Genomic DNA, 72,089 nt, shown 5'->3' on the forward strand with positions numbered 1-72,089 from the left:
CGCAGTTTTGGGGATTGAGCTAGGTTCCATGGGTATTTGATGGAAACCTTTTGCTAAATCGATTGTCGTAAAATACTGACATTTACCTAGTTTGTCTAGGATTTCATCCATTCGTGGAGTTGGGAATTTGTCCTTAACTGTTATTTCATTTAGACTTCTATAGTCTACTACCATTCGATATTTTTGCTTTCCTGAAGCATCTATCTTCTTCGGAATCATAGATATGGGCGAGCAGTAAGGAGAATTCGACTGATCATATCTTTGATTTGCTGGTTTACCTCCTGATCATGTATCTGGGCATATTTGTATGGTCGTCTGTAGACCGGGTCTTCATGTTGAGTTTTGATCTCGTGCTTGATTGTACTTGTGAAAGTCAAATTGTCACCTTCTCTGTACTGCACATCCTTAAACTCATATAAGACCTTCTTTAACTCTTCCCTCTCTTCGTCGTTTAAGTGTTCCAATCTTAATTGATTACATTCCCTTAATTCACTGTCTAGAGCGGAAGCGAAGTATTGACCTCCCTCTGGAGATGGGTCAAGGCACTTAGGTGCGATTTTCTCTTCTTTTGTAGAGGGATCAGTGCACTTCTGTGCGGTCTTGCCGGCTTCAATAGCTTCTCCACTCTGAATGATTGGGTACGACCTAGCTCCTAGTGTTACAACGTTATGTATGTAGAACTTTTGTTCGGACGGACATGTTTTGTTCGCATTCCTCATTATACTTTTAGTTAAACGGATGGTATGGACCGTAAGGTTATCGTCTTTTATCTCGGAATCTGTATAATGTTCTTTCATGATGTTGATCGATGATCCCGAGTCAGCGATACACCTTAATACTCTTTTATTAATGGTAATGTTTATATAGGGTCTGTGGAGATAATGTTTTTTATCCCCAATCGGCCGACTAATTATTTCAATTAAATAAAACTCGGCGCAGAAATAAAATTGCGATATGTTCTTTAATGAGTGACATCCAAATTGCAAGTGTGGCTTGCCTGCCCTTTACATTGCCGCTCCGATCGCTAAGCGCAGCTTCGCTCGGCCGACGTCGGTAGGCAGACGCAAAGCGGAGATAGCGAAGAGCGAGCTGGCAGAGAGCGTTTAGCAGGGCAAGCAAGCGCAAAGCTTTAACAAACAAATGAGTGACATAGACATAAGTAACAAACAAAATAAGCGGCTGAGGGCCAAGAATTAGGTGCTATTTGGTAAGCAGCTAATCGGCTGCGTTCTGCTCCGAACATTCACCCCCCGTTGGAAGGCAAAGACTTTCAACAGATCCATCCTGAAGGGGCAGAACCGCTATTTTTCCAACGGTCCTCTTGAAGATGCTTGCTTGGGCGCAGCTGGCGGCTACGCTGGGATGATCGTCGAACGCAGCAATCGGCGCTTCTTTACGAAGGCGGCTTGTCGTGATTACGTCTTGATCATCGGGAACCTCTGTAATTGCATAGAATGGCAGGAAATTTGGCAATGTAGAAATTGTTGAAAGTTGAATTTCATTTAGCGTGGATATGTAGGTTTTTAATATGTCGAAAAGTTCGCGCTGCAGTTCCTGATTCTCCGATCGCAGTTTTTCCACTTGCACCTGGCACTCGAGCAGCTGCTTCCTGCATTGCTGCTCTAAGTTTTGGTACTCCAGCGTTGTGGGCCGAAAATCGTCATTAGAGATGGAGGAGGAATTTTCAAAAGCGGCTAAAACTGCACGCTTATTCTCCGAGCTATCAATGCTTCCTGACACTATCCAACCAAGTTTTGTCTCCTGCAATGTTGGCAATTGGTCTGATAGTCGAATCTGTCCGACGCACATTAAATCGAAGAACAAACCACCACCTATCAACAGATCGATACGTTGGGGCTTGGAGAAATTAGGATCAGCTAGTTTTAGATTATTCGGCATGGCCCAATCCTTTGCGTCTAGGCCGAAGTTAGGCTGCATTTCCGTAATTGAGTTGGTGACAATTGCAGCGAAGGAAGCTCGATAGCTTGCGTCCTGGGATTGTACAACTATATGTACAGACTTGCTCGAAGGTAGAATGGAATCTCCGATTCCAGAGATGTGAACATAAGACGAGCGATGATCCAACTGCAACTGATCAGCAAGTCTAGATGATCAGTAGGAAACAACACGTTCTGGCTAGGCTGAGACTTCTGGATCGAGGGGGGAGGGCTAGAACATCCGCTTCCTAGAAGCACAGTCGCGGCCTCTTGCTGGATCGATTCCTCGGTCGGTGAAGAGGAAGATGAAGCACCAGTTCCCGATGGAATGTGGAGTAGCGTGTGATGTTTGGCCTGGCAATGCCTGCAAAGTCCTGACCTGCACCTTTGCAATTCATGGCCTTTGTTGAGGCAGTTCAAACACAAGCGGCTCTTCTTTGCTTCTTTGTATCGTTCAAACGCAGAGAGATTCAGGAATGCCTGTCATCTAGATATGGAATGCTCGGAGGAATTGCAATGGTTACATGTGGGGTTAGGATGGTTGTTACTGGAGGTGATAAGGGTGACAGGTTTAGTTTCTCCCTCCTGCTGGCTAGGAATTGTTACCATAGCCGATCCCAAATTTTCCAGCATCCGACATCTTGCTTCTAAGAATGAGGCCATGCTTGACCACCGAGGCAATCCTGACGTCGGCAAGTTCTCTTCCCATTTTTCCTTGGTCTTGTGGTCCAATTTCGTTCCTATGATGAAGATCAGCAACCCATCGGAAATCTCCTGCGGGGTCGCCAAGGTCTGAAGTGCACGCAAGTGCGAATTGATTTTGTCGCTGAGAGCGCGCAAGCCGATAGCCGAGCCCTTCTCCACCCCTTGCAGCCCGAAAATAGCCTTGACGTGTGCCTGAAAATGTAACAGTTTATTATCGAATCGCAACATTAGTAAATTCAGCGCATTGTCGTAATTCTCCTCAGAAAGCTCCAAGGAACGAATCGTATCCAGCGCAGCACCATCTAGACATCCACGAAGATATTAGAATTTTTCGATGATTGGTATACGATGGTCTTTGTGCACCATTGTCGAGAACATCGAGTGGAATTCTGGCCAATCCATGTAGTTCCCACCGAATCGCGGAAGCTGCAACTCGGGCATTCGAGAACAGCCTATACTATTATAGGCGAACAACGACGAATTCCCCTCGAGACTGTGCCGAGCCGTTGAATTGGCAACATTTACCGTGTGAGCAGCCATCATCAAATCCCGCGACAGCCTGGACGTAACCTTGACATATACATTCGAAAAGTCCAGCCGGGCATCATGGGCTAACTGCAGGAAATCCAGCCTTTCAAGGCTCGTTTGAGCGGCATCGAAATCGGCATTCATTCGATCGATTTGCTCTAAGCGAGCTTGAAGTTCTGCCTCATCTAACTCGGCAAGCTCTTCCTTGGTGAGAAAGCGATCCATTGCCTTTAGTTGGCGCGCGATGGACTCGGCCTTGTGCTTGTAGAAATCTACATCACTCGGCATTGCTGCGTTCGCGACATTGGTAGGCTCAGGTGCTGCCATGTTGAGGTTTTAAAAGAGTCACTCAGCACGACCGAAAAAAACACCCTGTATACGTATAAACGTGCGAACCGAAAGCAAAGGGATTACAGCTAATGCCTTTAGCTGTGCGGCTGTGCGAGCTGTCCGATTCCGCTTTGTACTCCGCTTGTGTGTATTAGTGAGTTCGCTGCACTGCACTGACCGAATTGTCGCGACAGAGAAATTAATAGCCAGCAATGCGTGTATGTAGGTGTATGTAAGTATGTTTTAGCACCGAATTGTGCTTAACCGCCGAAAATTTGTTAAGGCTAACGAATGTCGATCGCGAATGATAATTAATTGACACTGCAACTCAGAAATCACATCGGGGTCACCAAATTTTATGTGGAGATAATGTTTTTTATCCCCAATCGGCCGACTAATTATTTCAATTAAATAAAACTCGGCGCAGAAATAAAATTGCGATATGTTCTTTAATGAGTGACATCCAAATTGCAAGTGTGGCTTGCCTGCCCTTTACATTGCCGCTCCGATCGCTAAGCGCAGCTTCGCTCGGCCGACGTCGGTAGGCAGACGCAAAGCGGAGATAGCGAAGAGCGAGCTGGCAGAGAGCGTTTAGCAGGGCAAGCAAGCGCAAAGCTTTAACAAACAAATGAGTGACATAGACATAAGTAACAAACAAAATAAGCGGCTGAGGGCCAAGAATTAGGTGCTATTTGGTAAGCAGCTAATCGGCTGCGTTCTGCTCCAAACAGGGTCCTCCTCGGTTTCTTCCGAGGCGGCTTGATGAAAATTTACGTCCATCTTCGTTTGGCCACTTTGGCTCTCCCTCCCTCTTTTAGTATGTTGGTTGGGTCCACTCCCACTAGCTTGGTTTTGAGATATTTGCTGATTGAATGGATTCTGAGCCCTACCTTGATTCAAGGAATTTTTTAATTCATTGTATAATCCAGGATTTTGGGAATTTTGATTTTGATTTGTTCGATTAGTCTGACCTGTTCCAGATGAACTCTGAGTTTGATTGTGATAGTTAGTAGTATTATAATTTGGATAATAGTTTCCAACATTCTTTCGATTTGATTGAGACGATTTCGATTGATCTTTATTTGTACCTGAATCTGTTGTACTAGCTTCGTACAATCCTTCTTCTTGTGCTGCCTTCTTAAGATTAGACAATGTGGTCATGAACATTCTGTCAGGAAGTTTTCGAGTAATGTGTTGTTCAAAGCGTTTTTATAAATGACATTATTTTCTGGTATGTTTTCTAAGATTAGCTTATTGTTTATTAATAATGCTTTTATCTCTAATTCGTCTATAAACTAACGAAGACTGCCGTTGAATCTGGTGGTGTATAGTTGTCGTAAGAGTTCTTCATATGGTGTGTGATTTTTGAACTGGTTGATCAGCGCCGTCTTCAGTTCGAGCCACGTGTTGGGTTGTATCATTTGCGATATGCGTTGTGCCTCTCCTGACAGTTGGATCTCGGTCGCTCCAAATAGGATCCTTTGTTGGCGAAGATCTTCAGTTGGATATAATCCGCATACATATTCGATTCGTTTGATAAAAGAGCTTAGCTGTCCAGATGAACCGTCATAGGCAGGTATTTGTCGGATCGACAGCAGTGCCTGGTTCAAGTGGATTTCGCTCAATGATAGTGGTGGTAACGCCATGTTGTTGGTGTTGATTGGGTTTTGTTTTGTTGTAGTTTTTAACTTTATTTTGGTTCACTTGTAAGTTTTTTTGATTTTGTATTAAGTGTTTCACTGTCCTTGGTGATTCACTATCTCCGCTTACTTCAGTTCACTTAAATTAGTTTTGCAAATCGTATGTGCTTGCAGCACATAGGTTCTTTGGCGGATTTCACAATTTTATTAACAATTCCGGGATTACGTGATCACAGTAATTATAAATTACACAAGCTGACCATTACCGAAATATAGGTGTTAATTTTAAACGAAATCCTACCGACTGCGCCAGTTAAATATCCGCAACTCGATTTTAAGTTTTTAACAAAGACTTTTATTTTACAACTTAAATATCTTTATGTCACAAGATTTAAATGAATTCCCCGACTTGACTTTCGGTCTGCTTGTCTCAAACGGAACTGATCTCTCTGCTGCTGGCTAGTTTCCATGAGCCCTTCTCTTGGAACTCCCGACTCTGGCTTCGGGCGTTGCTTTCCTCGGCTGCATCTTCGTGTCGGTGGCGTACGTGCCTGGATCGATATTTGGGGATGCGTCGGCTTTGATGAAAGGCATCCACTGGTGGCGATCGGTGTTGCATTACATGACGGAGCTAGGAATGTGATACTCCTTGGTTTTATGTCTAGCTTTGATTGGTCCTCATGAGTGGCGTGATTCTAAAGAATCGATTTCTCGAGAGTGGCGTGATTCTAATGTTGATGAAACAATGGGGTCCATTGTTTATATTATGGGGGGCCCTAGCTTGGAGTATGGGAAGAAACAGTTATTGATTCTTGAGTGGGGCCCTGTTACTTGTGTGGATGGGTGGATGAATAAACATAATGTGTATGGGATGTGGGGAATTATGGATATGTCACTATATAGTATATGTATTGTATGTATAGCCAATAAAGTATTTGGGCCATTCATAATTTTAGTTTAATATTTTTTAGGTTTTCGGTCAGCTGTGAGCATTTAAAGGTAACATATGTTTTCGTAGGCATATCATAGATCGGTATTTTTAACACTCAACAATTTGGCTTTTACGAGTGTGAAAGAGAGGGAATGAGTAAACGCCTGGCTACGCTATCGCAGCCACTGCAATTTGATGTGGCTTCGGCTATAATAATAATTTAAATAAAATATTAAAAGCTTTATATTTTTTGTTGGATTCGATTACCAATGCACTATGTGGGGATAAATAATTTTCTTTAAAGTTACTTATCGATATTCGGTCAGCTATAAGCATTTAAAGGTGAAATATGTTTTCGTAGGCTCATCATCAAACTTTACCTCTCTTTTTACACTCATCAGATTTGGCTTAAACGTGACCAAAAATGTTTGAGTCTTTACAATATTGTACTTTTTATAAACTTGAAAGTTTTTATTATTAAAAAAAATATAGTCTGGAGCGTATTTTTTATATTCGAAAATCCTGATAAAGCCTTGACTAGATTTTTTCGGGATAACCATTTTCATGTATTTCCCTAATCCAATTCTTATGATTGACCAAAAGAAACATTCGGGTCCGGGAATCTCTGGCCTTACAAATGCCCCATTTTTTGCGATGATGTTTCTCCAATCATGCTAAAGACTTCCCATCTATCATCGTAAGCTTTAATTTGTGCTAAACTTAAAATGTGCTTAACCGCGTGGGCACAATTTGAGACTTAGTATCTTAAATTTCGGCTTTGACTAATGTGTAGAGTCTTTGACGAACATTGTAGCAGAAACTCCAGCGAGAGGTTACGTATCCCGAACTCCCCTCAGAACCCCATTTATAAAAAATATTAGTCGTCATAAAATTTGATTAGGCTGAGTTAGGTTAGGTTAAGGCGGTAGGCGGGAAGGGGAGATAACTAAACCCCCCCCCCCCCCCAACCCAAGCTTACTTGGACCTATAAGAGGTCCATTGTGTTGCCGCATGGGCATGTGCCCCTTCTCGTTGCCTGAACCGTGAGAGCAGACTACTTAAGGTTAAGGGCAGTCCCATCCGGAGGCTTGGATGAATTTGGACAAGGTGCCTGGTTTGATTTCGGACAGGTCCGAAATGTCCGTGAGGAAAGCAGCCCCGAGAATCCGAAGACGATGATTTCCAAGGGCCGGGCAATGGCAGAAGAAGTGGGGGACGTATTCCTCCAGAAGTTGTTATGAGGGATTGACAGAGGCGTGAGTGCCTATCTGCCAGCGTCCCGTGATGGCTCGAGTAACTGCAGAGCACTGTGCTCTGATGACTCTATACAGCTCTGCTGAGCGCTTCATCGATCGATATCAATCTCGAGACCCTACAGGAAACGGTGTGCTGTCATCTTCTATATGCACTGTGCTCGAACAATTTGTGCGTGAGAAGCCTGCACGTAGCCAAAGGCATCGCTTCTTGCTCCCTCTCTGCTCCCTCTCTGCTCCCTACTTACTCTCTCAGCGCATAAATCTCCACATTTGAACTTATACGAACAAATCGAATTGGATGATAACAGAGGAATCGTAGTACCCTGTATGGCTAGCTCGTCGGCGGCGTCATTCCTCCCGATGTCCCTGTGGCCGAGGACCCATATAAGGAAGAGATTTTACTGCTCTGCGATCTCATGCAGAGACCTGCGGCAGTCATTTACAGTCGCTGAATTCGACGATATTGAGCCTAAAGCTTTAATAGCTGCTTGGCTTTCCGAGAAGACACACTAAATGCATGTCTAGAAGTAGTTTGGAGACAATAGAAATGGCCTCCTTAATGGCCATTGGTCATTGTCTGAACCATTAACTGATGTTCAGCTCGGTACAGTAGACTCCGTCGCCCACGCGGCCGTCTAATTTTGAGCCATCAGTGTTCTGGTTCACCCATCTCCCAGTCCTCCTTAGGTGGGATTGATACCTATAAAGGCGTCGAGAGGTGATCACTAGGGATACAATAATCTGTCTTCTCCTCATTTTGAGGGCGGAAAGTGAGATCTACAGGGAGGAGGTCCAGCACGGTATCCAGGGCTTCCCCTCGCCTGGAGTAATGCCCGCCAGTAATGCATAGATCTGCTATGTGTTGAGCTCTTCTGAGTCTGTTGAGACAAGTTCTTTTGTCTATTGCTGGCCACCATACTACCACTCCATAGAGTATGATTGGCCGTATGATGTCGGTGTATAGCCACCGAGCTGTATAAGGGGTCATTCCCCATTTTAGACCGATTGCTTTCCTTTATGTATAAAGGGACTCTGTAGTGTTCTTTACTCTCTCCTCTATGTTAAGTTTTCAATCAAGCTTTCTGTCGAGGATTAGGCCAAGATACTTGGCATTATTGCTAAAGGCTATCGCTTTCCCACAGAGTTGTGGGGGAGTCTGTACCGAGACTTTTTACTTCTTAGGGAAAAGCAATAGTTCCGTTGTAGACGGGTTGACTCCTAGCCCGCATTTGTCTGCCCATCTCGACATCTTCGTGAGAGTACTTGTCATGCACTCACACAACGTTTTCGGGCATTTTTCGGAGAATGATATAGCAACATCGTCCGCATACGCCATCACGCGGCAGCCACCCCTCTCTATCTCCCGCAGCAGTGCGTTCACTTCCACGATCCATAGGAGGGGCGAGAGGACTTCGCCCTGCGGTGTGCCTCTGCTGACAAATCTGGTGCACGTTGACGTCCGCAGTGATGCCTCAACCGCCCTGCATTGTAGCGTCTGATCGATTAGGCTCACCGTCCGGGAGTCTACCCCCAGGTCCATCAGTGCGCCCGTGAGGAATGCTACCAGGGTGCACTCCTTAAAGTTAAGAGACGCTTCGATGATCCATGTGATCGAGTGTAGGGCCGTTTCTTGGACGTTGACATGCAATGACTGCATTTTTCAAGAGGTGATGCAGCTACTGCACCGTCAAGTGGCCTGTGTGAATCCAGCAGAAGGCTGTTACGCGCGGATCCCAGGCAAAACGCAGCCCTCCTCCCGCCGAACCGACCGAGGGGCGCTGCCGCATGACGCACGGTGCGTAGCCGAACCGAACGCGAACATGCAAGAAAGATAGCCATTAGACTAACATTCGAGGAAAATTAGCACTAAACTTACTAAGAAACTAAGCATGCAATCAAAATACAAATACCACTACAATTACTAATTAATAGAAAGGTGTGTATGATTAGTAATTTAATAAGAGGAAGAGAATTAGTGTTGGATATAATATGGTAGAGGGAATTATAATCCGAGCATAAGACCCTAAACGGTTCATGCAAGGAATAATTCGATCTACAAAGTGGAAGGACCGACGTTATAAAATTTCTAGTCAGTCTAATAGGAATCGTGAAGTTTATGCGGCTCAACAGATCAGGGCTGTCTATGTCATCCCTGATCAAGTTGTGCATAAATATCACACCAAGCATTTTTCTACGGTTAACTAAGGATGGGAGGTTTACTAATAGTAGTCTACTAGAGTAAGATGGGAGTCTTACACCCGCATCCCAGTTAAGGCCCCGCAGAGCAAAGGGTAAAAAGTTTTTCTGTACTGATTTTATACGGTCCTGGTGTACTTTGTACTGAGGGCACCATACACAGGAGCCGTATTCTAAGATCGGACGAAAAACCGGGGTATAGAGAGTCTTTGTTATATAGGGGTCGTCAAATTCCTTTGACCACCTCTTTATAAACCCAAGCACGCCTATGGCCTTATTTACCATGGTAGAAATGTGTTCGGAAAACTTTAACTTGGGGTCTAACATAACACCCAGATCATCCACCAGGATAATTCTCTAGAGAGAACCACCAAATAAGGTATAGGGCTATATAGGCTAGAACGATGAAATGTCATAACTTTGCATTTCGAGGCATTAAGGTGTAACAAGTTTGCACAACACCATGACTGAAAGTTATTGAGATCGGATTGCAAGCGAGAATGAAATGAAATGTCCTTATACTGGAAACAGAGTTTAACATCATCCGCATACATATGTATGTAAGTACTCGAGAGTATGTTAATACCGAAGACAAGTCATTAATAAAGAGTGTGAAGAGTAAGGGGCCTAGATGGCTGCCCTGCGGTACTGCCAAAGAAACCATTACTGGTGAAGAGCGGGAGTTTTTGAAGAGGACTCTTTGAGACCTGGAACAAAGATAGATAGAATCCATCTCAGGAGGTTGGGCGGAAACCCTAAAAGGTCAAGTTTATGCGCTAAAAGGGAATGGTTTACAGAGTCGAATGCTTTACTGAAGTCGGTGTAAATAACATCCGTCTGTAAGTTACCTTGAAAGCCTTTAACAATGAAAGAGGTAAACTCTAACAAGTTCGTGGTGGTTATAAATCCTTATAAATCCATGCTGAGTTGGAGATATAAGTGACTGGCAGAGATGTTGCAAGTGCGGAGTTAAAACCTTCTCAAACATTTTGGGAATGGCGGATAACTATGCTATACCTCTATAATTTTTTGCATCAGACTTGGTACCTTTTTTATGGAGAGGAATTATAAACGATTCCTTCCAGATCGGGGGGAAGCAAGAGGAATCAATGGACAGGGTGAATAGTTTAAGCAAGGGTCCACACAATGCCTCGGCGCAGTACCTGAGTACACAACCTTGAACCCCGTCTGGACCCGGTGAAAACACTGGCTTAACTAGTCGAAGATTATGAAGTAAGGAACATTCATTTAACAAGGGACTGAAAATGCCGTTCGACGTCGGTAAACCGTATGGGTACGGATGACCAGAGTAGCTTTCCTCAGAATAGGTGGTTTGGAAAAATTGGGCAAAAAGATCGGCAATTGCCTGATCATTATTTGCCGACGTATTACAAAATGATAGCAACGATGGGTGTGCGGGCGTTCTACGCTTACTGTTTACGAAGCAGTTAAACTGTTATGGATCCTGAGAAAAACGTATCCTGCATCGAGATAGGTAGTTCTTATAGCATTGAGCATTAAGAACTGAAAAGTTTGACCGAGCTATTACATAACGAGAGTGAGAAGTAGGAGAACCCACTTCTTGAAATTTTTTATAAAGTCTTGATTTTAAGTTTTTTAGACTGGATAACTCTTTGGTAAGCCAAGGGGGCTTTCCAGATCTAATCGGACAAGAAAGCGGGACACAAGAATCAAAAAATGTGCCAAGTGCATTGTAAACGAGGGGGAACGTTGTGAGTTGCTGCGGACACCGCAACTCTACGGTTATACCCGATACTAAGTCAGTATGGCTCTCCTCCGGCAGATGGCGCTAATATTTAACGACACGACAAAGAGTGCGTGCGAGAGAGACAGAAAATCAGTCTGAGCGTGACGTCGGGCGCTGCGTAGCCACTGCAAATTGATTTGTTCCTTTTGGCTATAAAAATGATCTGATCTGATCCAGATTCAGCAATCTGATAGATATGGTCATTATCTATGATTCTGCGTTTTTAGTTTTCTCAAATCTGCAATATTGTGGATGCAACAGATTTTCGTCCTTTGTGGGGGCGGATGGAGGTGGGGCGAAATTCTGAGATATACGTTTAATAGTGACATCTTAAAGGAGTGTGTGTACCAAATTTGGTTACTCTAGCCTTAATAGTCTCTGAGATTTGTGGTTGCCTCAGATTTTCGTCCTTTGCGGGGGCGGAAGGGGGTGTGGCGAAATTTGGACAGGAAACGGTCAAGGTCCGATATCACAGGAGTGTGGATACCAAATTTGGTTGCTCTGGCTTTTATAGGTTCTGAGATCCTTGAACTCATATTTTGCAATTGGCAATACCGACCATGAAACCTGTGTGTTAGAGTGAGACAGAGCGAGAAAGAGTGATATTGTTTTCGTGATTCTGGCTGTAATAATTATACGATCTGGTTCAGATTTTGCACTCTAGAAGATATAGTCATCTTCTACGATTCTGCGTTTTTAGTTTTCTCGTATCGTCGAAATTGTGGATGCCACAGATTTTCGCCTTTTGTGGGGGCGGAAGTGGGCGGGGCAAAGTTTTGAAATATTTTTGGAGCAGTGATATATCACAGAAGTCTGGATCCAAAACATCGTTGCTCTAGCTCTTATAGTCTTTGAGCATTAGGCGCTGAAGGGGACGGACAGACAGACAGGGCTCAATCGACTTGGCTGTTGATGCTGATCAAGAATATATACTTTATAGGGTCGGAAACGATTCCTTCTGGACGTTACACACATCCACTTTTACCACAAATCTAATATACCCCAATACTCATTTTGAGTATCGGGTATAAAAATGTTTGTGCCTTTTGTGACATCAGTGCACAAGTACAAAGCGGACCAATCAAAATCCCTAATTAGGTTATAAAGCTTCGCAAACTCGGCTTTACGAAAGCAGCGGACACGTTCAGACAGTCTACTGGACCGATCCAATACAGTTGGTCCTATATCTAGCGACACCTTGAAAGTAGGGTGGTAGGCGTCTTCAGGTATAGTGAGCGGAAGGGCCTGGGTTAACAACACTATGGTCGGATCCGATACAAAGCACAGATCAAGCAATCGACGCAAGGAATTTTTCACATGATTGACTTGAGACAGGGACAGGTCAAGCAGGCTGGCAACAAAGTCATGTCGTGACATGGGCACTAGGATACTAGACTCGTTTACCGAAGACCAAACAGTTCCTGGCAAGTTGAAGTCACCAAGAACTATCATACGATCTTTATCAGATAGCGAGAAAGAAACATCAGTTAAAGCAGACAAGTGCTGCTCATAAATTGAAATATCCGAAGAAGGTGGAATATACGAGCAAGTAATGAATAAGAAGAATAGGAATAGGAACAGGAAGAATCAGTTTTGCACCTAGGAATTCCAGTTCCGGTTGAACTTGGACTGTGAAGTGTTCTGACGTGAAGTTAGAGTCCACTACAGTTAGAACGCCTCCTGCACGTCGAGACGAACGGTCCTTTCTAAACGTTGTGTACCGACCTGCCAAAACCTCGGAACTAAGAATGTCCAGCTTTAACCAGGTTTCAGTAAACACAATAACGTGGGAAGAAAATGCAACACTATCCCGGAAAAGAATGCTGAGCTTACTCTTACATTCTGATAGGTTACTAAAAGAGAAGTTAGTTTTTGGAAAGGTGGAAGCAAGACGGGAAGTTGAGGAAGAGGAAGTTGAGGTTAAGGGTGGCACACTGGAAAGATTTGTAAGGGTTATGAGGGGGCCTATTCTTCTCTTTAGCCATATACTCCTTCACCACCAAATGCTCTGGCCAAAATTTGGCAGAGCAAATGGTGTCAAATTGAGTTTGGGAGATGCTTATCTTAAACGAGGCTATCTCCCTGGCATAAGAGAAGTTAAATTTCTCCACCTTTAAACCCACGGCTTTTATTCTGCTTTGAATAAAAGCAATTACAACATTCGATGTGAGGTCAGGGGCCAGCCGTGAAACAAAAACTTGTTGTTTTGGTGGGACTCCCACCAGTGGTTTGGGCACCAAAGGCCTAGTACCTGTGTTGGCTAAATCCGGAGGTCCGGAACGTCTATTTACTGGTGGGATTGGGATGGACGGGACAGCTAGCACGGAGTCACCCTTTTACGCCTCAGGGACTCATTCAGCAGTTGCAGACTGCCAAATTGAAACTCCATGGCTAGGAGCCGATCGTACTGCTTTTTAAAGCCTGCCTCATAAAAGCTACCATATCATTCTCCACCGCACGGCATGCCTCGCAACTGTAATGCAACCCATTACGTTTGGCTATAGCATCACTCACGAGGCCAGAAAATCCAGCGGATTTTGCGTGCACTACGCTATCGCAGAGCCAGCAGGGGATACTCGGCTGATCATGGGTGATCTCTTTCCGACAGGATTTTTTGGCACAATTCACAAAAAACTCCATAATACAAAATTTGAACACAATTAAAATCAAATAATATTCCAAAACAAATTGCTATCAAACCAGTGTGCCAGACAGCGCTAATAGGAGGAGAGGAGAACAGTTGCAGCAGCAGCTACTGAACAGAAAGTTATGAGAGCGAGAGAGAAAGAACAGTTATTGAAGTTGAGGTGATAGCAGGAGAGTGCTAAAACAACAAATGCTACAATTCGAGAGACGAGAGCTGCAAAGTAATGCGTTCTCACGTCAACAACGCAAACACGACAAATCAAAGGCATGCACTCGAGGAATAGAATAGATTTCCAGATTGTAGGGTGGTTAGGAAGCTGATTACAGTCTATTTATGAAAACACCGGTTGTTTATGCACAACAAAGGGAAAAATGCGGAGCGCAAAACAAAAACGCGTCTGATCTACGAAAGAGAACGAACTTCAATTGTTTTTTTTATTTAGTGTATTTGATATAGTTGTTCTCACGAGTAGGCGGGAAGGGGTTGGGCACCCGAGTCATAGCCGATGTTGTCGAGAAAAATTAGCTTATATATACTTAGTTTTAAGCAAGGGCACAGATACCCTACATAAAGAAAAAAGAGAGAAGAAAAATGGCCACACTGTAAAAAGACAAGAAGGTCACATTAGTTTGAGTAGTCGAAGAAAAAAGACAAAGCGTGCGTAGATATATTACCTACATATAAGAATAAAATGTATTAACCTCCTTTTGCAAATAGGAAATAAAACGCAACTAACGCCTAAGTACCTATGAAGATAAGCGATTGTCTTTTATCCGCAATTCTCACGTTCCTGGACTCAACAGCCCGCTTGCCACGGGAAGCCTGATTTAAACTGGAGGACGGCAGGTATCCAGAGTCCGCATATTACCGAACGAGCACCCCGTCGGCCATGCATCCCTCGGCATATAACAGTGTCACCTTGGATTGGGGTAAGTTCACTGAGATTTTTCTTCTCTCCGCCCGACTACCATTCGCCAGCATCCTGGCAGAGACATGACCGTGCCAAGACCCGTTTCCAGCCGCCCTCACGGGGAGAGTATAGTCGCACTTTGACCGGTGTGTATAGTTACGGCGGTTCGCTCGCAACCCTCTGTATCCTAGGGGTGTGCGCCTCCTTCCGAGTTTACAGTTTTGCTAGTCGACCCGCCATCCCGATGGCTGACGGCCTAGATTAGGCTAAATAATATATAATGTAATATAAAAGCCCAAAACTTCTTCTGGAGCGTATTTTTTAGGGAGTTGTTGGTCTATATCCAGGCTTCTTTCTATTTTTTTAGATGCTTCAGGAGCAGTGCCTACAATTGAAACTATATCTGATGCACTCCAATTTGCACATTTTTATAGGCAAATTCGTGCTGCTCTGATGAACTCATTGCAAGAGTTTGTCTTCAAAGAGACTCGAAACTTTTGTGCATTGACAGTTTCAATAGCTATCAGCAATGTCCTTTTGTTTTCATCCTGGACTCAATTTTCTGTCTGGACGTAGAGGAACCACATGTTCGTTCAACCAACCTGCGTTATTGCACTTGAATCGATTTTAATCCCTTTTGATTTTTAAAAATCAGTTCCGAAAGTTAGCTTAAAACGGATTTTTCTCAATGCCATCCTAAAAAGAGCGTTAGCCTGCAGGCCGACATGACTCCCTAAAAAAGCTGCATAGTCAGAATGGGCGGCTCAGGCAGCTAATATTTGGCAATTTACACATCGGACGAAGCATATTTTCACGCAAACATAACATTTGTACTGACCAAATTAGCACATAGAATCGTAGAATTTTGTACATTCCAGAAGACGAAATTAGCTCACAAACAGGGTGTTGATAGGCTCCACTACCATCTAAAGAACAAGAAAAATACGCGGGCCTGCATATGTTGTGTTCGGGAGCTCATAGCTGATCAACGATGTCGTCTTTACAGATTTTGTTATCGATTTACGAAATCACCATAAACATCGCTCACGTACGGTGGGGCCACACCACTTTTCGCAGCAGGAACCGTGCAAAAGTTATAGACATAAACCTGTCCTCGAACAACGTTTCCGTCGCCGTCGAGGAATGGCATGTGCCCGATGAGTGGACCCCTACAGGATACTTCACAATATGAAATGGCAAAGAGAAGGATCAAGGCCTATCGTAATCCTAAGCGGTCAGACTGGATCCGTTTTTCTAAAGCCGTATAGAAGATTCTACCTGACCCCCGGGAAGGGGACATCCTTCACACGGGAGTACTAAAGGAAGAGGCACAGAACGTCACAATGGCTCCACATAAAACATTTCTCAAATCCTACCCGATCAGCTAACTTCCAAAGTCCAATCGGAACTAGTGGTGGACATGAGAGCTAAGCGAGATCAACAAAGCCAAAGTGACGAGCAAACAAGAATTTAGGAGTGCATATCATCACAATTTCAATGCCTAAAAAAACATTCGTCCGTCGGTTATAGGGCGCGCGCATGTGGGGAATCCGATTTCTCCTCTGCACGGCTGACAACTGTTCCTCCGTTGATTTGGAATGTGCTGACACTTCCGGACTCTGGGGCTGGTCTTTGGCCGTTCCTACCAGCTGACATTCCCATTCTGACATACGGATGTTTGGTATGGTGAGAGGCGGCCGACACAAAGCTTCACCTGGAAAACTTCCATAGAGTCCAACGAGTAGCATACCTTGGGGCCACTGGATCTTTTCTTCTTCACTGACGGCAGTGAGGCAGTCGTATAGCCGGGAGATGGAATCTTCTGCAATGATCTGGTGACCAACATATCCCTAACACTAGGTAGAGATATATGCAGTAAGGCAAGCGGCGAAGTTGATATACACCTTAGATATACCTCCGAGGAACATAGTAATATGCGTTGATGGCGAGACTGATATCAAAGCCTTAGTATTTTGCAAGATCACAACTGGACTCGTACGCGAGACAGTGGACGGACCGAGCCAAACCAATCACGCGGGTCACGGGCCAGACCGACATCGCGGGCAACGAGATTTTGCCAGAACTGGATCGGCCAAGCCGATTGCGGCCGCGGAGACCACTACGAGTCTTTATCTGGCAGATGAGGGGCCATTTCAGATGAGCTTCAAGAAATGTCAGTTGCGTGCACTGACAGCGCACTGTGTCATCGGTCGCAAGGGCATCAGATACAGACTGCCACACCATGACTTCTGTCGTACCTGCATGGCAAAACAGTGGATAAATTAATAGATTAAATCAGAGCTTCAAAGCTTGTAGCATATTGGGTATTAGAAACCTTCGAGGAAGGCTGAGCAGGTGATGGTTCGTCTCCCGTCCGGGTACGTGCTTGTTCTGGCTTCCGTCTCATCGGCAAGAAATGGGGGAGCTTTTATTTCCCAGGACGGACGGGACACAGCTCTACACAGATAAAGTAACGTTCATTAAAATTTCACGTTCAGCGAAGTATCGGACACAAATACGAACATGACCAAATACACCTAACCACGCACACGGACACATACACACATACGAATCGTGACACGGTGTTGTTGTGACCACTTATGCCCACCCTACCATGATCACCGCTCCCGTTTCCTCCGGTGATCCCATAAAGAAGGCTTTTACAGCCTCCTATCTAACCACATTACCCTCCTTCGTTTACCTTTTGACTTGAATTTCGGCGGAATTTGAGTAACATATAAAGGAGAACAATATCCCTTCTTGGTACTTTTCTAAATGTTCCCTTTTGTGGATCCCAGTATTTATACCTATTTATATACGTTACTATTTCAAACTACTTCAAATCCCCCCTACCAAAATCACACTTTGGGGTAGAAGGACCAATAGGGAGATTCCCGCTTAGAGCGATTTATTTTTTTTATGGTGCTACTGTTTGATATCTTTGGCATGGAATTTGCCGATCAGACGTCCTTGCAGATCCTCTAGCTCGTAATAGGCTTGACCCAACCGTCGCCTTACCCGGGACTTCAAATCCTTTCACGAAATTACTTTGCTGGAAATTTCGACGGTAACCCCCTGCCCCACTCTGAATGATACATCCTTACTTCGAAAGTTATATGTCTTTTTATTTCGTTCATGCTGAGCTCACATTGCCTCTTTTGCCGTGCCACGCATCAGATCAAATGAGTCGTCCCTAGGAAAATGCACCCAACGATCTTCTAACATCTCTAGCTGCCTCAACAACTGATACGTGGTACCATTCGTGATCATCTGTTGCCCAAACGCCAACTGGAATGGACTCGCCTTTACGGCACTGTGCACCGCCGATTTTAACGCACAGGCTACACTGCTGAGCTGCTCATCCCAGTTACCTTGGTCAGTATTTATGTAGGCTTTGACTGCTGCCAAGATAGATCTGTTAACTCGCTCGGACGCGTTAGCTTGCGGACGTTAACGGCGGTGTAAGTGTGCTCTATGCCATAATTCTGAAGCAAGGAGTTGAATGCATGGGACTTAAATTGGACGCGACCCGAGAAAGACCCGAGACTAGGCGTCTGGAACCCCTGAAGCTTCAAAGCCCATCTGGCCAATCTGCTACTCAAATGTGATTGGGACATCGGCCACTTCAAGGAGGCATGGTCGGTTATCACCGTAAATTGATGTCCCTCTACATAAGCGCGAAATTTCTTGATGCTCAGAATGGCAGCTAAGCATTCCTTTTGCGTCACCGAGTAAGCACGTTGGCACTTATTCAATTTTCGTGACATAAACGCAATTGGTACTTCATCGCCCTCTTCGTTTATCTGCATCAGTACCCCTCCTACTCCTGAGTGAATAGCGTCGCAGTGGATAAAGAAAGGCTTTTCAAAATTCGGTGTGTGTAAGACGGGCGCTTCACACATTGAGTTCTTCAGAGCTGTGAATGCAGCTTCTGCTTCTTTGGACCAAATGAACCGGCGTTTCTGCTTCAGGGCGTCCGTCAGAGGCGCCACAATAGCCGCAAAATTCTTTATAAACTTGTGGTACCATCCCGTCATACCCAAGAATCGACGCAACTGTTTCACCGACTTCGGAGCAGGATATTCCTTAATGGCCTCTATTTTGTCCAAGTCCATGCCTATAATACCGTGACCCACTACATGACCCATAGAGCGGACCTCAGGCACACAGAACTTGCTCTTCTGTATATTAATTGTGAGCCCCGCTGCAGACAGCTTCTCTGCTAATACTTTTAACACACTCAGATGCCTTTCAAAGGTGTCTGACACTATAAGCAGGTCATCCAAGTATATAAACACTTCGTTTCGAAGATTGGCTGGAATAATGCGGTCCATAAGTTTGGACATAGTAGACGGCGCATTGGTAAAAAGGCATAACTTTGAACTGGTAATAGGCTTTTCACACTGACGACCATCCACCATCCATTTCGGGGATGGTCCGTAAGGTTTTGCCGTTCTGAAAATTTCCCAGTTAATTCACCATCCATTTTGGATGTTCCTAAACCGCACGTTTCTATGCGATAGTTAGCCGATGGTTTTCAAATGCAACTCTGAATAATTGTCATTCACAATGGAAAAATGGTATTCACTGCGAAAACGTAAACAATGATTGTGACAAAATTAACAAAAAACAAAAACAACAACAGAACAGCTCGGAAGGACAGCAGACCAAAAACTTATTAATAAAATGGATTTAGTGCCAGAAAACTCCTCCAGTGGTACGTTGAATAGATATATTTGTTTTTTATTGTTTATAATATATAATATTATTACACAATGCAGCAAACAAGAGAACAACAGCAGGCGGCAGGGTGAAATGGAGTGCCGCGCTTGAGTGCCTGCTGGTTGACATATGGCAGGAGAAAATTGAAGATTTGCGCGGACCACGCAAAAATTCACATGTGTACATGGAGATGGCCGAGTCCATGAAGGAGGCTGGGCTTGAGCACTGAGGAAACCCAATTGCCTCGAATCCCTTTACGCACTCATCAATTTTGTCGGAAGTTAGGTAATTGGGCGACATGTACTCATTCGAAAACTCGTGGATAAGTGCTCTGCAAAACTCGTGCAGGATATTACACACACTGTTTGGAGCTACACCGAAAAGCCTGCCAACTGTTCGGTACTCAGAGGACGAGCCCAAAGTGTATAGCGCAATGGCGATGCGCTTTTCCAAAGGAATTGCAGCTCGGCAGTTGGTGTCCTTCTTTCGCAGCACTTCAAGCCGATTCACTAAAATATCAAAGCAGTGCCTCTCCATTCGGAAACTCTCTTTGAAAAACGCCTCGTTGTTTTCTGGTACATCTTTCTCCCAAAATGTCCCGAACCGCTTCTAAAACCATAAAATATGTCCTTGTACTTTAAACTTTGGTTGAAGTTAGTAGAAGTACTCACATACGACCATAACCTTCCTGGCTTTTGTGTTTTTATGGCAGTGACCCAGTCAAGCATCTCATCTTCGTCAAAGTTAAAGTCCTCATCGTCATCATCATTAATCAACATTATTAGTTGGTGCAAGAAAATATTTTGCTGTGCAACCACAGCCGAAATAATTGCTATATCTCTATCATCCATTATTAAGAATTAATAAATCTTCCGCGCAAATTTAATGAACTTGTTATTGGCATCAGCTGTTTTTGATGGATGTTGGATGGTGGATGGTGGATGGTGGCAGTGTGAATCGGAGTTTCACATTTGTCAAAAAATCCCACCATTCCCCCGGGATGGGCTCAGTGTGCAGAGGCTATTAAGCGGCCATCCAGGCACTGTGAATGCTGTTTTATCCCTAGAACCTTCTTCTAGCGGTATTTGCCAGTAGGAATCTTTCAGGTCGAGGCTAGTTATGTATTCTGCCTTTGGTAACCGACTCAAAATCCCATCTATGAGTGGCATGGGATGCGCGTCCTTCCGAGTCACCTCGTTCACCTTTCGGCTGTCTATACAAAGACGAACCTTCTCCGGCTTCCGGACGAATACTACCGGACAAGACCACGCACTGTTGGATTCTTCGATAACCCCTAGTGCTAAAATGCGATCCAAATCCTCATACATTAATTTCTCGATAGCTGGGGACACTGCATAGTGTCGTTTTTTTGTGGGCTCTCCTACATCTATTACATGGGACAACAACGTGGTCTTTCCTAAACCATTATCCGCGAACGACGGAAGACACTGAATGGTTCTATTTATTCAGTTGTTCTCGTTGTACCTCCGATAAAGGACGTTGGTTTTCTGGCTTCCCCACCTCATCGCAATGGTCCACCGTGTCATTCGCAGTTCCTTGTGGATACAAGTCGGCTGGCAATAGGCCAAATTCGGTCCAAAAGTTAATGCCCTGTTACAGAGGCTGCGTTAGGGTTGGAACGATGTATAGGGTAAGAGACCTGGTAACACCTTTATAGCCCACTTCCGCTTGAAGCTTCCTAACCACTCTCTGGGACTGCCCACCCGCTGTCCGAACTGTGGAAGCCATGGGCTTAAAGTGAAATTGGCTTTCAAGCAGCTCGCAAGCCAAATCTCCACCAATGCAACTAATAGATGCCCCTGTATCCAGCAATCCAACAAGCTTCCTGTATAATAATGTGACTTCTGCATATGGCCTGAGATCTTCTGATATTATTGACGATACCAGAGCTTGTTTCTCTAACCTTAGATTTCTGACAAATTCTTCCCGACGTACTTTTACTCGTGCCTTCCGTTTAGACTCCCTATCCTTTTGATCTTCCTGTGTTATTTTCTTATTAACTATGGTTAAATTATTATTTACTATTGGAATTGGGAATTGCGTTGCAGCTTCTATCGGCGCTGCTCGATGTTCGTCGCTTTGGACGCTGATGGTCTGCGTGCACTTTTCAAGGGTGCACGCACTTGGGTGTTTTTTGTTGCTTGGCATTTTTGGCACGACGGCTTGTAAGTGTCAGGCTGGCCACACCCATAGCAAAAAACTACTCGCACTGCTACGCAATCCTGGTAGTGATAACCATTACCACGGCAGTTTCAACAGACTAAGTTGAACGCTGCTATCTCCTCACCACTTTCGTCTGACTCCTCTTGCACTGGGCTTTCTACCGCATGAACTAACCGTCTTGGTGCTGGACGTGGTCTTGCCGCCGGATCTAGAAAAAACAGTTTGCATGAACAGTTCCCGAGTCTTCACCAAGTGTCTTAACTGTGCAATGCTAAAGATCTTTTTATATAGCAGTTCATGCTGTATCTCCGGCAATAAATTGGATCGGAGTGACTCCATCAGGGAATATTTTGACAAAGGCGTTGCCAGTGTATCTGCCAATCGGACAATCCCTTCGTAGAACTAATCACATGATTCGTTCTCCTTCTGCTTCCTTCGGTCTATTGCAGCTCGAATGTTGACGTCTGTCCTCTCATCCTTGAATCGTACTAACAGTGAAGATTTAAGGTCGGCCCAAACGACCGTCCTAACATTCTTATGGTAGCGCCAAAACCAGTCATTGGCACTACCCCCAAAGAGATTGCTCACGTATCTCGAAAGCAACTCGAAATTCCCGTCCAATGTTTGGATTGTGAGCGATTCTACCCGATAAATGAAATCGTCGACGGAAATTCCAGCCCGCCCAGAGAACCTAAGCTTCCAATTAACTAAAATTTGACTAACACGCTCTGTTCGAATATCCACACTCATGGGGGAGTTCGTGCTGGCTGTTTCGAAAACCTGAGCGGGCAAGGGTGTCGGCCGTTCCTTCTCCAGCTTGGTTATCCCTCGAAGGAACATCCGCTGTATTTGCTAGTTGGTCCGTGAGAGAGACGACAATACCTTGAAAACCATTAGCGATCGCATTGCTCAGCATCTCGGTTTGTGTCAACGAAGCTTCAGCCATGGCTTCGGCTATCATTCGCTGAAGCTCGTTACTAGGCGAAGAAGCTACCACCACTTGCGGATCAGCTTCTCTAGTTTGCGACTGATTGGCCGAAGCAGACGTCGAAGCTCCCTGTGGAGCCCCCACATGGGCTTTTCTCCTCGTATCAGGCATTATTGGTTCCAACGGCGTCCGCAGCTGATCCGTCTAATACATTCAACATCGATGACTGAAAAGACGTTTTGCAGACAGGACAAACCTTCTTATATCCCACTTGTGTGCCAAAACAGGCCCTATGGAATGTGTGACCACAAGACGTGGTAAGGAGCTGAGCCAAATATTCCACCTGAGCCTGGCAGATCAAACAAACTCTTTCTTGTAATTCTTCGTCTGCTAAATTCTTGCAACTGCCAAATACGCATTGTTTTCATACGAGTTCTGACGATCCCCGTTTCAGCCTTACTGTTTCCTAACGAACGCCTAATAACCCTAGGTGAACAACCAAAAACAATAAATACTAAATAAAATAAAATAAATAAATAACTATAGTTATTATTTTGAAATAATAAATCTATAAATATTATACTAAAGTAATTAAATAGATAAATAAAATTTAAGAAATTTATAAAATAAATAAAATATCAAACAAACAAAAATCTGCTAGGACCATGCTGAAGTCAAAGGGGATAATAAGGTATATCTATGTGTGTATATGTGTATGATGTTTCCCATATACTACATTTACTCAACTACATGCATAAACAAATTAATAATAACCCACAACTCGTGGCTATAGGCGGTCCGGGTATTGCGCGGTGGGTAAAACTATTGTTTTATGCCACGTATCCATCCAACGATACCAGATTCCCAGCCCAATGAGTATGAGTCCTATTCGCAAAACCTTCCTGGCAAATTGAGGCCTTTCACCCACCGTTCCTGATCGGATAATCCAGAACGGAAAAAAAACGAGTAGCATTTCTCCAACATATCTGTCCCGATACTGGTTGGGAATGTAAGGTCACATCTACATTCCACAATTTTTCACAATCATTTCGGGCTTGCCGGTGTGTTGTCAGTTGCGACAGCTCGGGCCCCACGTTGGGCGCCAAATAATAAACTAACTGTAGCATATTGGGTATTAGAAACCTTCGAGGAAGGCTGAGCAGGTGATGGTTCGTCTCCCGTCCGGGCACGTGCTTGTTCCGACTTCTGTCTCATCGGCAAGAAATGGGGGAGTTTTTATTTCCCACGACGGACGGGACACAGCTCTACTGCAACAATCAAAACACAGATACAGTAACGTTCATTAAAATTTCACGTTCAGCGAAGTATCGGACACAAATACGAACAAGACCAAATACACCTAACCACGCACACGGACACATACACACATACGAATCGTGACCCGTGTGGTGTCACCCGTGTGGTGAGCGGGCAGTAGAATACCACCACAGCATGTCATAGCTTGTCGTATGAGGCGACTAAGAAGACACGGGGATGTTCTGCTCCCTCTAAAGAGCACTAAAGCAACTCGTAACCGCCGGCACATGCCAGGTATCCCTCGGATAGGTCTAACACACCTGTGAAACACCTAGCTAATACGAGAAGGCGACTAAAACGGAGACCAGTAAAGTCTTAGGATAGGAACTGGACCCCCATTTTTTGGATTGATGATCCCAGGGCTGACGGAAGCCAGCATTCTAGCACTTTAGTACGCGGAATGAAACCCCGCCGAAATGGCTGCTAGGTTAATGCTGCTTCTGCCCCCGTCCCGTGAAAAATTGGCAAATCTCTAAGCACGCTCCTTGTTCCGTAGCCATTAAATTGGACGTACAGGCTCAGTTGAGTCACTCCTGACTAGCGCGGATCCGGCTCTGAACTCCCGACCCCATAAGGGCGGGAGTCAACCCTCGCATGGCCTCCTTGCTTGCATAGACAACCATGGGATCATAACGCGACTGTACAACAGACAAGGACAACGGCTTACGGGTTGGGACCCAACAAAATGAGTAAAAATAACACACCCATAACAACGAACGAGCATAAGGGTGCTGTATGAGCTGGTTGCTATCCAGCTGCACGACGAAGGAGCTAAGGCGGTGATCAGGACCCACCAGTCTTCTCAGACGTCACCGATTTTCAGACCTCTCCCGGAGCCTAAGAGGAAACAGGCTGCAGGTGCACCAACACCCCGGACAAAGAGGACCAAGGCAGCGCTCGAGGTCCAGACCACACCAGGAGTAGCAGTTGAAAAGGACGCCCACGCTGAAAGGGAGAGAAAGGAGCCGGAGGAGACCCCATTTCTAACGGTGACCGGCGCAGAAGGTAGAGGCCGCAAAAGCCGACTGGAGCGCTCGCGGGCAAGACGCGACCAGACGCCATCGTCATTGCCACCAAAGGTGAAAAGACCTATGCAGAGATACTGCGCAAGGTTAGGACGGACGAAACCCTGCGCCAGGATCAGGAGGACCCAAAAAGGAGAGCTACTGCTACAGCTCAACAAGTCGGGAGAGGAGACGTTTAAAAGCCTGGTAGCCAATACGCTGAAGGAGCACGCAGAAGTCCGTAGCCTGTCGCACCGGGTGACCGTAGAGTGCAAGGACCTGGACGAAATAACCACCACGGAGGATACATGCGAAGCTCTGAGAAGCCAGGTGGAATTGGCGGAGATGTCTGCGGATGACATCCAGCTGCGAAAGGCATACGGCGGAACCCAGACGGCCACAATCAGGCTGCCAGCGGAGAGCGCTCAGAAAGCTCTGAAAATAGGAGTCATAAAAGTTGGCTGGGTAAGATGCAGACTGCGTGAGCGAATCAGCGTCACCAAATGCTTCAGATGTCTCGAGTTTGGGCATATGGCACGACAGTGCAGTAGCAAAGTAGATAGGTCCAAGCTGTGTAGAAGATGTGGAAAGGAGAACCACCTGGCAAAGGACTGTAGCCTGGAACCACAGTGCATGCTCTGCAAGGGAACGAGCGCAGACTGGAAGCACGTGGCCGGCAGCGGTAGATGCCCCCTGTTTAGGAACGCCCTGACTAAAAGATCAGCATGAGGTGTACTCAGCTGAACTTAAACCATTGCGAAGCTGCTCAGTCTCTCCTGAGACAAGCAGTCAGGGAGAGGAGGACCGAAGTCGTGCTCATCTGCGAGCCATTCAGGGCGATACCAGGAAGCGGTTGGACCAGCAACAGTTGCGGCAAGGCGGCCATCTGGGCCGTACGAATCCCCCCCCCAGGAGATATGCGCAACCAACGAAGGATTTGTTAGAGCGAGGCTTAGAGAGGTAACCTTCTATAGCTGCTATGCCCCGCCGAGCTGGGACCTAGCGCGCTTCCAAAGTATGCTAGCGCATATAGCGGAAGACGCGCGCTGAAGAGCCCCCGTAATAATAGCGGGAGACTTTAATGCGTGGTCCGTAGAGTGGGATAGTAAGGAAACCAACGCCAGAGGCACGTGTCTGCTCGAGGAATTTGCGTCCTTGAGCGTCTCACTCCATAGGGGATCTACGTGGAGAGTAAGCGAGGAGTTTACGTTCAGCGACCACCAGGCGATCCACTTCAAATGCGGAGCAGCAACGAAAAGACAGCTAGCCAAAATTACCGGACCTAAATGGAAGGGCGACCACCTGGATGTGGAAACCTTCACGGAATATCTGCGCAACGCCAGCTGGAGCCCTGCACGAGAAACGGCAGAGGGCCTGGCTCAGAAACTGGTGAAGCTCATGGAGGAGGTATGTGATGCGGCAATGCCACGAAGGAAGCCTTGCAAAAGAGAAGCGCCCTGTTACTGGTGGAATGCGGAGGTTAACCAGCTAAGGAAAGCCTGCCTACGAGCAAGACGGTGCTACCAGAGAGTACGAGGTCGGCCTGAGTTCGAAACCAGGGGAGAGGAACTCCGATCAGCGAAAAGAGCCCTTAAACGTGCCATAAAGGAGGAGGTGATAGCGGCTACCAGGAGAATTGGGGATAAAAAGGCACCAGGACCGGACGGTATCCCAAGCAAGGCATTGAAGCTTGGAGCAACCACCAGACCAGATGTATTTGTTCAACAAATGCCTACGGGAAAGAGTGTTTCCAGAGCAGTGGAAAGTTCAGCGGCTAATACTTCGGCCCAAAGGAAATAAGTCCCCAGAGGAACCATCACGAAACGCCCAATATGTTTTCTGGATACGGTCGGCAAAACCCTGGAGAGAATCGTCTACAACCGACTGCAAGTTGTGATCCAAGAGAAGGAGGCCTTATCGGAGTCCCAGTACGGATTCCGGAAGGCCAAATCAACGGTCGACGCCATCAAGTCAGTCACCGACATTGCATCCAGAGCAATCGAGGGAATAAGATGGAGATTTGGCACAAAGGAGTACTGCGCGGTGGTGACCCTGGATATCTGTAACGCGTTTAACTCAGCGAACTGGTCTCGGATAAACGAGGCGCTCGGGAGGATTGGAGTTCCCACCTACCTGCTTCGGATAATAGCCAGCTACCTGTCGGGTAGAGTACTGAGGTACGAGAAGGAGGAGGGACCAAAGCTCTACAGGGTGACAGCCGGAGTTCCACAGGGATCAGTCTTAGGACCTCTACTGTGGAACATAATGTACGACGACGTCCTGAGACTCCAGCTCCCGCAAGGATGCATGCTTGTCGGTTTCGCTGACGATCTCGCCCTGGTCGTGGTAGCCAAAGAGCTCCGAAATGTCGAGGCGACGGCCAACGAGGCAATCCGGATCGTATCCTGAATGGAAAACGCGGGATTGGACCTGGCTGACCACAAAACGGAGGCTGTACTCATCACGAGTCGGAAGAAGGTGGAGTACGCGACGTTTCGCGTGGGTAATGTGACTATTAAGTCGCAGGAGTCAATCCGGAACCTAGACGTGATGCTGGATAACCGATTGAACTACCGGGCCCACATCGAGTACGTGAGTCAAAAAGCCTCCCGGATGCAGGCAGCATTCGCAAGGATGCTCCCCACTATTGGTGGACCCAAGGCAGGTCGACGCTTACTCCTGGCGAGAGTAGTGGCCTCGATCCTACTGTACGCTGCGCCGGTGTGGTCTTCAACCCTATCCGGCAACATGAGTCTTAGAAGAAAGATGTCAGTGCCATATCGGCTCTGCGCTCTTCGAGTAGAGTCTGGATATAGGACGGTGTCGGATAACGCAGCCCTGGTCCTCGCGGCCATGATACCGGTGGATATACTAGCGCTCGAGATGACGCATGTATATGAAGCGCGAGCAGGGATGCGAACTAATTCATCGCTAGAGACCATCCGTGCGTCGGAAAGGCGGGCGTCGATTGAAAAATGGCAGGCAAGATGGGACACGGCCACAAATGGACGGTGGACCAATAGAATAATCCCGGACATTGAGTCATGGATAGGGCGGAGAAGCGGTGAGATGAACTACCACCTCACCCAATTCCTGACGGGTCACGGAGGATACAGGAAGTATCTGCATAGGTTCAAACACGAGGATACTCCTGAGTGTCCTGAGTGTTCGAATGAGAGCGAGGATCCGGAGCATGTGATCTACCACTGCACGAGGTACCGCTCAAGTGCAGAGTATTTCCCACGACCAGAGGAGCTAATGGCGTTCATGACGGAGTCCGACGAGAACTGGCAGCGTGTTAGCAACACCCTAATAGCCATCCAGAGCGATCTGAGAAGATGCGAAAGGGAGCGACGCGTAGAGGAGAGTGCCTAAAGTAGGCAACCACCCATCCCCGCGAAGTAATACTTTGCGGTGATCCCGCGGGGAATGAGGTGTACAGCTGTGCGTGGTGGTGAGTTTAGCTGGGAAGCCCCGAAGGGGTAGTCCAGTTCGTTGACTTGTACGGGCCGGTCGCGTCTCTTAGAGATTCTGAACCACCGTGGCGTATCCATGGAAAAAAAAACGCTGTTGTTGTGACCACTTATGCCCACCCTACCATGATCACCGCTCACGTTTCCTCTGGTGATCCCATAAAGAAGGCTTTTACAGCCTCCTATCCAACCACATTACCCTCCTTCGTTTACCTTTTGACTTGAATTGCGGCGACATTTGAGTAACATATAAAGGAGAACAATATCCCTTATTGGTACTTTTCTAAATGTTCCCTTTTGTGGATCCCAGTATTTATACCTATTTATATACGTTACTATTTCAAACCACTTCAAGCCACTGCGATGAATTCGACTTAGAAAAAAATAAGATACAGAAGTCTTTTGGAAGGACTTGCACAGTTCTGGAGGGAACATATTTACCCAATATTGCATAAGAGAGACTAGAACAGCTAGAAAACAGCCAAGCTCCTACCAATCGCCGGCAGCGGTGCCGCAAGGGGAATCCAGGACGGTGAGAAGTAAGTCAACTCATCCTTCTGGAAAAGAACTGCTCCAATCCCCACGTGGCTCGCATCACACTGAATAGGGAGTGCCTGAATGAATAGTGCCCACTGAATTGCCTGCCTCCTCCGTCAGCTTAAATTGGCCTTTTCCTTTCAGACAGTCCGTCAGAGGACCCGAAAGTGCCGAGAAGTTTCGGCTAAACCGCCGATACCACCCAGCTGTCCCCAAAAATCGCCGGATTTGTTTACGTTCCTTGGCATTGGTATTTGAGTGATCGCCTGTACCTTTTCCAGCTCTCTCCTTATTGCACCGTTGCCTACGATGTTCCCTAAATACTTTAAATATTTATAACAGAACTTTCGACTCTTTTCTTCCTATTGTCAGGTTCGCCTCCCTGAGACACTCGGCCAGTTCCTCCAACCGGTGTACAGGCTCCTCAAACGTCTGGGAAATAACTAGTACGCCGTCCAAGTATACAAAAACATGGCTTCGGAGTCGTTATGGAACTACTAGATCCATCAAATGACACAGCCGTTGGGCTGCATTGCACAACTCGAAGGGCATCGATTTAAATTGATAGAGCGGTCTGCCCGTCACCGTAAATGCTGTGTACGTCCGACTTTCAGGCTTCAGCTCTATCTGCCAAAAAGGCGTGCTTAAAATCGAAGCTGCTGATGTACACAGTATCCTCTACGCGGCTTAGGATCGACTCGATGCTCTGCAGCGGGTAAGCATCCTTCACGGTTAATTTGTTCAGTTTCCGCGCATCCAGACACAAACGATTTTTCCCAGGTTTCCGTTCCAGCGTCACCCGATTGCTCCACGGACTCTCACTGGTTTCGATGACTCCCGGACGCAACATTTCGTCCACCTCGGTCAACAACAGCTCTTGCACCGGGTAGAAATGCTCCTTCTCGAGTGTCGTTATTCCTAAACTGTGTTTATTAAACGACCTAAAGTTGTTCCTCACCTGGTCCTGACCTATCTGCTGCGTGTGCGTCAACTTGTGGTCTGCTCCTAGTTAGAAACTCGGCATCAATTTCGGCTAACACCTTGTGTCGTTGTAGGTCTACTATATGCGGAGCCCGACCAAACTTCCGCTAGAAATCGACCCCTAGGTACAGCGGTTGTTTCAGCGACGGAAACAGGAACAACTCAATAGTCTGCTTCTGCCCTTCATACGTCATTTCTGCCGACATATATCCCAGTATTTTATGAGGAGTGCCTCCCGCTGCTTGTACTGAGAATTTCTTTGTATCTTGCAGTTTCAGCTCTAATTCTTCTATCAGTTCCAGGCCACTTCTTCCCAGGAGGCTCACCGATGCTCCTGTATCCAGTGGTCTCATCAGCGTCTTCGGGCCCATACTCACTGGAGCGAATGGCCTGTCATCCGGGCGCACTGCCGAACGGACTGCGGCACATACCTGGAGCCGCCTCCTTTTGCGTCCCTGGAACCTGTCCCGAACCCGCTGTGCTCTGACTGCTCTGATTTCGATCATCTCAGCGGCTTCGGCTCCCATTATCCGAATTCTGGACTGCTCGTACTGACGCTGCCTTTCCTTTATCGGCTTGAGCTCGGAATATCTTGCCTCGGGTAACACAACTTGGTTAACCTTATATATATATTGGACGTTGACATGCAATGACTGCATCTATCAAGAGGCGATGCAATTACTGCACCGTCAAGTGGCCCGTGTGACACCAGCAGAAGGCTGTTACGCGCGGATCCCAGGCAAAACGCAGCCCTCCTCCCGCCCAACCGACCGAGGGGCGCTGCCGCATGACGCGCGGTGCGTAGCCGAACCAAACGCGAGCATGCAAGAAAGATAGATATTAGACTAATATTCGAGGAAAATTAGCACTAAACTTATTAAGAAATTAAGCATGCAATAAAATACAAAATACAAATACCACTACAATTACTAATTACTAGAAAGGTGTGAAAGGATTAGTAATTTAATAAGAGGAAGAGAATTAGTGGAGGATATAATATGGTAGAGGGAATTATAATCCGAGCATAAGACCCTAAACGGTTCATGCAAGGAATAATTCGATCTACAAAGTGGAAGGAACAACGGTATAAAGTTTCTAGTCAGTCTAATAGGAATCGTGAAGTTTATGCGGCTCAACAGATCAGGGCTGTCTATGTCACCCCTGATCAAGTTGTGCATAAATATCACACCAAGCATTTTTCTACGGTTAACTAAGGATGGGAGGTTTACTAATAATAGTCTACTAGAGTAAGATGGGAGTCTTACACCCGCATCCCAGTTAAGGCCCCGCAGAGCAAAGAGTAAAAAGTTTTTCTGTACTGATTCTATACGGTCCTGGTGTACTTTGTACTGAGGGCACCATACACAGGAGCCGTATTCTAAGATCGGACGAACAAGCGAGGTATAGAGAGTCTTTGTTATATAGGGGTCGTCAAATTCCTTTGACCACCTCTTTATAAACCCAAGCACGCCCATGGCCTTATTTACCATGGTAGAAATGTGTTCGGAAAACTTTAACTTGGGATCTAACATAACACCCAGATCATCCACCAGGGTAATTCTCTCAAGGGAACCCCCAAATAGGGTGTAGGGAGCCAACAAAGGGTTAAAACGATGAAATGTCATAACTTTGCATTTCGAGGCATTAAGGTGTAACAAGTTTGCACAACACCATGACTGAAAGCTATTGAGATCGGATTGCAAGCGAGAATGAAATGAAATGTCCTTGTACTGGACACAGAGTTTAACATCATCCGCATACATAAGTACTCGAGAGTATGTTATTACTGAAGGCAAGTCATTAATAAAGAGTGTGAAGAGTAAGGGGCCTAGATGGCTGCCCTGTGGTACTCCCGAAAAAACCTTTACTGGTAAAGAGAGGGAGATTTTGAAGAGGACTCTTTGAGACCTAGAACAAAGATAGCTAGAAATCCATCTCAGGAGGTTGGGCGGAAACCCTAAAAGGTCAAGTTTATGTGCTAAAAGGGAATGGTTTACAGAGTCGAATGCTTTACTAAAGTCGGTGTAAATAACATCCGTCTGTAAGTTACCTTGAAAGCCTTTAATAATGAAAGAGGTAAACTCTAACAAGTTCGTGGTGGTTGATCGCCGCCTTATAAATCGGCTTTACGAAAGCAGCGGACACGTTCAGGTAGTCTACTCGACCGATCCAATACAGTTGGTCCTATGTCTAGCGACACCTCGAAAGTAGGGTGGTAGGCGTCTTCAGGTATAGTGAGCGGAAGGGCTCGGGTTAACAACACTATGGTCGGATCCGATACAAAGCATAGATCAAGCAATCGAAGAATCGTGAAGTTTATGCGGCTCAACAGATCAGGGCTGTCTATGTCACCCCTGATCAAGTTGTGCATAAATATCACACCAAGCATTTTTCTACGGTTAACTAAGGATGGGAGGTTTACTAATAATAGTCTACTAGAGTAAGATGGGAGTCTTACACCCGCATCCCAGTTAAGGCCCCGCAGAGCAAAGAGTAAAAAGTTTTTCTGTACTGATTCTATACGGTCCTGGTGTACTTTGTACTGAGGGCACCATACACAGGAGCCGTATTCTAAGATCGGACGAACAAGCGAGGTATAGAGAGTCTTTGTTATATAGGGGTCGTCAAATTCCTTTGACCACCTCTTTATAAACCCAAGCACGCCCATGGCCTTATTTACCATGGTAGAAATGTGTTCGGAAAACTTTAACTTGGGATCTAACATAACACCCAGATCATCCACCAGGGTAATTCTCTCAAGGGAACCCCCAAATAGGGTGTAGGGAGCCAACAAAGGGTTAAAACGATGAAATGTCATAACTTTGCATTTCGAGGCATTAAGGTGTAACAAGTTTGCACAACACCATGACTGAAAGCTATTGAGATCGGATTGCAAGCGAGAATGAAATGAAATGTCCTTGTACTGGACACAGAGTTTAACATCATCCGCATACATAAGTACTCGAGAGTATGTTATTACTGAAGGCAAGTCATTAATAAAGAGTGTGAAGAGTAAGGGGCCTAGATGGCTGCCCTGTGGTACTCCCGAAAAAACCTTTACTGGTAAAGAGAGGGAGATTTTGAAGAGGACTCTTTGAGACCTAGAACAAAGATAGCTAGAAATCCATCTCAGGAGGTTGGGCGGAAACCCTAAAAGGTCAAGTTTATGTGCTAAAAGGGAATGGTTTACAGAGTCGAATGCTTTACTAAAGTCGGTGTAAATAACATCCGTCTGTAAGTTACCTTGAAAGCCTTTAATAATGAAAGAGGTAAACTCTAACAAGTTCGTGGTGGTTGATCGCCGCCTTATAAATCGGCTTTACGAAAGCAGCGGACACGTTCAGGTAGTCTACTCGACCGATCCAATACAGTTGGTCCTATGTCTAGCGACACCTCGAAAGTAGGGTGGTAGGCGTCTTCAGGTATAGTGAGCGGAAGGGCTCGGGTTAACAACACTATGGTCGGATCCGATACAAAGCATAGATCAAGCAATCGACCCAAGGAATTTTTCACATGATTGACTTGAGACAGGGACAGGTCAAGCAAGCCGTCAACAAAGTCATGTCGTGACATGGGCACTAGGATACTAGACTCGTTTACCGAAGACCAAACAGTTCCTGGCAAGTTGAAGTCACCAAGAACTATCATACGATCTTTATCAGATAGCGAGGAAGCAACAGCGGTTAAAGCGGACAAGTGCTGCTCATAAATTGAAATATCCGAAGAAGGTGGGATATACGAGCAAGTAATGAATATAGCGAAAGCGGGAAGAATCAGTTTTACACGCAGGAATTCCAGTTCCTGTTGAACTTGGACTGTGAAGTGTTCTGACGTGAAGTAAGAGTCCACTGCAATTAGAACCCCTCCTGCACGTCGAGACGAACGGTCCTTTCTAAAAGTTGTGTACCGACCTGCCAAAACCTCGGAACTAAGAATGTCCAGCTTTAACCAGGTTTCAGTAAACACAATAACGTGGGAAGCAAATGCAACACTATCCCGGAAAAGAATGCTGAGCTTACTACGCAAGCCTCTTACATTCTGATAGGTTACTAAAAGAGAAGTTAGTTTTTTGGAAAGGTTGGAGCAAGACGGGAAGTTGAGGAAGAGGAAGTTGAGGTTGAGGGTGGCACGCTGGAAAGATTTGGAAGCGATATGGGGGGCCTATTCTTCTTCTTAGCCTTAAACTCCTTCACCACCAAATGCTCCGGCCAAAATTTGGTGGAGCAAATGGTGTCAAATTGAGTTGGGGAGATGCTTATCTTAAACGACGCTATCTCCCTGGCATAAGAGAAGTTAAATTTCTCCACCTTTAAACCCACGGCTTTTATTTTGCTTTGAATGAAAGCAGTTACATCATTAGATGTGAGGTCAGGGGCCAGCCGTGAAACAAAAACTTGTCGTTTTGGTGGTACTCCCACCAGTGGTTTAGTCACCACAGGTCTAGTACCTGTGGTGGCAATATCCGGAGGTCCGGAACGTCTATTTACTGGTGGGATCGGGATAGACGGGACAACTAGTGAACTTGCGGACACCACGGACACGGACGCAGCAGACGTACTTGGCTGCACATTCTCCGAGGCGATGAATTCGGCTACCGAATCTGCATCGCCAGCAGCTTTCGTTGCCTTTGGAGTGGCAAACGAGATCAACTGCTGCACACTTGGAGTGGTCGGAGTCAATTTTTCGGCGGCGCACGGCTGAGTGACGGTTGGCACTTGCATGTCCCGCGGAGTGACCTTTTTGCGCCTCGGAGACTCATTCAGCAGTTTTAAACCGCTAAACTGAGCCTCCATGGCTAGGAGCCGTATCGTATTGGTTTTTAAAACCAACGGTCAGCTCCTTAAAGCCACTCCGCGTCTGCCTCATGAAAGATACCATGTCTTTCTCCACCGCACGGCATGCCTCGCAACTGTAATGCAAGCCATTACGTTTGGCTATGGCATCGCTCACGAGGCCAGAAAATCCCGCGCATTTTGCGTGGACTACGCTGTCGCAGAGCCAGCAGGGGACATTTGGCTGATCGTGAGTGATCTGCTTCTTGCAGATTTTTTTGGCGCAGACCACAGCGAATTCCATTTTATTTTTATTATTCAAATATTTTCTTAAGAAAATTTGCAAAAAAAAAAAAATTAAAATCAAAAAAATTAAAAATTTCCAAAACAAATTGGTATCAGACCAATGTGCCAGACAACGCTCAAAGCGGAATCGGTAAGAAAAAAAAAGAGAGCAGAGTGGAGAGCGGTTATAGCGAGAGCTACTAGACAGAGAGCGCTATTGCTCAGAAAGTTGAAAGAGCGAGAGAGAAAGAACAGTTATTGAAGTTGAGGTGATAGCGAGAGAGTGATAAGACAACAAAAGCTACCAGACGAGAGCGGACTGCAATGCAATACTCACTCACTGCAACAACACAACACAACACAAGCCGACGCCGAAAAATTAAAAGTTAAATAATGTTTTAACACAAATCAAAAGGCATGCACTCGCGTAAATGAATAGGTTTCCAGATTGCTGTCTGGTTAGAAAGTATATTTAGAATTTATTTAGGAAAACTCCGGCTGTTTATTCGAAACAAAAGGAAAAATGCGGAGCGCAAAACAAAAACACGTCTGATCACTACGAAAGAGAACGGATTTAAACATCCCTTTTGCTACTTCTTTCCTTAAGGGTGTCTAATTTAATGCTGGAGGATCTCTCTATTGTCTGCTTCGCGGCGACGTGGAACTCGTCTCCTCCAATTGCGTCGTGCTCTTTTTCCCATTTCCCGGCATTTTGGGCATTTGGAGAGGATGAGCCCGGCCAGCCCACACTTGTAGCAGAATATACTAAGCACGGCCGACTCACACTCAAAGTAGGTGTGTCCCGGTTGCGCTCAGTTCCAGCACTTCAGCTGGGTGCGATCGCCCCCGGATTCCTAGTCCTATGGACAGCATCCAGTTCCTCGGTCTGCTCCTCCGGTTCGTGCGTGTTCTCAACCAATTCATGTACTTTGTGGTCATCCCTGCGCGTACTTCTTCCATGGTCTGGACCGCTCCTTGGACATCTCGTCGCCAGCAGCTTCTCGGCGTCCGCACACTCATCTCGCAGCTTCTTTAGGTTCGGTATCTGCATCGGGTAAATAAGCCTCCAAATTGCATCCCTATTATTGATCTTTATGATCTTTATTAGATCATAATCTGAGAACGGATTCAGCAATCTCGACCTCAACACCAATTACTCCTGTATGTACTGGTGTGTCGACTCCTCGTGGCGTTGTCGGCGTTCCGTAAGCTCTTGCTCTCGCTCGAACTCTGTCCGTCGAACTTGGAAATGTTGTTCGAGATCATACCTCAGGATCGGCCAGCCCGGCATCCCTACCGTCCGAACAATACCTCCGCCCACGGTACCTGATACGACGTCTGCAGATGCTCAACATGGAATATTAACTCGGCCACGCGCATCCCCTTTGGATCACCATCGAAGCTAAGCCCCCATCTTTATATCTCCACTTGGTCTTGCCTAGCTTCCCCGAAGCTCGATCGGGGTCTTGTTAGGGTTTGCTTCTGCGCCCCTTCCGTTTAACAGCCAATCCTCCACTCGTCTCTGATCGGCTTGTGTCCACTGATCGGCCTCCAATGCTCGGTTGTCCCCGAACAAGTGTGTTGGCTGTGCTTCCTGGTTGGCAGGTACTTCCTGTTGGCCTCCTCCCAGACTGGTTGAATTTGATCCCCGTTTCCTTTTATTCGCATCACTCGGCCTTTGCTCCGCTTTTAGTGTTCCCACTGCAGCGTTTATCTCTCGCATGAACTCTAGCATGTCCGCTTGCCATGACGATCTCAGCGCTTCCATTTGCTGCCCGAGCGACGCTCAGTAGGTCTCCCGTGCTTGGGCTATCGCTGCCCCCGTATGCACATTTTTCGCCACTTGAGACGACCCTTCCGGCCTACTGTCAGCTTTACCGTCCTGGGACCGAGTCTTCGGCATGTTATAAGGCTGGTACCTGCGCTGTGACACCGGGCTACGCCTTGTCTTTCTCGACCCATTAAAAACCTCCGGGTCACTTATCAAACACCTTTTCCTATTTACTCGCCAATGCGAAACGCTAAATTTACCTAACTATCTTGGTGATAAAAAAATGGGATTGCTTATGATTTCACTACCCTACTCCACTAAACATCCAGTACCTGGTTCATGAATCCTAAATACCTTCAATTACAACGAGAAAAAATAAAAAATAAATAGTACAATAAATAAATACGCGAATAATTAATTCGATGTTTAGATAAATAAATTAAAATACATAAATCGGAAAATTTAAATCAATAAATTTATTAATTTAATTATATAAATTGATTTAATTATATAAATAAACACCTACATATACAATTATCGCCTAAATAAATACAACACTAAACACTAGGGACAGACTTCTTGACCTCATGTTTGTTAACGATGCTTCTCTAGCTACGGTATCCAGAGCAAGCTCAATATCATTCCCTGAAGATCCTTACCATCCAACTTTGTCGGTATCCCTTGTAATGAGCAACGGCTATGACCGGCACGTATCAATTCCGGCTGCTGGCTCGTCGACAAGGGGGGTGGTGTTTTTGTTTGCCATAGTCCGAGGCCCTTTGATTGTCTTTATTTTTAAATTTTACGAGCAAAAATAACAACAACAAGCCATACGCTTTAACGGACAGAGTTTACTATAAATGACCACCTAACACGGACGATTACCTACAAGACGGACGGACGATCGTCAGCTGTTTCGAGGAAGCTTTGAATGATTAGATGATTTCCTCCATGCAGACAAAAACGCTACTAGACCATGTAAAACGAGGGGAAACTTTGTGAGTTGCTGCGAAGACCGCAAGTCTACATTTATACCCGATATTGTAACGAACACAAAGGGGTACGATACAATCCATCCCCCGACTTATAATGCGCGTATCGCATCACACCCCGCAACCAACGCCCCCTCTCCGCACGCAGCCACCGATCAACACGCGCCCACTCCATAACGCTGACCAAAGACATCAGGTCACGGAGACTTTCCCCACTCCAGGCCAAGCCATCGGCCAAGTGCGGTCTTCCGGGTTCATCAACTGCGGAAAGATGACACCGCGAAAGTCTGCGACGGTCACCAAGAACGGCGAAGTGCACCCCAACGCGGAAGTGCACTTTTAAACCCGCGGACCCAGCAATACGGGCCTATAAAAAGACGACGACGAGAACCAAGAAGCGACTTACGCAGAAACCCGGCTCAGAGTACAGACGTTGTACCAAAAACTTGCGCAGAAAATTGGTACAGACGTTGTACCAGGAACGTACAAGAAACACCGGCGACCAATTAAACTAAGTCCATTTAAAGTGCTAAGAATTATAATAAAGTGTCGAATTATCAAAGTAACACCCGATTGCGTAAGTTCACTTCAACTAGCCGGGGCACCGACACTACCCCACCCCGAGTCCACGCACGCCGTTTCGTATACACGACGAGCGACGCCCACTCTAGCCCCGATCCACCTCTCTGCGATAGGCCGCCCCCGACGCCACCCTTAAGGTTCCATCTATTTCTACAAATTTCTTGTGGATTGACCCCTGGACGTGACTGAGCTTACCTCAGCCTCAAATAGGTCCATCACAATATATAGTCAGTATGGCTACATTGAACGAGTCTGAACATGTCGTCGGGCGCTACGTAGCCACTGCAAATTAATTTGTTCCCGTTGGCTATAAATATGGTCATTCTCTATGATTGTGCGTTTTTAGTTTTCTCGTATCTTCAATATTGTGGATGCCACAGAGTTTCGTCCTTTGTGGGGGAAGGAAGGGGGTGGGGCGAAATTGTGAGATATACGTTTTATAGTGAGATCTAACAGAAGTGCGGATACCAAATTTGGTTACTCTAGCTTTAATAATCTCTGAGATTTGTGGATGCCCCAGATTTTCGTCCTTTGCGGGGGCGGAAGGGGGTGTGGCGAAATTTTGACACAAAACGCTCTAGCTCTTATAGGTTCTGAGATCGTTGAACTCATATTTTGCAATTGGCTAAACCGACCAAGAAACCTGTGTGTTAGAGAGAGACAGAGCGAGAAAGAATGAAATTGTTTTTTTGATTCTGGCTATAATAATTATACGATCTGGTTCAGATTTTGCATTCTAGAACATATAGTCATCCTCTACGATTCTGCGTTTTTGGTTTTATCGTATCTTTAAAAATGTGGATGCCACAGATTTTCGTCCTTTGTGGGGTCGGAAGTGGGCGGGTCGATGTTTTGAAATATTTTTGTAGCAGTGACATATCACAGACGTCTGGGTATAAAAAGTCGTTTCTCTAGCTCTTGTAGTCTTTGAGCACTAGGCGCTGATAGGGACGGACAGACGGACAGACGGACAGACGAACGGACGGACATACGGATTGACAGACTGGGCTCAATGGAATCAGCCATTGATGCTGATCATGAATATACATTTTTTATGGGGTCGGAAACGATTCCTTCTGGACATTACACACATCCATTTTCACATACTCATTTTGAGTATCGGGTATAAAAACACACTCTTGCTGAGAATCCACCGTTGAAAGAGCTTTCAGGTGCATTCTTACTGTGATTGGGTTGTGTTTATATTTGTTATTATTTTGTTCCCTTTTGTTTTAATGTGCATGAAAGGTGAAATATTTGTGGTCTTGGGCTTTTTTTCATTTTTTATATTTCGTGCCTTGCCTTTGCTAAGCTATGCTGGCTTTTTCCCAGCTGATATTTACTGCTTTCAATACTCGTCGCTCCGTTTTGTTCTACTCTCTCTTATGATAATTTACGCTTGTCTCGCTTGTCGCCTCGGTATGGCTCCGCTCGCCTATTATATTTTCTTAGGGCATTACCCTAGCAGTTCCAAGTGCCGAATTCTAATGCTTGCCAATAATTTTCTTTCTTGGGTTTCGCATTAACACAATTGGTTCACTTTCCTTCACCATAAAAAAAGAACTGAGGATATTCATTTGTCATTTCTACTTTTTTTATTTATTTATTTATTAAATTAACAAATTATCTGTTAATAATGGTACTTAATTACTAAAGGCAGAAAAAGAGAAGTTAAAAGTTAGCTAAATTTAAGTGATTATAAATATTGCATGCAATTAGTTTGAGAGACAGTTCAGGGGATAGGGTTTGGCAGAGGGAGTTATAATTATGGCATAAAACCCTAAAAGGTTAATGATCAGCATAATTAGACCTACATATGGGTAGACGGATAGGCCTAAAAGTACGGGTAGGTCTAGATGGAACGGCCAAGTCAATCTGACCCAAGAGAGTTTGGGAGTCCGGAGAAGGAGCTTGTGCACGAACATTACGGCATTGCGTATTCTGCGAGTAGAGTGTAGTAGAGTAGAGTTATAACAACATGAGGAAGGTAATTCACAAATAAAATAAAAAGAAGCGGGCCCAGATGACTTCCCTGTGGCACACCTGAAGTAACAACACGTTAGGAAACAAAACACGTTGAGTACGGTTAGAGTGATAGGACAAAATCCAATCTAGAAGATTCGTTGGGAACCCTAATAAAGAGAGCTTGTGAATAAGCAGAGCATGGCTCACAGATTCGAATGCCTTGCTGAAGTCAGTAAAAACTACATCCGTCTGCAAACCAATTTGAAAACCACGGTGGATTAGGTTAGAAAACTCAAGAAGGTTAGTCGATGTTGAACGATGTCTGAAAAAACCGTGTTGCGACGGAGATATCAAGCTGCAACAAAGATGTTGCAGTTGCCAGGTGACCAGGAACTCAAGAAGCTTCGGGAAGGCGGAAAGCTTTGCGATACCACGATAGTTTTCAATATTTGATCTTGAACCTTTTTTGTGAAGCGGAATGATGTATGACCCATTCCAAATTACTGGGAGACAAGACTGTTCCAAGGAGAGGTTGAAGAGAAAGGTCAAGGGTTTGCAAAGGGACTGGGCACAGTGTTTTAAGATGCAACTTGGTACCTTATCTGGACCAGCAGAAAACGATATGTCCATAGATGACAAACCTTCCAGAACAACGCTTTCCTCGAAAAAGGACAGAAAAATGCTGTTAGCTTGACGTAGCTGGTACGGATACGGAGTGGATGCGTTGTAAATATGAGACGAGTACGTTGTTTGGAAAAAGGTAGCGAATAAGTTTGCAATACCAACAGCAGAAGCTTCTGTTTTGTTCTGGTAATGAAGGGACGCAGGAAAAGCGTTTGACTTACGCTTAGAGTTAACGAACGAATATAATTTTTTAGGATCACTACGAAAGTTACTACTACATTGTGAAAGGTAATTATTATAACACTGACTATTGACGGCAAGGAACAGAGAGCGAGCGGAGGAGTATAAAGCTAAGGCCAACGTGGAGCCCGACTTCTGGTACTTTTTATAGAGCCGGGATTTATTGTTTTTTAAGTATGACAAATACTTGGAGAACCAAGGAGGCTTGGACGATACGGGTACAGTGATATCTGGAACAAATGTATTAAGGGTGGAGTAAATAGAGCTATAAAACGAGCTAACAGTTGCATCTATGTTCGGTAATGAATAAAGAAACGACCAATCAACACGCGAGAGATGTAGATCTAAATCGATAAAGTTTGTTTTGCGAAAACAATTATGTGACAAGGAGCCATGGAACTGTCATATAGATGCTATAGATGCTTGCTATAGATACCGTAGCAAGAGAAGCATCGTCAACAAACACGAGGTCAAGAAGTCTGTCCGTAATGTTTTTAACGGCATTAATGTGGACAAGGGAAATATCCGTTAGGGCATTGATAAAGTCATTATATCAATTGGGAAACAACAGTTTAGCGTCACCGCAAGGCAGCCGAGAAAGAAATGGGAGGTTAAAGTCCCCCATGACAATAATTTGATCATTGCACCCTAATGCAGATACGACAGTATTAATTGCTGAGAGGTGGTGTAAGTAAAGCTCAGCATCAGACCTGGGAGGAATGTAAGAGCAGGTTAAATATAAAAATGCCGAGCCAACACGAACTTTGACTGCAACAAATTCAATTTCATGAATGTTATTGAATGGGAATAACTCAGATGAGAAAACAGATTTAACTGCAATCAGAACCCCAACTGCAAAAGATGGGCGGTCCATTCTATAAATAGTGTAACTATCAATGAAAATTTCATGATCATTGACAGAGGAGTTAAGCCAGGTTTCGGTAAACGCGATGGCATCGAAATCAAAGGACGCGCTATTAGTATGAATTTGACGCAATTTTCCCAGCAAACTGCGAACGTTCTGATAGTGCCTGGAAAAATAGTACATCAGTTTTTTGGAGCTGTTCGGTAATACTTGGATTCGAGTTCGAATCTTTGAGAAGGAACTCATGCACAATTGTATGCTCAGGCCATATTGACGGTTCTAGAGAACTGGATAGTAAAGAATCATGGAGAAGAATTTTAAAGGATGATATGTTGCGCTTATGTTTAAATGTAAATTTGGTCACAACTATATCAACAGGCGAAGTGTTATGTTTAGAGGAAAGATGTTGTTTAACAGCCTCCGTTGTAGCCTCAGGAATAAGACGAGAAACCAATATTGCTTTCCGAGGGACCAATGCTCTAAGTTGAAGTCTCGAGCGAGATCGAGATGGTGGAGCCACTCCCAAAAGAGATCTCGGTCCAAGGGCAGAGGAATTGGCAGCAATGGCTGTAGCAGGAATTGGAGTAGGAATTGGAGCAGGAATTGGAGGTTTATATAGGTAGGTCGTTAGCTATCCGCTACCTGCGACCCGTCCGGTGGCCCCGAGCTAGACCCCCTTTGAGCCACCTCACCAGCTCATCAGACCAGGCACTAGTACCTAACTTTTGAGAAGTTTTTCAATGTGACTGGACTTTATAAAAAGAAATTTTCCCAAGATTTTGTTTGTATATGTTCTTTGAACTATTTATTTCCCAAGTCTAAAAGCGCATTCTGCGCTTCAGGGCTTCTATACCGACTTATCTGATACATCATCATTGGGGATACAATTATAAAACTTAGAAGCCAAAAATTTAATCCCCTTAAATTTCCGCAAAAAGGGAATTCCCTAAATCTTTGCAATTGCTCTGCCCAGTGAATTTACTTGTATGTATGTATACACAAAAAAAAAACGAAAGGGAAACAAATATGTATGTACATATTTTTATGCTTTATGCTCATTCTTGTTGTCCTATGGTTTCGAACAGTTTGTAAACTGTGTGTGTTTTTATCTAATTGTGTAAACATTTTTACAATTTTTGATTTTTAAACCGTTTTTTTCAGACCCGTTTAAAAAAGACCCTGTAAAAACAGAAACGTAGGTGTATACTACATTATGGGGCCGGAAACGCTTCCTTCTGTAATATACCCCTATACTCTTTTTGAGTATCGGGTATAAAAACTTATTGATTACACATGTGGAGGACAAGTGAAGTTCTGTAAGAAAACTCGTGCATGTACTCTGCTTGCTAAAAGCAGGAACCAACAAGCAAATAAACTGCTACTAATTAATTTTTCTTAAAAATTAAATATGACGATCATACAAAAAACACCACGATTAAACGTAAACATTAGCAAGCATCACGAAGCAACCATTTCTTTCGAGAGGGCTGCCAATTCGGCCGAAATAGGGTTTATTTGCTTTTGTTAGTATTTTTTTTGCTAGTATTTGTTTTCTTCATGGTTTATATCCATGAAAATTGAAAAAGAGGAGCAAAGAGCAGTAGTTGGGTGGGACGAAAGCGGGACCCTGAAAATGAAAAGGGAGTGCGCTAAATGGAAAAGTGGCGCTCCCGGAAGGGAGGGACCCTGCTTGGGATACCAACTATCTCCGCTGACGAGAGTGCCAACGAGCACAAGACGGTTCGAAAGGTAAGATTTGTATTTTTTTTTTGTACGTTTTTGTTTTGTTCAATCCCTTGGTCTATTGGGTCGGAAACACGCCTTATATCCCCGTGAGCTAGCTGAGAGCGATAGGCCAGGGTGGCAAAGAGGTAGATTATAAAAAATGGCGCCTAATGGTAAAAGAAGGGATCAGTTTTGAGCGCGAGTCAGGAGGGAAAACGGAGCCCTGGAATAGGAAACCTCAGCCGCTCCGCGAGCCGGGAACAAATCCTAGCCGTCGTAGCCGCTGAGAGGAGGAAAATGGACATAGTTTTTGTGTCGGAGGTAGAAGAGAAGGTAAGTCTGTGTCCCGAGTTGTGGTCCAGGTATTACTAGGTGGTAGTAGCCTCGTTGCCCGACTCGTGAAGCTCACCGGATCAGAAGAGATTCTGGACGATCTGTCGAGTCGCGGTCCGGGTTATGTCAGAGGCATTAACGTCGTTGTCCCATTCAAAAAAAGAAACAGCAAAGGGACTTGGTGCTCAGAAAAGTAAGCGAAAGTAAATAGCAACTCGAAAAGAAGGAGTCCGCTCACATGCAAAAACATAAATGCAGTTGTCGTCCAACCAAACATATTAAATGTGAATTTTAGTCTGAAGCATTTTGGAATTATAAGTTTTTTTGTTAGTGACTTAGCAGACTATTGGAAAGCCGAATCAAGAAAACCCAAAGGGAAATCATTTTTTTCAAGGACTGCCGATCCTCGCTTTCATTGGTAGAAAGCAATTTTAGATGTAGGCATTAGGCAAGTCATCGGAAAAATAGTTTTTATTTGGGAGAGTTATTTATTTATTTATTTTATTTATTTATTTAATTTATTAACACATATCTGCTAACAATAGTACTTAATTTCAAAAGGAGGAAAGACGATAAGTTAAAAGTTAGTTAAATTTAGGTGATTATAAATATTTCATGCTATTAGTTTAAGGGATAGTTCAGGGGATAAGGTATGACGAGGGAGTTATAGTTATGGCATATAACCCTAAAAGGTTAATGTTCGGCATAAATAGACCTACATATGGCAAGGCGGATTGGCCTAAAAGTACGGGTAGGTCTATGGAACGGCCAAGTCAATCTGACTCAAGAGAGTTTGAGAGTCAACAATCTTGAGAAGGAGCTTGGGCACGAACATCACATTACATTAAATATTCTGCGATGTGCAACGACGGCAGGTCAAATAGATTTAGCCTAGACCGGTAGGGTGGCAAGATTCTAACGGAGTCCCAGTTAAAATTACGAAGGGAAAAAATTAAAAATTGCTTTTACACGGATTCAATAGCAACCTGCTGCTCTTTATACTGCGGGCTCCATACACAAGAACAATACTCCAATATTGAACGTGATAACGAGATATATGTACAGTTTTTTCGTAACGTACGGGTCGTCAAACTCCTTGGACCAAGGCTTGATGAACGCTAAAACATCCTTAGCTTTATTTACTGTTGCAGCTATATGGCTGTTAAAATACATCTGTTCGGGCGAAGCCCGACTGTAAATTTTGTACCATCGTTCTATTGCCTATCAATTCAGTTTCCTTTCCATTTTTGTCATTATACTAAACTAACGTAACGTAAGCGTAGCTTTATCTATGCTCGCTCAGCAACATGCTCTCATTTATTCATCTAGTCTTTATCTATGCTCGCTCTTGTTATCTTTCCTATGCCGTCGCTAAGCCGTCAGCAGCTGAGCTTGCTCTAGTAGTTACCGCTTGATATAGTTGGAGAACACACCTTTTTTGTCCCCAATCTATTACTTTGGCTCGAGATCGCCTCGCTTGCCTCATCCAAGTGTATCACTCTAATACTATTGTAAAAGGCTCTGGCATCTTCGGCCACCCTCAACACACAAAATAACTATAATAAAATTTATAACGTTTCGGAAATTATTAATTAAACAATCATAGTCAGCGAAAAAGCTCGTTGTCTCAACATTTGGTGACCCCTACGTGATCGTCAATAACAATTTGGAATTAAAAAATTAAAAAATGGGAAAATTATCCACTAAACATAACTGTTCGAACAGTTATCGCGCGCTTGCTTACAAGTACTAATACAGCTACGTGCATTAGCGGCTTCGGGTTCGCTGCACTTGCGCTTGCATACCAAAAAAAATCAAACGGTTTGTTCTTCGATTCTTCTTTGTGCTTTGCTCGCTGCTGCCTGTCGAAAATGGATGAGTCTAATGACTTGCCGGAAAACAGGGTGTCTTTTTACAAACTAAAGGCACTCTCAATATACAAAAAAGCCGTTTCACTTCGAGAGACGATATGGAATGATGAAAACAACCCAATCAGTGAAGATTTGGCGATGGAAATCGAAGTTCGTATTCGGTCAGCACTCCGCAGGACTACCCAGAACATGCCGCATCACTCAACGATACTACCCGAGCTCAACGTTACTGCCTCTGGAAATGTACGGTCACGATATCATATTCCTGACATTAAACTTCCCACTTTCCGTGGAGGTTATACTGAGTGGGCAGACTTTTACTCGATGTTTAGCACAGTAATAGATCAGGAGCCCTTTCTATCAAAGATTGAGAAGTTCCAGCACCTGCGCTCATGTTTGGATGGACCTGCCCTGGAGGCTGTTCGCTCTTTGAAAGTATCGGAGAGCAATTATGATATTGCATTGGACATTTTAAACAATCGTTTCAATAATAAACGTTTAATCTTTCAGGCACACGTCGCTGAGATTCCGAGGCATGAGAAGGTTGAAGATGGGTCAACTACAAAGCTACGTACTTTATCGGACAAGCTTCATTCTCACATGAGAGCGCTTAGGTCGATGGGTACCATGGAGGAAATAGCAGGATGCATCATCGTTCACTCCACATACAAGTATCTCGACTCTGATACCAGGACCAAATGGGAAGAGCTGTCGCCCCCTAACGTCATACCAACATGGGACCATTTTTCGGTTTTTTTGGAAAGGAGATGTCAAGCCATGGAGACCATGGATCAAGCTATGTTGATTCAAACCCATAGCAGTCAGGTTGGAAAACATAAACGAATCACTCATTCAAAACACAGTCTTGTTGCTACAAATACAATCGTATTGGAATGCGTATTCTGTGACAGTAAAGGTCATAACATTTACAGCTGCACTCGCTTTGGAAACCTTTCGCCATCTTTGCGTCTTAGAGAGGCAAGGAAGCTTAGAGTTTGCTTCAACTGTTTGAAGAAGGGACATCGGAATACCTCCTGCAGTTCAGTGTCTTGTCACACATGCGGTGAAAAACATCATTCCCTTTTATCAACAATCTGCTGCTTACTTCAGTTTTCACGCCACCTACGACCGCTACTACGTCGCCTATTCATACAGACTCATGCTCAGGCCCCAGTCTTCCAAGTTCTCTTGTTGCCGCTTCATCACCATGCTCGCCTCCTGCTCAGAATCTTAGCTCAGACGTAGTGCTTTTAGCCACGACAGTCATTATGATAAAGAGTCGATTTGGTGATCTTCTTCCTTGCCGGGCTCTTCTGGATTCAGGCTCTCAGATTAATTTAATAACCTCTCGCTTTGCTCAGAAGGTTCAGCTTAAACGAGCTAAAGGCTCGGTATCAGTATCCGGTATCGGCGCTGATTCTGCATTTCACACGGAAGGTTCAGTTAATTTGGTCATTCAATCCAGAACTTCCGATTACTTCACGAGAGTCACAGCTCTCGTTGCTCCACGTATTACAGGAAACCAGCCTGCTTCTTCATTTGATGTATCCAATATCAGCCTTGCTGACCCACACTTCAACAAAGCTCAGCGCATCGATGTACTTATTGGAGCAAGCTTATTTTACGAGATTTTATGCGTTGGACAGATTAAATTGGTGAAGGGACTTTCTTTAATACAAAAAACCCGTCTCGGCTGGGTTGTCACAGGTGGAGGTTATTACTCCCACAGCTCAGTGCTCCTAGCTGCCTCTAGTTCGACGGAATTGAGTCAAACGCCTACCGTTGGTTTCGATGAGTTAGTGCGAAGGTTCTGGGAAGTGGAAACCTGCCACGGTCCCGCTACAGAAGCAACAAAGGAGGGAATTGCTTGCGAAGAACATTTCAAAAATTATTGCGGTCGGCTTCCAAGTGGCGAGTACTCCGTTCAATTGCCTTTAAAGCTGTGTGACAGTCTTCTTGGAGATTCTTATCAACAAGCCTATCGCAGATTCCTCAATCTAGAGCGCAAGTTGGTTCGCAAACCACTTCTCAAGGCCCAATACGCCGCATTTATAAAGGAATACGTCGATTTGAATCACATGTCCTCTGTCAAAGGTAATGCACTTAAACAATGCAAATTCTTTCTTCCTCATCACTGTGTCTTAAGAGAAGACAAAACCACCACAAAACTCCGATTAGTTTTCGACGGATCCGCTTGTACAGGATATTCCCCCAACGATTTATGGATGTCTGTTCATACCGTATAGCGTTGACTGGTGGCATTTGTAAAATGTTTAGATGCGTCCGAGGAGCTCGAGGAGCTAAGAACATTCAAACTGGATACCGTGACCCATTGAACGAAACCAGCAGCATTTCTGGCCATCCGTTCTATGTACCAACTAGCAGCAGACGAGAGTTCTTCATATCCAAATGGGCTCTGAAGTTACGCTTCGGGACTTTTACATGGATAATTTGCTAACGGGGGAAGATACTACAAATGAGGTGCTGGAAATAATTCGCCAGGTGTCAGGACTCTTAGCCAAAGGAAATTTCAAGATCAGGAAATGGTGCTCCAATGATACATCTGTACTCGATCAAACACCCCGTGAAGATAGGGAAACATTTGTTAAATTTACTGATGGCAGCGATGTAACCAAGACGCTAGGTTTAGCATGGAATCCCACTTCGGATGAGCTATTATTTTCATTCTGTCCCAATCAAGTCCCTTCGAAACCAACTAAGCGAGTTGTATTGTCAACTATTGCACGATTTTATGATCCCCTCGGACTTATAAGGCCAGTAATTACTAAAGCAAAAATATTTCTACAGCAGCTGTGGAAAGAAAAGCTTCATTGGGATGAAAGTCTGCCAGGATCAACTTTATTCAGCAGTTTGACTCTATGCAACAAATTTCTTTCCCGCGCCTATCGTTCCTTCGAAGCAGCAACCTTGAAATGCATGGATTTTGTGATGCCATCATGAGTGCTTTTGGAGCTTGCATATACGTTGTTTCGCAAGGTGACAATGGAGTCAAGGCAAATTTTCTATCTTCCAGATCTCGTGTAGCGCCACTGAAGACTATCACAATACTCAAGTTGGAATTATGTGGTGCAGCGCTACTCGCTCAGCTTATGCATGAAGTGTCTTTGATGAACCTCAATTGCTCTTATTATTGCTGGTGTGACTCCACAGTCGTTTTGGCTTGGATCAAGAATCAGGATCCGGATCAGGATCCATCCAACTTTAATGTATTTGTCGCTAATAGACTTTCTGTTATTCAGGAACTCACATCTGGAATGTCTTGGCTGCACGTGCCAACTGATCTAAGCCCTTCCGATATGCTTTCTCGAGGATCATTACCAGCTGAGCTCATCAATTCTCATCTTTGGAAGTTTGGACCTACATACTTGACAGCCAGTAAGGATCAATGGCCAAGTACGCCTGCTCTTCCAGAGCCGATTTTGGAGGCACGAAAAACCATACTAATTACAAACTGTGCGTCTAGATATTTGGTGGAAGAATCAAAGTTTATAAATTCCTTACCCTAAATGCAACGAATTTTTGCGTATGTATGCAAATTCATTCATCGACGAAAGTCTGGAATAACTGTGGAGGACTTGCGTTAGGGAACCGAACTTCTTCTTCGTCTTACTCAGCAATCTCGTCTATCTACTGAAATAAGAGCCCTGGAAACGCGAAAGGACATCAAGGCTTCAAGTTCGATCGTCTCGCTTTCGCCATTTTTAGATGAGTGCGGTTTGCTTCGAGTTGGAGGGCGTCTTAAAAACTCTACCTTGGACTTCGAAGCACGGCATCCCACAATATTGCCCACGAATCATTCCATCACTTCTGCACTTACACGAAAAACACCTTCACGCTGGACCCCAGTCGCTATTAGCCATCATTCGTCAAACGTACTGGCCAATCGGTGGCCGAAAGACCGTAGCACACGTAATCCAAAAGTGTGTCAGATGCTTTAGAGTGAAGCCTGGAACTCTCGAGCAAATAATGGCAGATCTTCCGGTGGACAGAGTCAGCGAATCTCGTGCATGTTTAGTTACCGGCGTGGACTAATGCGGTCCGTTCCTGTATAAATCAGAAGTTCGAAACCGGCACCACTAAAGTGCTACATGAGCATTTTAATATGCTTCTCCACCAATGCGGTTCACATCGAGCTTGTGAAGGATCTTACAACGTCTGCGTTCCTCTCTGCTCTTCGCTGTTTCATTTGCACACGTGGAAGACCTATTCGTATTTGGTCAGATAATGCCACAAATTTTGTTGGAGCGCGGAAAGAACTGGCGGAACTTAAGACGCTATTCCTAAGCGACAGTCATCAAGAAGCCGTTCATCAAGCTTTTCTCGCCGATTGCATCGATTCTCGTTTCATTCCTCCTAGATCGCCACATTTTGGAGGATTGTGGGAGGCGTCAGTCAAGCTTGCTAAACATCATCTTCGACGTACCCTTGGATCCTCGATTCTTGGATTCGATGAGCTGCGCACTCTCGCGTGCAATATCTGTGCAATTATTAATTCAAGGCCATTGTTTCCTCTTTCAGAGAACCCTGCAGATCTCGATGTACTCACGCCCAACCATTTTCTGGTTAGCGCCTCCATCACAACCTTCTTGGAGCCTGACTTGGTTCATTTAAACGTCGATCGCTTGGACCGTTGGCAGAAGGTCACACAGCTTCAGCAAATCTTTTGGTCTCGCTGGCGCGCTGGCGCTGGCGTATTTAACCAGTCTTCAAGAAAAATCGAAGTGGCGCACCCGGAATCCTGAGCTTCACGTCAATGATGTCGTTCTTGTTAAGGACGAGAATTTCCCTCCTCTGAAGTGGCCTCTAGCGAGAATCCTCGAGTTTATCCCAGGAGCTGATGGAGTATCTCGAGTCGCCTTGATCAGGATTTCTACAGGTGTTAGCCGAAGAGCAGAGTAAGGCAGAGACCAGAGTAAGGCAGACAGATTTTAACATCATCAGTATACATTAGTGTAGTAGAGTATGTTATAGATGACTTCCCTGTGGCACACCTGAAGTAACATTAATAATATTTGACAACGCATTTGAAAACAAAACACGTTGAGTACGGTTACAGAGATAGGACACAATCCAATCTAGAAGATTCGTTGTGAACCCTAATAAAGAGAGTTTGTGAATAAGCAAAGCATGGTTCCCAGAAACGAATGCCTTGCTGAAGTCCGAAAAAAATACATCCGTCTGCAAACCACTTTGAAAACCACGGTGTAGTAGGTTAGAAAACTCACGAAGGCTTAGTCGATGTTAAACGATGTCTGGAAAAGCCGTGTTTCGACGGAGATATCAAGCTGCAGCAAAGATGTTGCAGTTGCCGGGTGATCAGGAACTCAAGAAGCTTCGGGATGGCGGAAAGCTTTGCGATACCACGATAGTTTTCAATATTTGATCTTTACCGTATTTTGGGAAGCGGAATGATGTAGGACTCATTCCAAATTACTGGGAGACTGTTCCAAAGAGAGGTTGAAGAGAAAGGTCAAGGGTTTGCAAAGGGACTGAGCACAGTGTTTTAAAATGTAACTTGGTACCTTATCTGGACCCGCAGAAAACGATATGTTCATAGATGACAAACCTTCCAGAACAACGCTTTCCTTGAAAATAGGCAGAAAAATGCTGTAAGCGTGGGGTAAGATGGTACGGATAGGGAGTGGATGCGTTGTAACTATGAGACGAGTACTTTGTTTGGGAAAAGGTAGCGAATCAATTTTGCAATACCAACAGCATATGCTTCTGCTTTGTTCTGTTAATGAAGGGACGGAGGAAAAGCGTTTGACTTACGCTTAGAGTTAACGGTCGAATAGAATTTTCAACTATCACTACAAAAGTTTCTAATACAATGCGAAAGGTAATGATTATAGCACTGACTATTGACGGCAAGGTACAGAGAGCGAGCGGAGGAGTATAAAGCTAAGGCCGACGTGGAGCCCGACTTCTGGTACTTTTTATTGAGCCTGGATTTATTATTTTTTTAAGTATGACAAATACTTGGAGAACCAAGGAGGCTTGGACAATGTAACGCTTGGATCAGCCGAGAGAGCTAGTTCGCAGCGCCATCTAGTGGTCGGCACCGTAATGGCCGTGGTAGAGCAAGCACCCTCTATGGGCTAGGTCGGGGAGATCACGAAAAGTGGCATAGGAAAGGGTGATAGAGTTAACAGCTTGGATTGTCAACTTTCTCTGGCATTTCACCCTGTCCTTTGAGAGGGCCCGAGGGTTGTAGCTTGTTGAGGGGCTTGGCTTCGGTCTCTTCCCGTTTTGGCGCTCGACCCGAGCATTCGTTTTCTTTGTCAGCAGCCAACAAGTATTTTTTCTTAAAGTGCTTAAAAGGAAAAAAACGAGTAATCGCGGCGGGAGGAGAAGAGCTTGAGTATTCCGGCATTAGTTTTTCCAGGCTAGGTAAGGTTGAGAAGGGTAAAGAAAAATTGGACAAACTAGTCAGATAATTTCATCCGTGTAGGACCGGCCATTGGCCGCAGTGGATACTGCAAAAGAGGAACGCCGCATCGCCGTATTTTCGTTGCAAAGCGGCCCGGATCAGCTTCGCGGATCCAAAGACGCGAGGCGTCGAGGAGATCGAGCGTCCAAGGGACGCCAAAAGGGGTCCAGAGGAGCAGCCGAAGCAGCGGTGGAAAAGATTGCAGGCCCAAGTACACGGGCACCGACGTCACGCTAGCGGGAGTTGAGTGGTTTTTGGGGAAGAAAAAAAAAACTCAATCGTCTTGTTGGAGAGCGAGCCAAGGCAGGGCTATATAGCGTAACTAGAGAGCAAGCAAGAACAGTCCGAGATCTGGCGGGGTCTTTCGAGTGGCTTCGCGAGTGATTTTATCGTCGGGAACCGTCCCAGGGAACGATGAAGTGATTTCGGAAGGGAGAAAAACTAAAAAAAAACCGGGAATAGCAGAGATCTGTAATAATAATAGGTTTCAGTGTTAAGTGTTTAGTGTTAATAATTTAATGAGTTAAGTAATATTTTTTTGTTAGTTTTTTCGCGTTAAAGTCTGCGACAGTCGGCGAAGGGCAGGCGAAAGAAAAGGGAAACAAAAAAAAGAAGGGGCAGATAGAGTTTTTTTGTTGTACTCGAGTGGAATGAGTCGCCCAAAGTAAGAGTGGAGCGAGCAAAGAGTTGAATTTGTGAGTGAGGTTTTTTTTCTGTGTGCCTTTGATCTACTCCCGATTGGAGTTCACTTTACAGGTCCAAATCTCCTCCGGGAAGCGCTTCGTCGGTGGATATGCGGATCATCGGGTGAGTGAGTGCGAAGTACAAGAGAATTTAACCCTGGCAATTCCACTCATGAAAGAAAAGAAAAGAGAGATTTAAATAATTACATAATTCCCCCTATTGTTTGTTCCGTTTCTTCCCCCCTTTCGGTCTGGCTGTTGACTGTCTTTATATATGAATCCCGAGATAATTGTTAGTTATATTCCTCATCATTATTAAGCCATTTTATTGATATTCTTTTTTTTTATTCTTTTACTTTTTATGCGTACTTTTTGTTGGGTTATGTTTAGTTTTAATTTAGGAATCGCTCAGTTTTTAGTCATAATTCAATAAATTTTATAATGTTTTAGTTCACAATTTTTTTGCCTTCGGCTAGCCAAATGCCCCTGAGGGGAAAAGCGTTCGGGGACAGGTCGGAGAAAGGGCCAATTATGTGTTCAGGCAATTTTAGGTCCACCTTAACTCTCGTCGTAGCACGCATAAATTATAACTTGTTAATAATGAGGATAGGCATCAGGTGAGAGGAGGGCAAGATCACCACCCCAATTAGCCGACGAGCATTCCAGCCGGGAATAACCGCGTGCGCCTTTCTCCCACCCCCCAACACCCAGCCTGGTTCGTTACAACAATACAGCAACAGTGATTTCTGGAACAAATGTATTAAGGGCGGAGTAAGTAGAGCTTTATAGCGAGTTAGCAGTTGCATCTATGTTCAGTAATGAATAAAGAAACGACCTATCAACACGCGAGAGATGTAGATCTAAATGGATAAAGTTTGTTTTGCGAAAACACTGTGAGGAACCAGTGTTCCCACGGGCCGAATTCGTCTGAAGCACAGCCGGATAAGGCTGAGGAACGGCTGGATAAGGCGAACGTCAGTCCGGGTACCCGCGGATATCCGGATGCGGCGAAGTAGCCAAGGGCTCCCAGGGAGGAGAAGTACCCCGCTCTCAGAGAGGAAGACATGCGAGAGGTAGAGGAGACGGCGGGATCGGGCCGGCAGTGGCCCGACGCATGTCCTGGGAACACGCCACCGACCGGGTTCCGTTGCGAGTGCTGTGGAAACCAGAAGACGTCAATGGAAAATTAGCGACGCCAAGCCGGGGTCCCGTTAAGGCGGGGTTATAAAAGGAGGCTGCGGCGACGGAGCGAGATCTTTCGCAGATGAGTTGTCGCGCGTGCATATTGTACCGCGCAGAACGCAGAAGTAGTAGTCCGGTACTGTTCGAAGAGTGTAGTGAAGTGCATACGGAAAGCAGAGAAACAGGTCCCGCCTGCCCATCAGAGTGCGTCTAAGTTAAGTGGTGATCCACATCCACCGACGGAATCTAGGAGGGGAGGGCGAGACGTCGAGTGCGGATTAGAGTGGCGGGCCAAAGCGGACGCTGAGGTCGATTTGCGCCAATCAATAGCATCAACGCTGTCACACTCGACGAGAGCCCTGTGTGTGGTGGAGATCCATAGTTAAGAACCATTGTCATATCTAACGCCACATAAAAAAATAATAATTATATTACCGACGAGACAGTTGTTATTATTTGTCGTTGGGGGAACAATACAAATTCGTTGCACCGAGCCTGCTAACCGCTGATCGAGCCCAGCTAACTTAAGCGGCCTAAAAAGAAGGTTCGTTACAACACTTTATGTGGCAAGGAGCCATGGAACTGTCAGCACAACCAGATCGGGTACACCCAAGGGTGTAAGAGACTATTAGTCGAGCTAAGGGCGAAAGCCAGGAGATCGGAGACTGCGTTGCATGGGGAGCCAAAGTCCCGCTGCTATCGTGTGTTTTGGAGTCTGGGGCTCTAAAATTGGCTCTGAAATATTGGCTTCCTCTGGGTGTAAGTAAGGGTGGATAGTAGTGGAGGAGAAAGAGGAGAAAGCGATGACATTCGAACGTCATCTAACGGGGAGACCGGCTCATATTGGATGGGGGCGTGCCCATCTTCCTTTTAGAATTTGGATGTCCAGCGACCACCATCGCTCTCCGAATAGAGCCAAATAACGATCAGAAATTTAATAAAAAACGAGGGGGAACGTTGTGAGTTGCTGCGGACACCGCAACTCTACAGTTACAGTCCTTTGTGGGGGCGGGAAGGTGTGGGGCGAAATTCTGAGATATACGTTTTATAGTGAGATCTTACAGAAGTGCGGATACCAAATTTGGTTACTCTAGCCTTAATAGTCTCTGAGATTTGTGGTTGCCCCAGATTTTCGTCCTTTGCGCGGGCGGAAGGGATGTGGCGAAATTTAGACACGAAACGGTCAAGGTCCGATCTCTCAGGAGTGTGGATACCAAATTTGGTTGCTCTGGCTCTTATAGGTTCTGAGATCCTTGAACTCATATTTTGCAATTGACAAAACCGACCAAGAAACCTGTGTGTTAGAGAGAGACAGAGCGAGAAAGAATGAAATTGTTTTCTTGATTCTGGCTATAATATTTATACGATCTGGTTCAGATTTTGCACTTTAGAACATATAGTTATCCTCTACGATTCTGCGTTTTTGGTTTTATCTTATCTTTAAAAATGTGGATGCCACATATTTTCGTCTTTTGTGGGGGCGGAAGTGGGCGGGGCGAAGTTTTGAAATATCTTTGTAGCAGTGACATATCACAGAAGTGTGGATCCAAAACATTGTTGCTCTAGCTCTTATAGTCTTTGAGCACTAGGCGCTGAAGGGGACGGACGGACGGACAGACGGACAGACAGACAGGGCTCAATCGACTCGGCTATTGATGCTGATCAAGAATATATACACTTTATGGGGTCGGAAACGATTCCTGCTGGACGTTACACACATCCATTTTCACCACAAATCTAATATACCCCAATACTCATTTTGAGTATCGGGTATAAAAAAAAATTTCAAGTGCAAATTAGGAAAGAAATATGATCAAAGCGCGAGTGGTCTCCATCAGCCGCAAAGAATATTCGCGGAGTTCAGAAAGCCAAGTGCTTATACACGGAGCGTTTTCCGCATTAATGTTAATTCACGGATGGAGGTGTGTTAGTTTTTTGCAAACGAATTAAAGTCTATATATGAAAGCGAAAATACGATCGATCCAGTTGAGCATTAGGCAATAACTATTTATTACAAATCTAGGTGCTTGAGCACTGAGCATAAGAGAGAGAATACAGTGGTGAATTTAGTACAATAATGGTGAGAGTAAATACAAAAAGTGAGCGTAGGCTCTCTATTTTACGAGGGTCATTTGAGTAGTTTATTTCGATAAAAGTGTTTGACCGAACATCCCGGCCACGTTGAAAGGACTGCTTTCAAACCACCGGAAGAATTGTCAACTTGTGTATTGGCCTGCAACATTGTCCATTTGTTCCACCCGTACAAGTCCATCCTTCCCAAGCACAGTAGACTACACTCGGCCTAGTTTCCAGCGCAGCGGTGGCAGGTTGTCCTCATGGATGATGATCAACGTGCCCTCGGTGAGGTTCGTTGAGGGTGCTGTCCACTTCGTGCACGATCGTAATTCGTTGACGTAGTCAGCAGACCATTGCTTCCAAAACCGTTGCTTGACGGCCGTAATCGCATCGTAGCGGTCCATACTTGACAGCTTGATATTCTCGAGGGACCTCTCAGGTAGTGATCGCAATGATTCACCAGCCAAGAGATGACCAGGCGTGAGAGTGCTACAGTCATTTGGGTCTGACGAAAGCGGCGATAGCGGGCTCGAGTTGAGGATCGATTCTATCTTGACGCTGACAGTGCTCAACTCTTCAAAGGTGAACCTGGTGTTGGTCAGCGAACGATTCAACAGCCCTTTGCACTCTTGACTGCCGCTTCCCAAAGGCCTCCGAAATGAGGTGCCCTGGGAGGAATAAAATGGAATTTAATAAAGTCAGATGCGCAAAATTTATAGATTTAATCTTGGGTCTGCTTTAAAAACATAAACTTTTTTAGTTCCTGCAGTTGATTCGATTCCCCTACAAAGTTAGTGGCATTATCGCAGAAGATGTCTGCCGGGAACTTGCGACGACCTCCCATCCGTTTCAATGCACTTAAGAATGCTGACAAGTCAGAGACTACTTCGATGTGAACGGCCTTGGTGAGAAGGCAAACGAACACGGCTATGTATGATTTTGTAGGTCCCTTTCCTCGAATGCGTAGATATGTGTTGATGGGTCCAAAAAAGTCGACTCCACAGCGTTCAAAGGGTCGAGCAGGAGGGTGTCGCGTAGGCGGTAATAAACCCATCAGTTGTTGTAGTAGCTTTGGTCTGTAGCGAACGCAAAGTACAAGTAAAGTAGAATCAACGGTTATTATAATGTTTATTATTTATTCCGTCGAAGCGAGAATTATTATTCCTCGTTTGAGGTCTTAGACAATCTAAATTTACATGAAAATGAAACCCTTAATATTAGCTCCCCGGCCGCCGGCTGCGCAGTCGCCGGTGCATTAATCTGCTGACATGGCGCACGCGCCGGTGTTATGTTGAGCAGCGGCAGTTTCCCACGTTCCACGTCCCCATAGCTGTTGTTGGGCTGTCTGGGCAAGTGTCTCTGTCAATGCTGCAACTCTCGTGTTACGCGACGAGGCATGTGCTGTATTTCGCTCATATCAAAATGTTTAAGCTCATTGACCCGCTGTAGGGTCGAGAACCAAATGCAGAGGGAGGGGTATCCGGCTGGATCGGATAGTTTACACAGGAGCGGACAATTCGACGTGCGTTAACGATCCAATCCAACCGAATGAGAGCGACTAAGGCTTTAGGTCCAGCGTGATAGTTCCGACGATGCAAATGGCGAATACAAATTTGGACTGACTCGGCAGCAGCAACGGATGTTTTTGACCGTCTGGTAGGTCTGAGTATTCCAATCTTCCACCAACCTTGATAAGTTCAAATCCGTTCACGACTTCTAAAAAGGGAGTATGAAACTTTAAGCTGCTTTTTACTGGTTTTCACTTCTGAAGTAAACGGATGTCCTCTACAAAATGAGTTTGTTGAATGTTCCAAATAAGGCAATGTGAAGCAAAACGAAGTTTATCTGGCGTCGGTTGGGTTGTGGTAAACGTCGATTGCTTCCGACATCTCCTTATGAACCTAATCAACCAAGCAATGAGACAAAGACTGTGATTGCACGAGCTGATATTATCGACGATGTTGAGGATATTATTTGTCTCCTGTACGGCAGCGAACAAACTTTAAACTTTTTCTCCGAGTTAACCTCGTCAATTCGCGCCCGTTACAGCCTCGCGACAGAATATCAGCAGGGTTTTGATGTGTTGGCACATAGCGCCATTTTCCATCAGAAGATATATCCTGAATACGAGCTGTGAGTCGCACCAAAAATAAGATGTGATAGTGTGTTTGCTGAATATGGCCTTGACTTTGTTATACAACTGAGAAAGTAGATGTTCACCGAATAGTTCAAGCTTCGGCAGAGACTGTTTCTTCACTGGTGCTACTCTTGACCTAGAAGTGAACAATGTCACTGTGACCTGTCCAAGCGAATTCTCCGAGTGTGCTGCTGAATGAGTTTTCTGAAATGTTTATTTCCTTGGTAGATTCATCTTTCTGATTTCAGTTTTTAGTTTGAGGAGTGTATCTATATCATCAGCCCCACACAAAAGGTCATCAACATAAAAGGCAGTTTTAACAGCAGCACCTGCCAGGGGCCATGCATCCTTAAAATACACAGCCAAGTTATGCAAATAACGAGAAGGCTTCGGTTCCCAGTAGCAGATCAATACGTTTAGTCCTATAAAATGATTCGTCAGCCAATAGAGTGTTGGCAGGTAGGTTCCAATTCGATATGTCGATCTCACTAAACATTGTGCTTTTCTATGATTTTCATTTTCGTACCGTTGGTTGATGTTCATGGCGCAGTTAGTGATTTTATGGCCAGAACTAGAACATAGTGTACAAGACGGATTAGTGATAGCAAACGACGACTTTATTTGGTGATTAGAGCCACGATTTGACTTATTTTCCAGTTTCCAGACGAATGGAGAAACTGACAGTGGCGTTCCAAAAGCTGTGTGCATATTAACCAGGTTGGCAGAGTTTTGTAGTCCTGCGATTCCTTCCACTTGTTCCGAGTTTGCTGATCACACTTTTCCATTACAATATAAATATATAACCATATATATGAACGTGAACAATATTCTCAAGTTTGTCGATGGACTCCGACGAGCTCAAAATAGCGGATGCCTTATCCAATAGGCTGCGAAGTTGCTGACTGTTTGACTTTTCCACAGGTTGTAGTGCTAACAATGCATCAATACCTTATAAAAATATAAGAGTAGAATTATCAAAACGGCTGTTGAGTTTTTCTAGGGCCTTCAGATAGGTTTCGCTTGTAACCTGAAATGCCTAAATTTTATTTAATGCCGCCCTCGTGAGGCAGGTCAGCAAATAATTAAACTTTTCTATATTTGTCAATCTAGACTCACGCACAACAATTTGCTCGAACGAGTGAATGAAATTCTTATAGTTTGCATAAGTTCCGTCAAAAGTGAAAACCTTGGTATGGATGACTTCACTGGCGGTGGGTAGTAGTCCGGCGAAAAAATGCTGGCGTCCAGATCTCCTCCCATTTTTTCCTTTATGGATAGCTTGATTGCATGTATATATCCACCACATCTGCCCGTCCTTCAGCATTCGGATTAAGGTCTTCAATATTAGCTTGGACATTTAAAACATTCTTAAAGTACGTTTCTAAGATGTTCAATCGATAGCGAAGCTCATCATTGCATATCGGGATCTCCGATTTAGCATCTAGCACAGATTTGATCCGAGATATATTGCGTTTTATATAGCTCGTCATACGGTCGTCATTTTGTTGTGTAGTGTAATTACACTAACACAGAACTAGATTTTCAAAAAATAACGCAGGAAAAAACAACAAAAAAACGCAGCAAAGCAGCAGCAGGTAAAGCAAAGATGAGCGCAGTTCCAAATATATTCCAATAGAAAGAATGCGTTGATCGATGGACCAAAGCAGGTTTAAAGCTTTAAAGCGAACGAACCGAGAATGCAAGCGCCGTTGAATGTGTTGTGGGTGCCAAGCGAATGATAAATTTAAGCGAAAATGGCAAGAGCAAAGCGAGGACAATGAAACCACGATCGAGATGAACAATTCTCATACGGTTTTCGGAACTTTCGATGGCAGCTGCGAGACGAGCGATTGTGGTTATTATTGCTTTTGTAGATTGCGATTAGTTTAATTAATCACAGAAGAATTAACACACATGTCCCACGTTGGGCTCCAAAATGTTTGAACACGGAGCGTTTTCCGCGTTGATGTTTATTCACGGATGAGGGTGTGTTAGTTTTTTGCAAACGAATTAAAGTCTATATATGAAAGCGAAAAGTCGATCGATCCAGTTGAGCATTAGGCAATAACTATTTATTACAAATCTTAGTGCTTGAGCACTGGGCATAAGAGACAGAATACAGTGGTGAGTTTAGTACAATAATGGTGAGAGTAAATACAAAAAGTGAGCGTAGGCTCTCTTTTTTACGAAGGTCACTTAAGTACTTTGTTCCTTAAGGGAGTTTGAACGAACACCAAGATTAGGCCGGCCACTGGGGCCAAAATTGACGGGTAAGATAAAAAATGGGATATCCCAGTTCTTTTAGGCCGAATATGTCAGAAGGTTTTTTTTCCAGTACTAGGTTCTGCGCCCAGCAGAAGGGTGCTGGCGGAATAGCTACGCACAGATAGCTGATCCTACGCAGCGCATATCGAGGTAGCAGAGGCGCAGTCCAAATCTCAATAGTCTCGACTTTCGCGTGCAGCCGGGTCGATGTCGCTGAGGCTGCGGCTACAAGCGGGACGGAAGAAAGTTCGCGAGACCAGTGATCCAACCCGAAAGACACTACCCTTTCCCCCAAGCATATCCAAAAACATAAGAAAAGTTCCTCTAAAAGTGGCCCTGATTCTTTACTATCCAGTTCTCTAGAACCGTTAATATGGCCTGAGCATACAATTATGCATGAGTTCCTTCTCAAAGATTCGAACTCGAATCCAAGAATTACCGAACATGCTCCAAAAAACTGATGTACTATTTTTCCATGCACTATAAGAACGTTGGCAGTTTGTTGGGCAAATTGCGTCAAATTCATACTAATAGTACGTCCTTTGATTTCGATGCCATCGCGTCTACCGAAACCTGGCTTAACTCTTCTGTCAATGATCATGAAATTTTCATTGATAGTTATACTATTTATAGAATGGACCGCCCATATTTTGCAGGTGGGGTTCTGATTGCAGTTTAATCTGTTTTCTCATCTGAGTTATTCCCATTCAATATCATCTCTGGAATTGAATTTATTGCAGTCAAAGTTCGTGTTGGCTCGGCATTTTTCTATTTATCCTGCTCTTACATTCCTCCCAGGTCTGATGCTGAGCTTTACTTACACCACCTCTCAGCAATTAATACTGTCGTATCTGCCTTAGGGTGCAATGATCGAATTATTGTCATGGGGGACTTTAACCTCCCATTTCTTTCTTGGCTGGCTTGTGATGACCCTAACCTGTTGTTTCCCAATTGCCATAATGACTTTATCAATGCCCTAACGGATATTTCCCTTGTCCACATTAATGCCGTTAAAAACATTAGGGACAGACTTCTTGACCTCGTGTTTGTTGACGATGCTTCTCTTGCTACGGTATCTATAGCAAGCCCAATATCACTCCCTGAAGATCCATACCATCCAACTTTGTCGATATCCCTGGAGTGTACACAATCTGGAGGTGCTGACAGTTCCATGGCTCCTTGTCACATAATTGTTTTCGCAAAACAAACTTTATCGATTTAGATCTACATCTCTCGCGTGTTGATTGGTCGTTTCTTTATTCATTACCGAACATAGATGCAACTGTTAGCTCGTTTTATAGCTCTATTTACTCCACCCTTAATACATTTGTTCCAGATATCACTGTACCCGTATCGTCCAAGCCTCCTTGGTTCTCCAAGTATTTGTCATACTTAAAAAACAATAAATCCCGGCTCTATAAAAAGTACCAGAAGTCGGGCTCCACGTTGGCCTTAGCTTTATACTCCTCCGCTCGCTCTCTGTTCCTTGCCGTCAATAGTCAGTGTTATGATAATTACCTTTCACAATGTAGTAGTAACTTTCGTAGTGATCCTAAAAAATTATATTCGTTCGTTAACTCTAAGCGTAAGTCAAACGCTTTTCCTGCGTCCCTTCATTACCAGAACAAAACAGAAGCTTCTGCTGTTGGTATTGCAAACTTATTCGCTACCTTTTCCCAAACAACGTACTCGTTTCATAGTTACAACGCATCCACTCCCTATCCGTACCATCTTACCCCACGCTTACAGCATTTTTCTGCCTAGTTTCAAGGAAAGCGTTGTTCTGGAAGGTTTGTCATCTATGGACATATCGTTTTCTGCGGGTCCAGATAAGGTACCAAGTTGCATCTTAAAACACTGTCCCAGTCCCTTTGCAAACCCTTGACCTTTCTCTTCAACCTCTCCTTGGAACAGTCTTGTCTCCCAGTAATTTGGAATGGGTCATACATCATTCCGCTTCACAAAAAAGGTTCAAGATCAAATATTGAAAACTATCGTGGTATCGCAAAGCTTTCCGCCATCCCGAAGCTTCTTGAGTTCCTGGTCACCTGGCAACTGCAACATCTTTGTTGCAGCTTGATATCTCCGTCGCAACACGGTTTTTTCAGACATCGTTCAACATCGACTAACCTTCTTGAGTTTTCTAACCTAATCCACCGTGGTTTTCAAATTGGTTTGCAGACGGATGTAGTTTTTACTGACTTCAGCAAGGCATTCGAATCTGTGAACCATGCTCTGCTTATTCACAAGCTCTCTTTATTAGGGTTCCCAACGAATCTTCTAGATTGGATTTTGTCCTATCTCTCTAACCGTACTCAACGTGTTTTGTTTTCTAACGTGTTGTCAAATACTGTTAATAATGACCTTCCTCAAGTTATAACATACTCTACTACACTTATGTATGCTGATGATGTTAAAATCTGTCTTTCTTACTCTGATTGGTATTTGCACACACGCCTTCAACTTGATCTAAGTGAACTACTATTGTGGTGTTCAACTAATCTTCTTTTTCTGAACCTTTCCAAATGCAAACTTATGACATTTTACCGTCGCGCTCCTCATTTTGTCCCATATGTTCTAGGAAATCATGTCCTTGAGCGAATTTCGAGTTCAAATGACCTCGGAGTCCTTTTTGATCATAAGATGTGTTTTAACACCCATATAGCTGCAACTGTAAATAAAGCTAAGGGTGTTTTAGCGTTCATCAAGCGTTGGTCCAAGGAGTTTGACGACCCGTACGTTACGAAATAACTGTACATCTCGTTAGTACGTCCTATATTGGAGTATTATTCTTGTGTGTGGAGCTCGCAGTATAAAGAGCAGCAGGCTGTTATTGAATCCGTGCAAAAGCAATTTTTAATTTTTGCCCTTTGGAACTTTAACTGGGACTCAGGTAGAATCTTGCCACCCTACCGGTCTAGGCTAAATCTTATTGACCTGCCGTCGTTGCACCATCGCAGAATATGCAATGGCGTAATGTTCGTGCACAAGCTCCTTCTTGGGACTGTTGACTCCCAAACTCTCGTAGGTCTGATTGACTTGGCCGTTCCATCTAGACCTACCCGTACTTTTAGGCCTATCCATCTACCCATATATAGGTCTAATTATGTTGATCATGAACCTTTTAGGGTTTTATGCCATAATTATAACTCCCTCTGTCAAACCCTATCCCCTGTCTCTTAGACTAATTGCATGCAATATTTATAATCATTTAAATTTAGCTAACTTTTTACTTATATTTTTCCGCCTTTAGTAGCTAAGTACCATTATTAACAGATAATTGTTAATTTAATAAATAGATACAATAAAATATCTAATAAAATAAAATAAAAGGTCATATAGGTAGGTCAGCAGCGAACTCTCCCTAGGGAGAGTACCGAAAATAAGCAGAACCGGATAGCCAGCGGGTGTTCGCGAAGTAGCAACTCTGACGATGCTCTTGTGGTGCCGCCTTGTATAAGTAGCTCACACACTCCTCTATCTACCTACCAACATCCCCACCCCCACAGTCAGCTCACACCCGGCCGGTCTAAGAGTGTTAGGGAGTTGGTAGCCCCCCGTTCTAAGTATGCCCTATCCGGTCAACGTGGATCTCTGCCCGGACGGACCGTACCCCTTCTTTGCAGCTCGTCGGAAAGAAGGGAAGCTTTTAAAAAAAAAACAAAACACCAAAACGAGTCTGGCATTCCCCAAATGCCAACAGGGAGCAATCCCAAACAGGGGAAGGCAGCGGCCCAAAGGCCTGGCCCGACCCGCAAATCAGCAGGGAAAACCTGCGCGGCGGAAGATGCTAGGGAGAGCCCAAAGGGGTCCCATCCCGGTGTCAGGGTGGGTGGTGAATTGGCTCCCAAAACCGATACCTTGGCAGAGTGGCTATGCAATCCTGCGGTTGCTCTGCTTGCTGGTAAAGTGGCGGGTGATGAGTCACCATCTACTAGTGTCCAAGCCAAATCTTTTACATATGCCGATAGAAGGAGTGCTGGCAATATACTCCGTCGGCAGAACGCAAGCCAGATGTCCAGCCCGACGGACAAATGGATAAAGAAGGTTGAGTGGGCCTCGAAGGTGCTGCCGAACTTTGGCAAGGAAGCACCGAAGAAGGAAGCCCCTCAGCCAAAAAGGCAGCGCTCGCAAGAGACTCCGGGGCCGACACCGAAGCGCTCCAGAGTACTGCCTAATACATCATTCGCGCAGATTGCCAGAGAAAGGACGCTGATTGGCGTCCTGGACAAATGCAGCGTGGACTCCCGGATCCCTAGGAACCAGTGGAAGTGTGTGGAAGCGGCACTGGCCGACCGCTGCTTCGAGCTGCTGGAAAAGCAGCCTGGAAGCACCCGACGATCACACAGAGATAGACCCAGAGGGCTACTCTACCGATGGCACGCTGAGATGCGACTTCGAGGCGATGTGTTGCCACGAGGAAGTCGAGGACGATCCGGATGCCGATATTACAGTGGTGGAGAACACTAAGGATGTCCTTGAGGCTCCTTCAGATCAATCTCCACCACTGTAAAGCAGCATCCGCTGCTCTTATACTCCGCCTCGAAGAGAGCGGAGAGAGATCCAGGAACCTTGGATAGTGGGAGACAAGGTTTGTGGACTAGGGTCGAAGGAGTACAAGGTAATTGTAGCTCAACATGAAGGTAAAACCCGCACCTGCATTCTCGCCAGAAAGCACCTTAATATCTTTCTGCTCCATAATTATAGCGATAGCGACAACACGGCGGCAAGCCTAGAGCTGAAAGGGACACATCTAAGGCTGATGTCGTCCTACATGGCCCATGAGGGAAACGATCCTCCCAACGACCTTGCTCGCAAACTAGCCAGCGACAGCGAGAGGTCGGACATAACCCTATTAATAGGTTGCGATGCCAACGCTCACCACACTCAATGGGCGAGCTCAAACACAAATGTAAGGGGTGAGTCACTTTTCAGCTTCATCCTTAACTAAAATCTATTTATTTGTAATCGGGGCAACGACCCCACTTTTATAATTAAAAATCGACAGGAGGTTATTGACATCACCCTAGTGTCTTCCAACCTGTTAGACATAGTCAAGAGTTGGCAAGTCCTTGATGACCACTCTTTCTTTGACCACAGATACATCGAGACCACACTATCCCTCGAGTCTCCGAAACCTAAGGACTATATTAATCCCAGGAAAGCCAACTGGGAAAAGTATAGCTCAGCCCTGGAGGACTTAATCCCCTCCAAAGCACCATCATGCCCTGACACAAAAGACGACCTAGATCGCCTAGTGAACAGGTTCACAGAAGCATGCAACAAAGCCTTCGCGGCAGCATGTCCCTCTAGCAAACCTAGGGGGAAAAAGAAACCCCCCTGGTGGTCAAAACAAATAGACATCCTACGCAAAAACTGCAAGACCCTCTTCAACAGGGCCAAAAGCGCGAACGAGGAGAGCCACTGGGCAGACTACAAAATCAGTCTGTCACTATATAAAAAGGAAACAAGGAAAGCAAAAAGGGCCCCTTGGTAAAAATTTTGCTCGGAAATTGAGGAAACGTCAGAGGCCGCAAGGCTTCGCAAGATTGTCTCAAAAACTAACCCCTCGGTAGGGTATCTTAAAAGGAATGACGGCACGTGGACTAACTCCAGTGAGGAGTCCCTGCACATTCTACTAGACACGCATTTTCCAGGGTGCACAACCATCGAGACGGTACATCTTCCAGGAGAGGGACCGGTAACCTCGATGGATCACATCCTCACAAAACGTAACATAAGCTGGGCAATAAACAGCTTCAACCCGTTCAAATTGCCAGGCCTAGACCAGGTAATCCCGGCCCAACTTCAGAAGGCCGGGGATACGGCCATCAACTGGCTACAAGGTATTTTCAGGAAGATACTGGATGTGGGTACAATCCCGCGAACATGGCTTAAGGCATAGATAGTCTTCATTCCCAAAGCTGGGAAAGCCTCGCACTCAGCTGCAAAAGACTTTAGACCAATCAGCCTATCGTCCTTCCTCCTCAAAACCTTTGAGAGACTCGTCGGGCTGCAACTGAGGACAACTATACACCCTCAGTTGCTGTCAGGCGCACAGCATGCCTACCGGAAAGGAAAATCCACGGAAACGGCTCTTCATGAAGTGATCTCTGCGGTAGAGAAATCTCTGCATCACAAAGAGTACTGACTCATAGCCATTCTCGATATTGAGGGAGCTTTCAACAAAGTTGTACCGGGCGCTATTACAGAAGCCCTGACTGACCTGGGGGTGGACCGTCACTTGGTGATGCTCATTGATCAATTGCTCACATGCAGGACGGTGACATCATAGATGGGATCGTCCGCCCAGTCAAGGTATGTCAACAGAGGCACCCCGCAAGGTGGTGTCGTGTCTCCTCTTCTGTGGAACATAGCAGTCAACAAGATTCTATGTGACCTAGAAGGGGGGGGCTGCAAAGTCGTGGCCTATGCGGACGACGTTGCGATTATCTTCTCGGGGAAATACCCCCAAACACTGTGCGACTTAATGTCCACAAAGCTAGCGCAACTGTCGGATTGGACAGAATCGCGCGGTCTGGGAGTAAATCCCTCAAAAACGGAACTCGTACTATTCACAAATAAATACAAGGTCCCGCCCCTCAACCATCCAATACTACAAGGATGCAGGCTCTCCTTTAGCGACAGTGCCAGTTACTTAGGGTTGGTAATTGACAAGAAGCTTAGCTGGAACCTGAATGTCAAAGACAGAGTGAAGAAGGCAATGACTGCACTCTACACATGCAAAAAAGCTATTGGGCTAAGATGGGGTATGATCCCAAGCATAGTCCAATGGATATATCAAGCTATAGTTAGACCAATACTACTCTACGGAGTTACGGTGTGGTGGGCGGCCCTATAAAAAAGGGCGAACACCAAGCAACTGGGCAAAGTCCAGCGGACTGCCGCCCTATGTATCAGCGGAGCTCTTCGCACCACCCCAAATGATGCGCTAAATGCCATCCTATGCCTACAGAGCCTTGACCTCGCAGGAAAGAAACGGGCAGAAGCAGCAGCAATACGTCTAAGAGACTCAGATCAATGGGTGACACAGTGCATAGGTCACTCAGCCATATTAAATAATAGCAGTACCGTCCCCTCAAAAACAGACTACCAAGTTCCAAGAGAGTACACAGACACTCCCTTCGACACAATCATCCCTCACAGAGACGAATGGCTCGACGGACTCCCAGGCCCAGATGGGGCCATAAACATCTTCACAGATGGATCAAAGCTGGACGACAGAGTCGGAGGGGGAATCTACTCTGAACAGCTAAACATAAGGCATTCCTTCAGACTCCCAGATCATTGCAGTGTCTTTCAAGCGGAAGTCATAGCAATCAGGGAGGCTCTAGACTGCCTACAAGCGGCTGCCGTCACGGCAACCAAGCTAAACATTTATAGCGACAGCCAGGCTGCGATCAAATCGCTAAGTGCGATTTCCTCGAACTCGGCCACCGTGGCAGACTGCCGCAAATCTCTGCACGAGATGGCTCAGCAATTTGCTATTAGCCTGATTTGGGTCCCGGGCCACCGGGACATCGAGGGCAACTGTATAGCGGACGAGCTGGCCAGATCTGGCACTACAATCCCCCTTCTCCAAGACAAGGAGGATATCTGTATGCCAATGGCCACCTGTAAGCTCATTATAAGGGAGCAATACAAGCGACTAACAAACGATATGTGGCAAACAGTGCCACGATGTCGCACAACTCGGCAAACATGGCCGACCATGGACATGAAGCGCACCTCCGAGCTCCTAAAGTTAAGCAGGAAAAGGTGCAGAGTAGTCACACGTTCCCTCACGGGACACTGGCTAATAGGCACCCACGCTAACAGGCTGGGGGCCCCACATAACGATTTTTGTCGCAGCTGTAGAGACGAGGAAGAGGAGGAGACAGTGGAACATCTGTTCTGCTCCTGCCCAGGTCTCAGCAGAAAAAGGCTACAGCACCTGGGCTCAGCCTTTCTACACTATGTCCTAGGAGGATAGCGAACTTTGTGAGAGCATCTGGATGGGATAATTGCTGACAGGAAGTCTCACAACGCAGGAAGGAAATGATCCTATGCGGTATCACAACGGGCCGAAACCGGCCTAAGTGTGACGGGTTCCGAGCGAACCCGGCAGCTGCCTCAACCTAACCTAACCTAATATTCAGGAAAGTTTGAAAGATCTCATCGATATTTGGCGCAACAACAACCGAAAAAAAAACGAGGGGGAACGTTGTGAGTTGCTGCGGACACCGCAACTCTACAGTTATACCCGATACTTCGTCAGTATGGCTCTCCTCCGGCAGACGCCGCTAATATTGAACGACACGACAAAGAGTGCGTGCGAGAGAGACAGAAAATCAGTCTGAGCGTGACGTCGGGCGCTGCGTAGCCACTGCAAATTGAGTTTCTTGCTTTTGGCTACAAAAATGATTCGATCTGATCCAGATTCAGCAATCTAATAGATATGGTCATTATCTATGATTCTGCGTTTTTATACCCGATACTCAAAATGAGTATTGGGGTATATTAGATTTGTGGTAAAAGTGGATGTGTGTAACGTCCAGAAGGAATCGTTTCCGACCCTATAAAGTATATATATTCTTGATCAGCACCAATAGCCGAGTCGATTGAGCCCTGTCTGTCTGTCCGTCCGTCCGTCTGTCCGTCTGTCCGTCTGTCCGTCCCCTTCAGCGCCTAATGCTCAAAGACTATGAGAGCTAGAGCAACGATGTTTTGGATCCAGACTTCTGTGATATGTCACTGCTACAAAAATATTTCAAAACTTTGCCCCGCCCACTTACGCCCCCACAAAGGGCGAAAATCTGTGGCATCCACAATTTTAAAGATACGAGAAAACCAAAAACGCAGAATCGTAGAGAATGCCCATATCTTTTAGACTGCAGAATCTGAATTGGATCGTATTATTATTATAGCCAGCATCAAGAAAACAATTTCATTTTTTCTCGCCCTGTCTCTCTCTAACACACACGTAGCATAGGCGGCTTTGCTTAGAGTAAAACATTAGCGCCTAGATCTCAGAGACTATAAAAGCTAGATCAACCAAATTTGGTATCCACACTCCTAATATATCGGACCGAGACGAGTTTGTTTCAAAATTTCGCCACACCCCCTTCCGCCCCCGCAAAGGATGCAAATCTGGGGATATTCAGAAATCTCAGAGACTATTAAAGCTAGAGCAACCAAATTTAGTATCCGCACTCCTGTTAGATGTCACTATAAAACGTATATCTCAAAATTTCGTCCCACCCCCTTCCGCCCCCACAAAGGACGAAAATCTGTTGCATCCACAATATTGCAGATTTGAGAAAACTAAAAACGCAGAATCATAGATAATGACCATATCTATCAGATTGCTGAATCTGGATCAGATCAGATAATTTTTGTAGCCAAAAGGAACAAATCAATTTGCATTGGCTACGCAGCGCCCGACGTCACGCTCAGACTGATTTTCTGTCTCTCTCGCACGCACTCTTTGTCGTGTCGTTTTATATAAGCGGCGTCTGCCGGAGGAGAGCCATACTGACTTAGTATCGGGTATAACCGTAGAGTTGCGGTGTCCGCAGCAACTCACAACGTTCCCCCTCGTTAGTTTTCTCGAATGTGCAATATTGTGGATGCAACAGATTTTCGTCCTTTGTGGGGGCGGAAGGGCGTGAGGCGAAATTTTGAGATATACGTTTGATAGTGAGATCTAACCGGAGTGCGGATACCAAATTTGGTTACTCTAGCCTTAATAGTCTCTGAGATTTGTGAATATCGCCAGATTTTCGTCCTTTGCGGGGGCGGAAGCGGGTGGCGAAATTTTGAAACAAACTCGTCTCGGTCCGATATCTTAGGAGTGTGGGTACCAAATTTGGTTGCTCTAGCTTTTATAGTATCTGAGATCTAGGCGCTAATGTTTTACTCTATGCTACGTGTGTGTTAGAGAGATACAGGGCGAGAAAAAATGAAATTGTTTTCTTGATGCTGGCTATAATAATAATACGATCCAATTCAGATTCTGCAGTCTAAAAGACATAGTTATTCTCTACGATTCTGCGTTTTTGGTTTTATCGTATCTTTAAAAATGTGGATGCCACAGATTTTCGTCCTTTGTGGGGGCGGAAGTGGGCGGGGCAAAGTTTTGAAATATTTTTGTAGCAGTGACATATCACAGAAGTCTGGATCCAAAACATCGTTGCTCTAATTCTTATAGTCTTTGAGCACTAGGCGCTGAAGGGGACGGACGGACAGACGGACAGACAGACAGGACTCAATCGACTCGGCTATTGATGCTGATCAAAAATATATATACTTTATGGGGGTCGGAAACGATTCCTTCTGGACGTTACACACATCCACTTTTAATACAAATCTAATATACCCCAATACTCATTTTGAGTATCGGGTATAATCAGTCTGAAATGGGATTTACAGTAAAATCAATAGCGTTTTGGAAAATGAAAAAAAATAAAAATAGATTTTAAAAAAATCAGTAATTTTGAATCCTTTATTAAAAGAAACCTGAAGTGCAACAAAACGATGAAACAGTTTATGACCACCCATGCTTAATGGATGGCTTCTAAAATAACAATAATTGTTGATGAAAATATACAAGATTTAAAAAGATATAGGTCTGCGTATAAGCATGCCAAAGAAGAATGGCAACGGCAATAGCAATGATGGGAATACGGAAATAAGAGCTTTTGCGAGCACTCAGCTACTATCATACATAACTAACTTTAGCGAAGCCCTTTAAAATCATTTTCACATCATTTTAATCGCAGTTTCGTGTAACTATTCTATAAATTCGGAAACATTTGGTTCTTTTGTGAGATAACTTTTTGCTTATATGTATATGCCACGGATAGGGTGGTACCCAATGTCCCCAACGATTAAAAAAGTATTAGTCCACGGGTTTCAAATAAACAATTCGACGTTGGTTCCACTTGGATGTTTGGGAGAAAATGCTTCCGAGGCACGGAATAAAATGTACAAAAAGGACAGATTATCACATGCAAGGAAAAATAGTCGGGTAAATACTATGACTGACATTTGTTATAGAGCGATAGATTTCTCCGTCCTGAAGGGTGGTGATGGGGGTATGTTGCAAATACAAGTACAAGTATACAAGTATATGTACAAAATTTAAAAGCTCTAGCCTTAGGTAATCATTCAAAGAACAAAAATTCTCGAGAAAATATAGAGGAATATTTTTGTAAAGTCCAGTCAAAATTAAAAAAGGGGTCAACATTTTAGATGGTTTTCAAAACAAGTTTTTC

The 72,089-nt window shown here is 45.0% G+C and overlaps 2 long non-coding RNA genes across 5 annotated transcripts; one reads left to right on the forward strand and one right to left on the reverse strand.

Moving 5' to 3' along the window:
* Nucleotides 1-19,957: 19,957 nt before the first annotated feature.
* Nucleotides 19,958-20,617, reverse strand: LOC117184514 (uncharacterized). The gene is made up of 2 exons (XR_004469915.1): nt 20,242-20,617; nt 19,958-20,179 (listed from the first exon to the last, which is right to left on the reverse strand). It is a non-coding gene; the product is annotated as an uncharacterized lncRNA (long non-coding RNA).
* Nucleotides 20,618-53,548: 32,931 nt separating this feature from the next.
* On the forward strand, nt 53,549-54,776 carry LOC117184922 (uncharacterized). Of its 4 annotated transcripts, XR_004470387.1 has the most exons (3): nt 53,549-53,770; nt 53,865-53,924; nt 53,982-54,776. It is a non-coding gene; the product is annotated as an uncharacterized lncRNA (long non-coding RNA). The 4 variants fall into 4 exon arrangements; XR_004470388.1 differs by having other exon boundaries at nt 53,549-53,924; nt 54,004-54,776; XR_004470389.1 differs by having other exon boundaries at nt 53,549-53,924; nt 54,012-54,776.
* Nucleotides 54,777-72,089: the final 17,313 nt, after the last annotated feature.

This window comes from Drosophila pseudoobscura, chromosome X (genome assembly GCF_009870125.1).
Source record: "Drosophila pseudoobscura strain MV-25-SWS-2005 chromosome X, UCI_Dpse_MV25, whole genome shotgun sequence".
NCBI lineage: Eukaryota > Metazoa > Arthropoda > Insecta > Diptera > Drosophilidae > Drosophila > Drosophila pseudoobscura.